The sequence below is a fragment of the Ixodes scapularis genome, unplaced genomic scaffold, assembly GCF_016920785.2.
Source record: "Ixodes scapularis isolate PalLabHiFi unplaced genomic scaffold, ASM1692078v2 PGA_scaffold3__209_contigs__length_174095766, whole genome shotgun sequence".
Lineage (NCBI taxonomy): Eukaryota > Metazoa > Arthropoda > Arachnida > Ixodida > Ixodidae > Ixodes > Ixodes scapularis.
Window position 1 is genome coordinate 97,820,202 of NW_024609868.1, and position 71,942 is coordinate 97,892,143.

A 71,942-nucleotide genomic window follows, 5' to 3' on the forward strand; every position below is an offset into this window, starting at 1 on the left:
AAAGGCCGGCCCGCAAGCAGAGAGGAGGAACCCGACCCTCACTTTCCTTCTCGCTACCTGTGAAAGGAGGAAATCGCCACTCGCTTCCTCCTCGCCATTTTGCGGTTTTTTTTTTTTTTTTTTTGTTAACTGTTTTTTTTTTTTTTTTTTTGACAAGTTTGGGGTGGAGGAAATGAAAGCTTCGAGGATTTGAAACGATTATCCAGAAGCCAGCCGGCACACCTGCGACAAGGAGCTGAACCAACCGAGTAGCTGTTTTGAGCGAGTTTGGCACTTGCTTTTCCCAACGAGTTGCATTGGCTTTTTTAGCACTGGTTTGGAGGATGATTCTTGCTGGTTGTGAGAGCACAAATACCTTGTTCTGCTCAAAGAAGTAGTCATTGAAGTATCGATTCAAATATAAATATCTGATTTGGCATCTTTCGCTGTCGGATTCATGGCGACAACGGGAAGTACGAGCGGCGTTTTCCGTATATCAGGGATGGCGCTCCATAGACCAGTGGTTCTGTATCATTATGGTTCGTAAACCGGCAGAGGTAACGGAGGATACCATTCGTAGTGGGTCTAGCACTTTTCGGCGTAGAGCGTTTTGTTGTAGGGCATTTCGATGCGGACTTTTTAGTGCACAGACATTCCAGTGTACCGACTTTTTGCTGCAAAGACTGTTTGGTGTGGGACTTTTCGGTGCGCGGATGTTTCGGTGCACAGATATTTTGATGCATGGACATTCGACGCTATGGTTTGCTCGCCGGTATCTCTTTTCCAACGTACGCAGACACGCTTCACATCGTGTTTGCGCGTTGAGTTGATAGAGATAGTCTCCTCTATAAGGTTTTGGCTTTATTATTGGTCCTACGTGTAGGAAAGCACCCAAACAGCAAGACGCTTGAGGTTGTTTGTGTATTCTGAACAATTTTGAATATCTTCAAATGCGCCTCCTCCGCGTAATCGCACAGCTCCGATTGTTAATAATAAATTGTGATGACCTCGCACGACAAAAAAACAATGTAATTATCACTTGTAACTTATTGGGAATAAAGGAGGCGTGTGCGGGTAAAAATTAAGTGTAATAAAATCAAATATTGATTTGAATAAAGTAAAACAAGCCGAATTTGGTGAATGCTAAATCTATTTTTTTGGTATCAAATGTTTGCTCATTCTCGTAAGAAAAAAAAACAAAAACAGTGACCACAGATCATACACAGCGTATGATCTGTGGTCAACGTCTCCTTCCATGCCGTAATGATGTCGCCGGACGTAGAGAACTGCCTTACAATCGTGCTTATAAAGGGCGATTTTTTTTTTTAACGACTAGACATTTTTCTAAAAAAGACGTCTGAGTTACGCAATTGCGGTTTGTGCCTTATCTGTAGTCATCAAAAACACCAAATTATTCATTTTTAAAGAGATGTAGTGCACATGAAGTGGTTCACGGCGTCCTAAAAAGCCTAATTTGGACGCGAATCGTGTTACCGCAATCTTTTCGGCCGCCGCACTCCTCGCCCCTTCTACAGTGGCGTTGTCACAGCGATGCGCATGATTTGTCACTTTGGCTTCATGGCGTTAGGCTGTGCCACGTGGAGACGGAGCCCACATAAAATCAGAACTATATTTTCGCGCCCAAATTAGGAGGACGCCGTATCAGGACGCCGTATAATAGTGTTCGCGCGTTACATCTTTTTAAGAATGGACGGTTTGGTGGCTTGCGATTATGGCCAACAACTTTCTAAATACACGATGTCGCTTTTCTTATCTAACTAAAAAGTTAATTGGCGAATTTTAGGCAATCGGTCGGTTTTAGTTGCGTTCTTTCTTGAACCTAATTCTCGCCTGGCCGTATAGCTCACCTACACAAACCGCAATGGTGCTAATTTTCACTGGACAATTTGGTGGCTTTCAGTTTCAAATATGCCCAACAACTTTATGAATCAACTATCCCGTTTTCTTTTATAATCAAAAAGTTCATTAACAAATGTTCGGTAATCAGTTGGTTTTTGTTGCGTTCTTTCTTGAACCCAATCTTCACCTGGCCGTATATCTCACGTCCACAAAACGTTAATTTGCACGTTTTTTTTTCTAATATCCTCGCAGGTAAAAAACAAAAAAAAAAAAAACGCTGTATATAAAACAGAAAGCAGTTCTTTTCTGATATAAATAAAGGTCGAGGCACCGTGTATTGCATGCATCTCTTTTTTTTTTTTCCGGCCTATAAAAACAAATCCCGGGACATTCGAAATTGAGTTTATGATGGCGCGGGCGCTCTATCACGGTGTATTTTGTCATGTTTCATAAGCTGTGTTACAGGTCAGAAGGAAGCCACGCGAGCCGTATCACATTGCAGACAGCTGATTCTGGTGTTTCTCAAGGAGCTCTAGAGTTTTCCAATTGACATTTCGGTTCTTAATACATTTGAAAAAGTTTGGTACTTAGTCCTAAACATTTAATTTATGAGGCATAATTAAAAATACTGCAACTTTCGCAAGACGTCTGCCCAAAACATAAAGTTGGTTTCATTGGCGTAAAGTGGCCGCACTCTAATTTCACGTTACAGAGATTTGTAAGCGTCTTTCATTTTTATGCTTGCTCTTTAAAGATTCGTGAAAAGCATTCGCGACCTTATCTGTCAAGCCGCGTACGCGGACAGCGCGGCCTCCTCGGCAAGTTGTTCCCTCATCATGACGACAATGAATAAAAGGTACGATCAAAATCTTAAATCCTGAAGAAAGCGCAAGTTTAAAATAATTCTAAGAGTGTCAGTTGATTTCATTTCTACTATATTCAAATTTCAACACTCGTCGCAGGCAGCATGAAAGGAAGCACTGCACTCTTGGCGCAAACCAGTGCCCAGTCATAGATCCTACACTCAAACACGCATCACCACCCGAACTGTTTTTTAAAAATAAATAATTTCCAGTACTTTTGGTATAAAAGGCGAATTTTCTACTGAGCGTGATATTTTGTGGATTCAAAAGTCCTGTAGCCGAGATCGGTAGTTCATAGCTTCAGGGAGACGAAGAATGACGGATGCATTATTTCCCACGGAAGTACTGTTTTGACGTTGAATTCCACATAAAATTGTATTTGCACAAATTGTGGCACGATACCGAACTTGCTTGATTACTTTTCTTTTAGAGACAACATAACAAGGCATAATCTACAGATATTGCAGAATTTATTTTAATTCGCGTACAGCGCGAAAGACAAGTATGGACATAAAGACCACAATAGAGCTCTGCAATTCTACTGCATTTATTTCCGTACGGGTGGACAGTTAGTCCGCATGACTATATTCAAAAATTTCAAAATAGTTTAAGCCTACTCCTTTTTATAGTTTTTTTTTTCATAGATGAATTGTGGCGAATCCCGGCTGGGTTCGGGTAAAGATCTCGCACGTGTTCAAGGACACATTTCGGCATGATTTCCCGCTTGGTGACGACGTTGAGCTGGCCGCTGTTCTGCTTCTTTTCTAACTAGACCGGGCAACGCCAGACGCCTAAATTAGACAAGCAGCCCCAAAACTTGTGGTAAAAAAAAACAACAAAAAAAACCAGGAGTTCGGAAGGTGTACACCTTCCGAACTCCTGTTTTTTTTTTGTTTTTTTTTTGGAGATGGTCGCTGGCCTTCGCCCACCCTGACAGAGCCCCGAACAATTATGATGCAAGGGCTGCAGAGGCTATCTGGGCATTCCATTTCTTAATCAGCGAACAAATGGGAACAGAAGAGAATGCAAACTTCGTAATACCTCCTGTCTTTTAATAAATGGCATAATATGCTACTATTGCTAGTTGCACTATTTTACGCGAAGAAAATTGTGATATTGCGGTTCAATCTCCGTGTTTCCCGTTCTCATTGCTGATACGCAAGATATTTGTCGGCTGTCAAGTTTTCAGTTACATTTGTTGACAGAAACAAAATGCACGTTTGGCCACGAAGAAATTTTTTTCAAAGGCTGAAGATAGATGAAATTTACCATAGACCGTTTCACTTTTTATGGAAGTTTTTTTGGGTATAGTTCGGAATCCGGCCCGGAATCCGCCTTCAAAACGGGGACCCTCCCTAATGAGGGGGAGAGGGAGTGAGTCTCACGCTGATTGCAGCGATAACGTGGGGAGCTTTTTGTGGGTGGGGTGGTCCGCTCCGTATGCTAAGAAGGGTGCTGTCATTATGGTAGAGAGGAAGGGGGAACGGACGGGTCATTATGGTAGAGAGGAAGGGGGAACGGACGGGTCTCGGGAATGTGTGGAAGGGTTGGGGGGGACAGGTGGGGTGGGAGTGATACGACCTCGGGCGACCTCGTCAAGCGCTGTTAGCGGCCGAAAAGTAAACTTCAAGGCGTCTTGGCTTGACTACGCCAAATGGTTTAGCTCGGCTAGGAGAAAAATACATCGGCTAGAGTGACGGCGGAGAGCCGCGAGGGCGGCGGATGGCGCTTTCGACTTCTTCATGTCGGGTCGGATCTTGTTGGCTATTCGAAAGTGACGGCGCTGTTCCCACGACCGACAAACCGCGCTGTCAACGCGAACACGACATCGGCGATTGTGTGCATTTTATGCGAAAATTGTATTGTGTTAATTCCGTTCCAGTTTCACAAGTAATGTTTCTTTCTGCGTGTGTGTGTGTGGACGTGCTAGGGCTTGTGCATTAAACAACCCAGACTCCGGTTGAATGCGTATCGTCCCGTCGACCGTTTCACCCCGCGATCGCGTCGGCCGCTTTTATCACCATCCTCCGTGATCATCCGCGCGAAGCTCGCCTTGCACCGGTAGACGTGCTCAGTCGCCCACTTTGCCGATGGTGGTGACGTACAAAACCACCGATGAACGCACGTATGGTTGTCACGCAGCGCTCAGTTCCGCGCAGCCCATACATTTTACCAATGATCCAAACTCGAATACGAATACCCCAGAACCGCGCGAGACGGCAAAGCCCGCCGAGGAGCCTCTTTGCTCTCCTACTTCTGCGTGTTTTCTCGTACTATGTCGGCTTTGCGGAGTAAGAAAAACAAGGGGAAAATAAAAAAATAAAAGTGAAGGGCAACCACACGCGCGTCTCTTCGTTTTATTATTTGTGTCCCCGTCTCGGATTAATAATGAGTCGTTCTCTGTCTATACTCAGTTTCACCTTATGTTGTACCGCAGAGAAGGCCAGAAGCGCGAGCTCATAGCGTTGGCAGCTGCCCTTGTTGCACGAGAACTTGTACCGTCGAGCTGTGCTCTAGAGCAAGGAGCTCGCGCTTGTAGCCTTTCCTGCGGTACAACACTAGGTGAAACAGAGTATAGCCTGCGTTTTTGACGAGTTTGTGACGTGTAAGCAACGCAACTCTTCACACTGCTTTTATTTTTTTTTTTCCGCTGCGGATTTTTTCAATTTTTATTTGTGCCTGGTTCTGCTACTCTTCTGCTCTCGCCTCCCCTCCCCTCCATAAAAGAAAGGCCCACACAATAACGTGTTCCAGTAGCCTGAAGCAAGTCACTCTCCTATTCTTCACCGTTGAAATATTTTAGGCTGTACAACAGTAATGTGTGCACACTGAAAAGTAACTTCTTGCTGCAATGTTTGTCGTTGAATATTGGATCACCAGCACAAATATTACTTACCGATGAGTGCCCAGGACAGCTTAAGAGACACCAGTGCACCCTTCAATGGTTCAAACCACTGCTTCATGCACCACTCAGGTGACTGTGGCATAGTGACAAGCACAACCAGGGTGCTTGCTGTTTAATGTCAGAAACACTTTGGAAAATGCAGTTACCACATGACCCTGAAGTCCTAGAGAACCTTAAACCTTGGTGCCATGCAAAATAACTAAGCTAAAGAAACCGCCAAGGAAGAGTCACAACAGGTGCAACCCACAGGTTATCGTGACTCCACATACCGGGCCGGGCAGTTGTAAATCAGCGAGCAGGTGTCGTAGAGTAGCTGCCACTGCAAGCGGTGCAGTGTCTCATAAAAAGAAACGGTTGCTGGAGAAAGCTCCCATGAATGCAAAGTCTGTGGTGAGCTTGGAGTAGTGATAGTGATCCTGAAGCAAAAAGGATTCAAGCCAAGCCTGTTCCTGTGTTCCATGACGTATGGCATCCTCCCCTTACAAGAATTCCTGGCTGTTATTTTCCTTCCTTACGTGTGCGTGCCCCCATCAGCAGCAGTAGTAATAATTGCACGTTGCTTCGACAGGACGTGCTGATGTGGAGGGGCCTGGTGGCAGAGTGTGTTAGCCCACTGCAGCTCGCAGTGTGAGGAGCGAAAACTTGCACTGATCGCCCCTGCCCGTTTTGACCTGGATGAGCACTGCACCTACACATGGGCGTGCATTACTGCTATATGAATCATTTTAAAGACTTTGGGCTATCGGTTGTACCCGCACTAGTCAAATTTCTCACATAGAGCGTGACAAAGTGTCACCATGCGCTGCCAGACCGACCTTCCTTCTTCTCGACAAATAATGTCCAATTTTCTTTGTTCCTGCTAATTTGGCAGTCGAGTAAAAGAGAAAAAAAAAGAACTACTTTTGTGTGTGATGGGAAACGTATAAACCTCTCCATATACCAGGTTTACCTACAGCCACCTGAAAACATTGCACCTCTTCAAGTGTGAAAGAGGGTAGGCCTGCACGCAATCCACTACACTCTGTTTCACATTAATTTGGGAAACTGTAGAAACTGCGGCGTCTGTGCAAGCCGGAGGAGTCTGCTGTGAAATTAGCACACTTGGGAAGAACATACCCCATGTACCTAAAGACATTAGATGGTTTTAAAAAGGCATTCATACTTTCAGTCGGCTTGCAAACTCTAGCAAAAATGTTGGTTTGTACCATAGAAGTTTCAATTTCCCCTGCTTGAACTACTAGGAAAATAACTTCAAATTCACAATAGTGCTGAACGCAACTAAAACACATGGCGGAACGGTGGCCCGAGTCGGCTAGCACGTCTCAGCTCCGGGCATGTGGAGCGAAAGCTTGCGCTGCAGAACCTGGGATCGTGGGCTAAATCCCAGCACTTGCTCATTTCAATCTGGACAAGGATCATACCAGTAGGCGTTTGTGTAATCACTACTACATGATGCATGTTAAAGATCCCAGGCTTTCGGTCATACTGCCCTGGCTAAATTCCTCATCTACAGCGGCAAGCTTGGCACCATTCGAGGCAGGCCGACCTTTCGCTGTCTAAACATCCTCAACACAATGCTACTTTTTTTTTTTTAACTGAAACACGTACAAAAGAAAACATGCCTATGACCTTGTACAGTAATGCATCGAACTGTTTGTGAATGCTTGTGATACACAAACAGGCAAAAGGCAAGAACAAGAGCATGCACATTCACACTGTGGCAGCAAATACACCACAGCAGCCTCCTTTGCCGTTGTTGCCATGGCGGATGGAAGAGCAGGGCAGCGAATGCCGATATGACTGAAAACATTGTAAAAGTTATTGCTTTGCTTTTAATAACAGTTCAAAAAAATTTAGATTAATAGCTTTTCAAAACAAAGCCACGGTAGCAGTACTTTTTGGCGCAGATGGAACAGTCTGCCGCGATGGTGAGGAAATGCTGTAGCCGTTGCCTTTTGCCAAGTTATGGAGAAACACAGCACAGATCATTCCACTCGGAGAGAAGACGCACCCATGAACCAGAGCACTCAGACGGGACTTTTCCTCGGTGCGTCGTCTGCGTCAAGAAACGAGCTGTACAAATGATTCGTTAGCATGCAACATGGTTCCAAATCTCACATTTAAGCTATTTCAGGTGCAAATTTAGAAGTGGGGGTTAGCATGCAATGCCATACTTGATGAAGAGATTAACAGGGCACAATTGTGCAACCATCTCCTGTGCAAAGGAAACAGAAAACTGAAAACAAGCACATAAACAATGTGCACAGTCAGTCTGCTCTGGCAACAAAACAAAAAAAGCTTTACACCAATTTGGATCGGAACTCATTGAACCCCCTAGATTATGCATATTCAAGGCATTTCGTCGACGAAAAACAAATCCGCCGCCTCAAACCCAGTGCTTGCTAAGCCTTCCAGAAAAAAAAAACAAGGGTGCTTATATTATTGTTGATATTTGTGGCAGCGTTATACACCAACTCATGTTTACAAACAAACCGGAGCGCCCCTAGCGGACGCCACCGGCGCCGCGCATGCACGATGGAGTGTGGGCAAGAAGCTTGCCGTCGCCCATAAACAAACCATTGAAATGCGATGTTGTTGGCGTCGGTGTGAGTCCCCCTGCCCTTTTTCGCGTTCGAATCGTTGATTCTACGTCTTCCTGGCAATGTCTGACTACTTGAGCGGCCTCAACGAAATTACCGGGGCTCGTTACACCGCAAAACTTTGCGTGAATAATGCGACATGCAGCGATTCATTCCGCGCGGACGCCGCAGAATGCATGCTTAAGCCTGATTCGCATGATAAGATTTTGCTCGCAATTTTCAGTTGCAACGTCGCTGGGGCTGCAAAAGCATGAACCATAACTGAAATGGTCGACGTCAATACTGAAAATCGCAAGCACAATCAGACCAAGTGAACCAGGCATAACAAGTCAGTGACGCCCACTGGTAACAATGGTCAACATCTCCTTGTACCTACTGTCTATATCGAGCCTGCTTAACAACCTTCAGACTTCAGTCTCTTGAGGCCTGCCCTTCTTATCACAAGTACCAGGCCAACATTCGGTCTACGGGCCGGTGTCGTCTAAAAGAGGAGATGACAAGCAGAAACGTTTGAAAGAGCACACAACAGTGCGAACGATCAGGCGGCCGCTTAACCTGAAGACGCACTCAGCGTAGTCCGCAGGTGATTCGTACAACTTGACGGTTTTCTGGCGTTCATGTTCATCAAATAAATCTGATGACCACAAGTATCCGTGAACTCAACCCAGAGTGCTTCCCGCCCAAGCAATCGTGGTCCGGCGGCGTCTGGTTTTCCCTCTCAACGGCACATATCCACGTTCTCGGACGAACCGAGCACAAGAATACTGACCTTCAAAGCTTTCTCGACTCTTTTGGTACAGGCCCAGTCGCAGAGTTCTGACGAGAGAGCAGGTTTTTGTCCGGTTCCTTTCAAAACAATGCAGGAATACACGTCTCACATGGGGTACTTTCGCCCACAGCCCCAGACCGAAAGTGCGCCCCACACGCCACCACCGCGGTGTGACGTAACAGAGCCGAGTTTGTGTATACAGAAGAGAGGGCGGGGGGACATATAAGTCACATACCTGCCTTTTAGATGTGGCACATGGGACAGAACGCTTGGTACGTTCAGAAGTAAGTTGGATGTGATCAATTATATCCGTAAATAACAATCGCACATTTGTAATTCGAGTGGATGGCCATATTTTTTGCTCCAAACAACCCACCCTGGCAGGCGCTCGACAAGTTGCAGTCGGAGAAGAGTTCATTTGTTACGTCGCTTGCTTCGTATCCCACAGACCACAGGCCACGCTACTTCCAGGCTGGCGCGATTATTGGCTTTGCCACTTGGCGATGCCAGCACGTCACTACTTGGCCCTCTGAGACGCCCCAGGACCGGCCATGACAGCCACGGCTTCGCAGTTGCGTTCAGGTGGACGCGCCAAACTTCCATGGAGCGGCACTGCTCTAGATTGGCGTTTATCTGGTGGTCTCATTGCCTATGCTCCATCCCACAAGTTGTCTGCAGCAGGTGCAAAGGCACGAGCACGTTGCTTTCAAACGTGCCATTCTTGCGCAAGTGCTCATGCAAACAAAGCTCACTGCAGTCCTATGCCCCCGTGCCCTCGCCTTCGTCTTTGCTGCGCACACCCTGCGAGACCGAGTATAGTCGACATCTATGGCTGGTATCAGCACAATTGAAAGCGCGATAAATCTTAAGCTGTCTCTAGGTTCGTATGTAAGAACAATCGTGCATTTGCGTCAAGGATCGAGGGAACCAACTATGAGTTTTGCAAAGTATGAAATCGGAACCATATTAGTCTCTCGTGCAATAGACGTAGTAGCCGGAGGCAGTGCCGCCAGTAGGTGAAATTTCTCTGGACGTAATAATGGAATACCTATGCTAGGTGATTAACGCATGAAAGGAGCAGCAGACAACATACCGAGCCCAAAACAGCCATTCATGCGCTGCACAAACGAACAGCATCACACAAGCAGTAAGGAGGGGGCCGCTAGATGTTTAGTACAGCCCACCACAAGGTACAGCTGAAAATGGCGAAATGCCCGCACTTGGCTCGTGCCCTCTCCTTCGTTCGCCCTGCCGAATTCCGTGAAATTGCCCAGATGCACATAGACAGCACGGCAATCGGACAACATGACGCCACCCTGAAAGCCCCAAGTTGAATGATGTATAGCCATTGACAGGTGCCACCACAAAAATAAGAGTTGCAGCTGCTTGCTTTGGCTTCAATGGTACAAGCTGTGCCAACAGCTCCATCGACCTACTTTGCACAGCTAATACAACCAATGCTAGACAATGATACAATTAGATAGCCAAAGCGGTGCAAGTGACAGCACTCCTAAGCCCCATATTTATTGCTGTAGCAGACACATGGGCCATAGTCGCTTGCTGTGTTCGCTATAGTTAGTAATAGCACCCGAACGGCAGCATGGCCTTGCAGTTGTCCCATCTACGGCACAAGCTTATTGCCTTCAAGAATGCTTTGGAATCTCGTAAGCTTGGAGCATGATGGGGCCTAGAGCCTGTGCAGCCAAAGCACAACGGGAGGTGACGAGCGGGTGCTGGAGGCCTGCCTGCTTACCTACAGTGACACGGGACAGGTTTATGAACCTCCGAAAGGATGAGTTCACATGAAATTCACAACCGTTGCATTGTGGATATCGCATTATTTTTGTGTCTGCACGCAAGGGCAACATTTGAGACGCCACGCAGAGTGCTCGCTCATTGCCCGGCAACATCAACATGACTTTTGAGGCGGTTCGCTAGCTTCCGAGCGGCAGGTCACAGCTGCTGTATTATATTGAGTGGTGCCATCTACCCGAAGTCAATGAAAGTGTTCCCTCCTCGCTTCCCACTTTGCTGTTGGCCGGCGACTGACGAGCTTGACCTTCGACGCCCAAGTCGGTTTTCTCAGGTTTCCCCAATGTGCCCTCATGGCACATCATAAATCGAGCGATCCGAAGGCGGTGTACAGCTGAGGAGCAGAACAACTGCCGGAGTTATTTGGCCGAAGTCCGAAAATCGTTTCGTGGCCCCTTTAAAGACCAGCTTTGCTACGCACAAGCAATCGAAAGGATACAAACGTTTAGATATGCCCAACTACCTCGCATAAGGGTGGGTCCAGGAGCCGCCACTGAGAGCAGAATGGTCGACATCCCGCAGGCCAGCTAGGCTTGATGTTTACAAGATCACGGCCAGTCAATCTGGTTTTGGTGGCGTGTCGTCATGTACACAATTTTGTGCTGCACACACGACTGGTTGGATTGTTTTCATCACTACAGAGCATCGCTCGTTAGAGAAATCGAATGGCTCTTCTTAGTGCTTGTACAGTCGGGGACAAGAGTCCCCAGGACGGGTGAGCTGTGACTGAAACGCATTGCTGTGCCATCTGCCGGCTGGTTGGCTGGTTTCGAGATTACACAAAAGCGCATGCGCGTCCTACTGTGCCTGCAAACATGTGTGTTTTCCCGCTGGTCTGCGGCGCGGCGCCTAACTCGGAATCAGGCGCGTGGTAGGGGCTCGGAGATAGCGCTTACTGACACGGCACCTATAAAGCAAGAAGTCACGGCAGCTCAACTGAGCGATAAACTCGACTGGTTATAAAGCAAGGTGAGCTGACATGGCGAAATGCGGCGCAATGTCGCAGGCGGTATCTCCAGTTTCGGAATGTGCAGCAGATGCTCGTCAGCCGCAAGCGCCATCTCCGAGGCAGTACCACGCGCCCAATTCCGAGTTAGGCGCCCTGCCACAAAATAGCGGGAAAACACACGTTTGCGGGCACAGTAGAACGCGCATGCGCCTTTGTGTGATCTCAAAACCAGGCGACCCGCCGGCAGATGGCAGAGCAATGCGTTTCAGTCGCAGCTCGCGCATCCTGGGGACTTTTGTACCCGGCTGTACAACTCACTGCAGGCAGGTTAACTTTACCCTGACGAAACATCCATGAAACCTATATGGCAGTTTTTTTGCATTAGCAAACCAACACACCAATCTGACTGGATTTCGCAAGCAACAAAAGTCTGGCTCCTCTACGAGATGATGATCATCCTTTTGGTGCTCACGGCTTTCAGTGGTGGATAATTGTACGCACTCAAAGATCTGTACACCTTTGATGACTCGCATGTAACGAAACTGGTCTTAAAGACTGGAGATCAGGTGGTCGTGGATATCCGTCGACTCGCAGCCACAGCTCACTGTCTTGGACATGTCACCACTCCCAAACAGACCTCCAACAACATTCTAACTCCCCTTGCAACAGTAGTGGAAACCCCAGCACAAGCACACCGGAGGAGCACTTTCAAGTACAGCACCTTCCACAGGAATACAAGGAAGGCACGCAACCAAACAAAACAACAAAGCACCTCGGTGATGGCTCGCTACCCTTCCTGGAAGAAACAGATTAGTTGCAGGCAGTATGACAGGCACGCCCGTAAGAGACCATGTTGGAATCTAGGCTTCATCACTTTGCTTATGGTGAATTCCCCTCACAGTTCTCAAGCGCTCCCAAAGCGCTCCATTTTGAGCGCACATATTCCGCTTGCAGATCTGGCTCGACTTGGTCATCTTCCGCTCATAGATCTCTGGCAGCTCCCGCTCATTGGAGCGCCTCCAACTCCACCGAACTAGATCTACAGGATTTCAGAGATCTACATGAAAGTTGACAGAGCACGCTACGTCATTTCCCCTCCCTCGGCGGTGGCTCCACCGACGGCAATCGCTGTGCACGCCTTGCCGCTTCGAGGCGGCCGAAAGGTATGCGACGGTGCCGAATGCGGAAGTCTTCCTCGTTATTTGTGACATGGGCTCCGTGGTATGTATAATTTCGTCCGGCCTGTGTTGTGTGTTATTTCTGCAGCTAAGCAGTGACAGTTGTCACTGGTCATCGGAAAGATCAGTCAGCTGAGGCGTCGGTGGGCTTGTTAATTTCAAGCAGCGGCCATTTTGAACGGCCGAGGGGAGAGCAGGGGGGGGGGAAGGAGTCCCTCTAAAAAGGCGAGTTCATCTTCCCCTCGTCGTTCCGATGCGGGGCCCAGAGCGGAATTTCGCCTCCCTCGCGGATTTTGGAAAGCACTCCAGATCTACGAGTGGAATTCACCATTAGTTTGAGAATCCAAAAAATAAACGAATGTGGACAAATGCAGTTTTGTTTTGCTCTTTGTATTTCCTTAAAATCCTCGTGACTAGGAATCGCAGTGAACAAACAGAAAAGAAGATAAGATTAGACGCAGGGTAATATGCAGCCTCTTATCTTCGACGATATCCGTCGTTCCGCTCTCGCTCCTCAATAGATTGCCGGCAGCTTCCCCGGAGGCGACGCTGACGCTTTCCGGACATGCGGGAAGTAAAACATTTGATCAAAGCGGGGCTCTTTGACAAGGCTGAGTCACATGTTCCTTGCAAAACGAACTTCACTTACTGACGATGTTCTCGAATGCCGACGTCAGAGCGCGCTTTCAAAGCAACAAGCGCACACCTTTTGTGGTGTTACGCGGACAGCACGAACGCGCGCTGCCCCAACAAGCAGTCTCGACAACGCAACCGTTTGTTTCGTTGTGGGATACGACAACAGATTACATAAAAGCATACCTCCGCAGGCACGATTTCAGCTACAGCTACAAATCGTGCCAGGTGCGCAGAGAAAGAAACGAACGAGAAGACGTTTCGAGCAAGAGTTATTTGAAGAAAGCGATTGTTATTTCTGCATCCTTAAATACTTCTTACTGTACTAATATAGAGATTGCCTGGAAATGCTCGAAAGTTGACCATGGAAGTGAAAGTGAACGTACCGACTCATCTCGCAGCACAAAAGTCGCCATCTTGACATTCCGATTTGGATTTGGATTGGATCGATGAATGGATGATAACGGCTGGTGACCAGTGTTGCCGAGATGCTCGCTTCTTTTCTTTTTTTTTTTTTTCTGATTGCAATCCAATTTAACATTTTTTTTCAAGATTTTCTAGATTCCGCCGGGGAGATTTCTTAACTTACTGGTAGCCTTTTTAAAACGTGTTAAAATTATTTGTGAAAATTTAAGTGAAAAGTAAACCAGATCATGGCTAATCAACACCTCGCTTGCGTTTACGATTTTTGTCCTTGTGATCCGGAGTTTGATCTTTCCTTCTGTTCGTTTTGAACGAAATCATTAGGCTGGATATGCCCGAAAAACAATTTACGCAGGTTAACAAACCTTCTAATCTCTGTTATTCCCCGACACGTCGTCAAAATCCCGGGCCCTGGGATTTGGAAGATTCGTTAGGCCTAAGGATTGTTGGCCCGTCGGTCACTGGGATAATGGCTTAATGTGCCATATCAGCGGAGTCAGCATGTTTTCTGATGGGCTTAAGCGGCTAAAGCCAAGGTGCCATGCTGGTTGCCGCACCGCGGCATTCAGGCAGTTGTGGAATACGGGAGAATGAATTTCGAGCGAACGCGTTTGTTTCATCGATACGTCTTCCCACGTTTTGGGGACATTTCTTTTGTTGCGACGTTGCCATGAATATGCATGGCACCCTTGGTTTGAGATAAATAGGTCTGGTTGCGACAACGTGTACGCCGCTACGTTTAGGTAGTTTAGTGACACCGGGTTCTGCGTACTGCGAAGACTTGTCCCGATGACTCTCGTTGCTGTCTATCCAATCACTCTAATCCAACGCAAGTGTGGTGACTGTGCTAGCCCGCGTATTTGATGTTGTTAACCGTGCGCATCTAATTCAAGCCCCGACCAGGGCGCCCCTAGCGGCAAACGGGTCCATCGCATCGGGGAGCTTCTGCCAGTCGCTGCGTTGGTTGTGCGTTGTAGTGGGTTAGCGTTGTAATTTCTGAGATGGCTATTCCGCACCAAGAAAGCCGCAACAATTGCTGCGCGGTCGGCTGCAACAGTAAGTCGAAGATCGCACACGGCACGAAGTACTACATCGTCCCTTCGAAGCCGTACGGCCGTACGAGGCGGAGTACTGCGCGACCTGCTGGTGCGACTTGCGCGTCCATACAGGTTAGTGGCGTTTCTTACCTTTCTGTTCGCGCTTTGTTTCAGCTGCTGACGAATAATACAATTAACTTTTTTCTATTCTAGCGACGATGGAACAGCATCGACACCGACGGCCAACTCTAAAGTATGCGGCAAATACTTCACCGGAATCGAGAAGCGGAGTGCGGTCGCCCCCCTAAGCCTACACTTGGATGTTTCCATCAGCCTACAGGAAGATAGTAGTGGGAATCGCGGAACGGCGAGAAAAAAATCGCCCAGTTATTGTCAAGCTGATTCAGAAATAAACGTACATAATTACCACGGTCCACTCAACGCCAACTACATTTTTTTGCGGGCACGCTTAATTTTGTTAGCGGAGTACGGCGCTCCGTGACATCCACTTGTCCGTCGAAACGGACCTCCTTCACGTCGTACACGCGGCCAGATTCACGAAGGAGTTTTCCTTTCTTCATATTGGTACCACGGAAGAAGCTTTCTAGATTCGTAACCGCCTTAAACCCCGTCGTAATCACCCCGGGAACACTATCCGCTGTGCTCGCTGTGCTGCTCATCGCCATTGCTTCCCCCGATGATTCTGCACCGGCTACCGAAGAAGTTTTCCGGATTCGTAATCGCCCTCTGTCCTCTGTGGTGTTCGTTGCTATTACTTCCCGATGATTCTGCGCCGACGGCACCGGCTACCGAAGGAACTTTCCGAATTCGTAACTGCCTTAAATTCCTTCGTAATCACGACGGGGACACTGTCTGCCGTGCTGTTCGTCGCCATTGCTCCCCGATGCTCCTGCGGCGGCTACCGGTAGGTCGCGGCGAACAATAGGCGACCGCCGCGACACGGCCGGCATGCTCGCTTCACCAGCAAGCTCACTGGAGCAAAGGCTACGGACCATACAGACCTCACTGGAGCTAAGGCTTTCGGCAAATCGTTTCCAAATCAAGGATTTGTTAGAAATAACATAAATAGCACAGACGTTCGGTAAAACCGAGACTTTGTCTTCGTCTCGGGTGTACCAAAGTGTTGAAAAATTTTGTTTTCTCATTTGTAAGGGCTGTTACTTTTCTCCTGTGCTTTGGATATCTAGATGGTAGTAGTGTGTCCGTGATAGTATGTAGCACCACACTTGCGTTGGATCAGAGTGATTGGATAGGCAGCAACGAGAGTCATCGGGACAAGTCTTCGCAGTACGCAGAACCCGGTGTCACTAAACTACCTAAACGTAGCGGCGTACACGTTGTCGCAACCAGACCTATTTATCTCAAACCAAGGGTGCCATGCATATTCATTGCAACGTCGCAACAAAAGAAATGTTCCCAAAACGTGGGAAGACGTATCGATGAAACAAACGCGTTCGCTCGAAATTCATTCTCCCGTATTCCACAACTGCCTGAATGCCGCGGTGCGGCAACCAGCATGGCACCTTGGCTTTAGCCGCTTAAGCCCATCAGAAAACATGCTGACTCCGCTGATATGGCACATTAAGCCATTATCCCAGTGACCGACGGGCCAACAATCCTTAGGCCTAACGAATCTTCCAAATCCCAGGGCCCGGGATTTTGACGACGTGTCGGGGAATAACAGAGATTAGAAGGTTTGTTAACCTGCGTAAATTGTTTTTCGGGCATATCCAGCCTAATGATTTCGTTCAAAACGAACAGAAGGAAAGATCAAACTCCGGATCACAAGGACAAAAATCGTAAACGCAAGCGAGGTGTTGATTAGCCATGATCTGGTTTACTTTTCACTTAAATTTTCACAAATAATTTTAACACGTTTTAAAAAGGCTACCAGTAAGTTAAGAAATCTCCCCGGCGGAATCTAGAAAATCTTGAAAAAAAATGTTAAATTGGATTGCAATCAGAAAAAAAAAAAAAAAGAAAAGAAGCGAGCATCTCGGCAACACTGGTCACCAGCCGTTATCATCCATTCATCGATCCAATCCAAATCCAAATCGGAATGTCAAGATGGCGACTTTTGTGCTGCGAGATGAGTCGGTACGTTCACTTTCACTTCCATGGTCAACTTTCGAGCATTTCCAGGCAATCTCTATATTAGTACAGTAAGAAGTATTTAAGGATGCAGAAATAACAATCGCTTTCTTCAAATAACTCTTGCTCGAAACGTCTTCTCGTTCGTTTCTTTCTCTGCGCACCTGGCACGATTTGTAGCTGTAGCTGAAATCGTGCCTGCGGAGGTATGCTTTTATGTAATCTGTTGTCGTATCCCACAACGAAACAAACGGTTGCGTTGTCGAGACTGCTTGTTGGGGCAGCGCGCGTTCGTGCTGTCCGCGTAACACCACAAAAGGTGTGCGCTTGTTGCTTTGAAAGCGCGCTCTGACGTCGGCATTCGAGAACATCGTCAGTAAGTGAAGTTCGTTTTGCAAGGAACATGTGACTCAGCCTTGTCAAAGAGCCCCGCTTTGATCAAATGTTTTACTTCCCGCATGTCCGGAAAGCGTCAGCGTCGCCTCCGGGGAAGCTGCCGGCAATCTATTGAGGAGCGAGAGCGGAACGACGGATATCGTCGAAGATAAGAGGTTGCATATTACCCTGCGTCTAATCTTATCTTCTTTTCTGTTTGTTCACTGCGATTCCTAGTCACGAGGATTTTAAGGAAATACAAAGAGCAAAACAAAACTGCATTTGTCCACATTCGTTTATTTTTTGGATTCTCAAACTAATGGTGAATTCCACTCGTAGATCTGGAGTGCTTTCCAAAATCCGCGAGGGAGGCGAAATTCCGCTCTGTGGGCCCCGCATCGGAACGACGAGGGGAAGATGAACTCGCCTTTTTAGAGGGACTCCTTCCCCCCCCCCCCCCTGCTCTCCCCTCGGCCGTTCAAAATGGCCGCTGCTTGAAATTAACAAGCCCACCGACGCCTCAGCTGACTGATCTTTCCGATGACCAGTGACAACTGTCACTGCTTAGCTGCAGAAATAACACACAACACAGGCCGGACGAAATTATACATACCACGGAGCCCATGTCACAAATAACGAGGAAGACTTCCGCATTCGGCACCGTCGCATACCTTTCGGCCGCCTCGAAGCGGCAAGGCATGCACAGCGATTGCCGTCGGTGGAGCCACCGCCGAGGGAGGGGAAATGACGTAGCGTGCTCTGTCAACTTTCATGTAGATCTCTGAAATCCTGTAGATCTAGTTCGGTGGAGTTGGAGGCGCTCCAATGAGCGGGAGCTGCCAGAGATCTATGAGCGGAAGATGACCAAGTCGAGCCAGATCTGCAAGCGGAATATGTGCGCTCAAAATGGAGCGCTTTGGGAGCGCTTGAGAACTGTGAGGGGAATTCACCAAAAGCAAAGTGATGAAGCCTAGATTCCAACATGGTCTCTTACGGGCGTGCCTGTCATACTGCCTGCAACTAATCTGTTTCTTCCAGGAAGGGTAGCGAGCCATCACCGAGGTGCTTTGTTGTTTTGTTTGGTTGCGTGCCTTCCTTGTATTCCTGTGGAAGGTGCTGTACTTGAAAGTGCTCCTCCGGTGTGCTTGTGCTGGGGTTTCCACTACTGTTGCAAGGGGAGTTAGAATGTTGTTGGAGGTCTGTTTGGGAGTGGTGACATGTCCAAGACAGTGAGCTGTGGCTGCGAGTCGACGGATATCCACGACCACCTGATCTCCAGTCTTTAAGACCAGTTTCGTTACATGCGAGTCATCAAAGGTGTACAGATCTTTGAGTGCGTACAATTATCCACCACTGAAAGCCGTGAGCACCAAAAGGATGATCATCATCTCGTAGAGGAGCCAGACTTTTGTTGCTTGCGAAATCCAGTCAGATTGGTGTGTTGGTTTGCTAATGCAAAAAAACTGCCATATAGGTTTCATGGATGTTTCGTCAGGGTAAAGTTAACCTGCCTGCGGTGAGTTGTACAGCCGGGTACAAAAGTCCCCAGGATGCGCGAGCTGCGACTGAAACGCATTGCTCTGCCATCTGCCGGCGGGTCGCCTGGTTTTGAGATCACACAAAGGCGCATGCGCGTTCTACTGTGCCCGCAAACGTGTGTTTTCCCGCTATTTTGTGGCAGGGCGCCTAACTCGGAATTGGGCGCGTGGTACTGCCTCGGAGATGGCGCTTGCGGCTGACGAGCATCTGCTGCACATTCCGAAACTGGAGATACCGCCTGCGACATTGCGCCGCATTTCGCCATGTCAGCTCACCTTGCTTTATAACCAGTCGAGTTTATCGCTCAGTTGAGCTGCCGTGACTTCTTGCTTTATAGGTGCCGTGTCAGTAAGCGCTATCTCCGAGCCCCTACCACGCGCCTGATTCCGAGTTAGGCGCCGCGCCGCAGACCAGCGGGAAAACACACATGTTTGCAGGCACAGTAGGACGCGCATGCGCTTTTGTGTAATCTCGAAATCAGCCAACCAGCCGGCAGATGGCACAGCAATGCGTTTCAGTCACAGCTCACCCGTCCTGGGGACTCTTGTCCCCGACTGTACAAGCACTAAGAAGAGCCATTCGATTTCTCTAACGAGCGATGCTCTGTAGTGATGAAAACAATCCAACCAGTCGTGTGTGCAGCACAAAATTGTGTACATGACGACACGCCACCAAAACCAGATTGACTGGCCGTGATCTTGTAAACATCAAGCCTAGCTGGCCTGCGGGATGTCGACCATTCTGCTCTCAGTGGCGGCTCCTGGACCCACCCTTATGCGAGGTAGTTGGGCATATCTAAACGTTTGTATCCTTTCGATTGCTTGTGCGTAGCAAAGCTGGTCTTTAAAGGGGCCACGAAACGATTTTCGGACTTCGGCCAAATAACTCCGGCAGTTGTTCTGCTCCTCAGCTGTACACCGCCTTCGGATCGCTCGATTTATGATGTGCCATGAGGGCACATTGGGGAAACCGGAGAAAACCGACTTGGGCGTCGAAGGTCAAGCTCGTCAGTCGCCGGCCAACAGCAAAGTGGGAAGCGGGGAGGGAACACTTTCATTGACTTCGGGTAGATGGCACCACTCAATATAATACAGCAGCTGTGACCTGCCGCTCGGAAGCTAGCGAACCGCCTCAAAAGTCATGTTGATGTTGCCGGGCAATGAGCGAGCACTCTGCGTGGCGTCTCAAATGTTGCCCTTGCGTGCAGACACAAAAATAATGCGATATCCACAATGCAACGGTTGTGAATTTCATGTGAACTCATCCTTTCGGAGGTTCATAAACCTGTCCCGTGTCACTGTAGGTAAGCAGGCAGGCCTCCAGCACCCGCTCGTCACCTCCCGTTGTGCTTTGGCTGCACAGGCTCTAGGCCCCATCATGCTCCAAGCTTACGAGATTCCAAAGCATTCTTGAAGGCAATAAGCTTGTGCCGTAGATGGGACAACTGCAAGGCCATGCTGCCGTTCGGGTGCTATTACTAACTATAGCGAACACAGCAAGCGACTATGGCCCATGTGTCTGCTACAGCAATAAATATGGGGCTTAGGAGTGCTGTCACTTGCACCGCTTTGGCTATCTAATTGTATCATTGTCTAGCATTGGTTGTATTAGCTGTGCAAAGTAGGCCGATGGAGCTGTTGGCACAGCTTGTACCATTGAAGCCAAAGCAAGCAGCTGCAACTCTTATTTTTGTGGTGGCACCTGTCAATGGCTATACATCATTCAACTTGGGGCTTTCAGGGTGGCGTCATGTTGTCCGATTGCCGTGCTGTCTATGTGCATCTGGGCAATTTCACGGAATTCGGCAGGGCGAACGAAGGAGAGGGCACGAGCCAAGTGCGGGCATTTCGCCATTTTCAGCTGTACCTTGTGGTGGGCTGTACTAAACATCTAGCGGCCCCCTCCTTACTGCTTGTGTGATGCTGTTCGTTTGTGCAGCGCATGAATGGCTGTTTTGGGCTCGGTATGTTGTCTGCTGCTCCTTTCATGCGTTAATCACCTAGCATAGGTATTCCATTATTACGTCCAGAGAAATTTCACCTACTGGCGGCACTGCCTCCGGCTACTACGTCTATTGCACGAGAGACTAATATGGTTCCGATTTCATACTTTGCAAAACTCATAGTTGGTTCCCTCGATCCTTGACGCAAATGCACGATTGTTCTTACATACGAACCTAGAGACAGCTTAAGATTTATCGCGCTTTCAATTGTGCTGATACCAGCCATAGATGTCGACTATACTCGGTCTCGCAGGGTGTGCGCAGCAAAGACGAAGGCGAGGGCACGGGGGCATAGGACTGCAGTGAGCTTTGTTTGCATGAGCACTTGCGCAAGAATGGCACGTTTGAAAGCAACGTGCTCGTGCCTTTGCACCTGCTGCAGACAACTTGTGGGATGGAGCATAGGCAATGAGACCACCAGATAAACGCCAATCTAGAGCAGTGCCGCTCCATGGAAGTTTGGCGCGTCCACCTGAACGCAACTGCGAAGCCGTGGCTGTCATGGCCGGTCCTGGGGCGTCTCAGAGGGCCAAGTAGTGACGTGCTGGCATCGCCAAGTGGCAAAGCCAATAATCGCGCCAGCCTGGAAGTAGCGTGGCCTGTGGTCTGTGGGATACGAAGCAAGCGACGTAACAAATGAACTCTTCTCCGACTGCAACTTGTCGAGCGCCTGCCAGGGTGGGTTGTTTGGAGCAAAAAATATGGCCATCCACTCGAATTACAAATGTGCGATTGTTATTTACGGATATAATCGATCACATCCAACTTACTTCTGAACGTACCAAGCGTTCTGTCCCATGTGCCACATCTAAAAGGCAGGTATGTGACTTATATGTCCCCCCGCCCTCTCTTCTGTATACACAAACTCGGCTCTGTTACGTCACACCGCGGTGGTGGCGTGTGGGGCGCACTTTCGGTCTGGGGCTGTGGGCGAAAGTACCCCATGTGAGACGTGTATTCCTGCATTGTTTTGAAAGGAACCGGACAAAAACCTGCTCTCTCGTCAGAACTCTGCGACTGGGCCTGTACCAAAAGAGTCGAGAAAGCTTTGAAGGTCAGTATTCTTGTGCTCGGTTCGTCCGAGAACGTGGATATGTGCCGTTGAGAGGGAAAACCAGACGCCGCCGGACCACGATTGCTTGGGCGGGAAGCACTCTGGGTTGAGTTCACGGATACTTGTGGTCATCAGATTTATTTGATGAACATGAACGCCAGAAAACCGTCAAGTTGTACGAATCACCTGCGGACTACGCTGAGTGCGTCTTCAGGTTAAGCGGCCGCCTGATCGTTCGCACTGTTGTGTGCTCTTTCAAACGTTTCTGCTTGTCATCTCCTCTTTTAGACGACACCGGCCCGTAGACCGAATGTTGGCCTGGTACTTGTGATAAGAAGGGCAGGCCTCAAGAGACTGAAGTCTGAAGGTTGTTAAGCAGGCTCGATATAGACAGTAGGTACAAGGAGATGTTGACCATTGTTACCAGTGGGCGTCACTGACTTGTTATGCCTGGTTCACTTGGTCTGATTGTGCTTGCGATTTTCAGTATTGACGTCGACCATTTCAGTTATGGTTCATGCTTTTGCAGCCCCAGCGACGTTGCAACTGAAAATTGCGAGCAAAATCTTATCATGCGAATCAGGCTTAAGCATGCATTCTGCGGCGTCCGCGCGGAATGAATCGCTGCATGTCGCATTATTCACGCAAAGTTTTGCGGTGTAACGAGCCCCGGTAATTTCGTTGAGGCCGCTCAAGTAGTCAGACATTGCCAGGAAGACGTAGAATCAACGATTCGAACGCGAAAAAGGGCAGGGGGACTCACACCGACGCCAACAACATTGCATTTCAATGGTTTGTTTATGGGCGACGGCAAGCTTCTTGCCCACACTCCATCGTGCATGCGCGGCGCCGGTGGCGTCCGCTAGGGGCGCTCCGGTTTGTTTGTAAACATGAGTTGGTGTATAACGCTGCCACAAATATCAACAATAATGTAAGCACCCTTGTTTTTTTTTTCTGGAAGGCTTAGCAAGCACTGGGTTTGAGGCGGCGGATTTGTTTTTCGTCGACGAAATGCCTTGAATATGCATAATCTAGGGGGTTCAATGAGTTCCGATCCAAATTGGTGTAAAGCTTTTTTTGTTTTGTTGCCAGAGCAGACTGACTGTGCACATTGTTTATGTGCTTGTTTTCAGTTTTCTGTTTCCTTTGCACAGGAGATGGTTGCACAATTGTGCCCTGTTAATCTCTTCATCAAGTATGGCATTGCATGCTAACCCCCACTTCTAAATTTGCACCTGAAATAGCTTAAATGTGAGATTTGGAACCATGTTGCATGCTAACGAATCATTTGTACAGCTCGTTTCTTGACGCAGACGACGCACCGAGGAAAAGTCCCGTCTGAGTGCTCTGGTTCATGGGTGCGTCTTCTCTCCGAGTGGAATGATCTGTGCTGTGTTTCTCCATAACTTGGCAAAAGGCAACGGCTACAGCATTTCCTCACCATCACGGCAGACTGTTCCATCTGCGCCAAAAAGTACTGCTACCGTGGCTTTGTTTTGAAAAGCTATTAATCTAAATTTTTTTGAACGGGCTGAACGTGTTCTTCACGACCGCCAAATGTGAGCAGTGCGGAATGGCCGCGCCCATTCACAAGCCGGTGCTTTGAAAACGTCCCCACGTCCCCTAAAAAAGCCCTTCTGAGGGCTAACCAATTGTTGCATATGGGTCTGCTTTCCCTACCCGTGTCTCTCCCTTAGTATGAAGTTCAAACCAAAGGCATTCCACCCATCTAAAGCTCCAGTGTTGTTAGTTATGCATACCCAAATTTCAAAGTCGATTTTCTCAGCTTCGTTTTTTTCAGCCTCTTCTCCGGCCAGGAAGGCTTTTTGATTCACTTGCGCTCAACCGATTTTCATAAACTTGGTACCATATTCTTTGGAATGAACTAGACTGCAAGCTAAAGCTATTTTTATTATGATATTTTGTGGTATATAAAACTGGCATTTCATTATTGGACATTGTTATAGCCCCTATTGTATGTCTTCTATTCACTTTAATTTTTTTACATGTTTATATGGTGCTAAAGAAATAAAAATAGCTTTAGCTTGTATGGCATTTCTTTAGGAAGCAATTAATACCTTTTTTTCATTAAAATTTTAATAAGAAGGTTTTTTAAAACTTTTCCTGAAATTAGCTAATTAATATTTTATTTTGTTGATAACTTTTGACAAAGAAGAGATATCTGAAATCTGATTGCAGTTATGAAATCAGCACAATAAACTACATGCCTGCACAAAAAATCATTGAGATAGACCAATAAACAAAAAATAGTTTTTAAGAACCCACTTCCTCCCTTAAAAGCAAAGCAATAACTTTTACAATGTTTTCAGTCATATCGGCATTCGCTGCCCTGCTCTTCCATCCGCCATGGCAACAACGGCAAAGGAGGCTGCTGTGGTGTATTTGCTGCCACAGTGTGAATGTGCATGCTCTTGTTCTTGCCTTTTGCCTGTTTGTGTATCACAAGCATTCACAAACAGTTCGATGCATTACTGTACAAGGTCATAGGCATGTTTTCTTTTGTACGTGTTTCAGTTAAAAAAAAAAAAGTAGCATTGTGTTGAGGATGTTTAGACAGCGAAAGGTCGGCCTGCCTCGAATGGTGCCAAGCTTGCCGCTGTAGATGAGGAATTTAGCCAGGGCAGTATGACCGAAAGCCTGGGATCTTTAACATGCATCATGTAGTAGTGATTACACAAACGCCTACTGGTATGATCCTTGTCCAGATTGAAATGAGCAAGTGCTGGGATTTAGCCCACGATCCCAGGTTCTGCAGCGCAAGCTTTCGCTCCACATGCCCGGAGCTGAGACGTGCTAGCCGACTCGGGCCACCGTTCCGCCATGTGTTTTAGTTGCGTTCAGCACTATTGTGAATTTGAAGTTATTTTCCTAGTAGTTCAAGCAGGGGAAATTGAAACTTCTATGGTACAAACCAACATTTTTGCTAGAGTTTGCAAGCCGACTGAAAGTATGAATGCCTTTTTAAAACCATCTAATGTCTTTAGGTACATGGGGTATGTTCTTCCCAAGTGTGCTAATTTCACAGCAGACTCCTCCGGCTTGCACAGACGCCGCAGTTTCTACAGTTTCCCAAATTAATGTGAAACAGAGTGTAGTGGATTGCGTGCAGGCCTACCCTCTTTCACACTTGAAGAGGTGCAATGTTTTCAGGTGGCTGTAGGTAAACCTGGTATATGGAGAGGTTTATACGTTTCCCATCACACACAAAAGTAGTTCTTTTTTTTTCTCTTTTACTCGACTGCCAAATTAGCAGGAACAAAGAAAATTGGACATTATTTGTCGAGAAGAAGGAAGGTCGGTCTGGCAGCGCATGGTGACACTTTGTCACGCTCTATGTGAGAAATTTGACTAGTGCGGGTACAACCGATAGCCCAAAGTCTTTAAAATGATTCATATAGCAGTAATGCACGCCCATGTGTAGGTGCAGTGCTCATCCAGGTCAAAACGGGCAGGGGCGATCAGTGCAAGTTTTCGCTCCACACACTGCGAGCTGCAGTGGGCTAACACACTCTGCCACCAGGCCCCTCCACATCAGCACGTCCTGTCGAAGCAACGTGCAATTATTACTACTGCTGCTGATGGGGGCACGCACACGTAAGGAAGGAAAATAACAGCCAGGAATTCTGGTAAGGGGAGGATGCCGTACGTCATGGAACACAGGAACAGGCTTGGCTTGAATCCTTTTTGCTTCAGGATCACTATCACTACTCCAAGCTCACCACAGACTTTGCATTCATGGGAGCTTTCTCCAGCAACCGTTTCTTTTTATGAGACACTGCACCGCTTGCAGTGGCAGCTACTCTACGACACCTGCTCGCTGATTTACAGCTGTCCGGCCCGGTATGTGGAGTCACGATAACCTGTGGGTTGCACCTGTTGTGACTCTTCCTTGGCGGTTTCTTTAGCTTAGTTATTTTGCATGGCACCAAGGTTTAAGGTTCTCTAGGACTTCAGGGTCATGTGGTAACTGCATTTTCCAAAGTGTTTCTGACATTAAACAGCAAGCACCCTGGTTGTGCTTGTCACTATGCCACAGTCACCTGTGTGGTGCATGAAGCAGTGGTTTGAACCATTGAAGGGTGCACTGGTGTCTCTTAAGCTGTCCTGGGCACTCATCGGTAAGTAATATTTGTGCTGGTGATCCAATATTCAACGACAAACATTGCAGCAAGAAGTTACTTTTCAGTGTGCACACATTACTGTTGTACAGCCTAAAATATTTCAACGGTGAAGAATAGGAGAGTGACTTGCTTCAGGCTACTGGAACACGTTATTGTGTGGGCCTTTCTTTTATGGAGGGGAGGGGAGGCGAGAGCAGAAGAGTAGCAGAACCAGGCACAAATAAAAATTGAAAAAATCCGCAGCGGAAAAAAAAAAAAAATAAAAGCAGTGTGAAGAGTTGCGTTGCTTACACGTCACAAACTCGTCAGAAACGCAGGCTATACTCTGTTTCACCTAGTGTTGTACCGCAGGAAAGGCTACAAGCGCGAGCTCCTTGCTCTAGAGCACAGCTCGACGGTACAAGTTCTCGTGCAACAAGGGCAGCTGCCAACGCTATGAGCTCGCGCTTCTGGCCTTCTCTGCGGTACAACATAAGGTGAAACTGAGTATAGACGGAGAACGACTCATTATTAATCCGAGACGGGGACACAAATAATAAAACGAAGAGACGCGCGTGTGGTTGCCCTTCACTTTTATTTTTTTATTTTCCCCTTGTTTTTCTTACTCCGCAAAGCCGACATAGTACGAGAAAACACGCAGAAGTAGGAGAGCAAAGAGGCTCCTCGGCGGGCTTTGCCGTCTCGCGCGGTTCTGGGGTATTCGTATTCGAGTTTGGATCATTGGTAAAATGTATGGGCTGCGCGGAACTGAGCGCTGCGTGACAACCATACGTGCGTTCATCGGTGGTTTTGTACGTCACCACCATCGGCAAAGTGGGCGACTGAGCACGTCTACCGGTGCAAGGCGAGCTTCGCGCGGATGATCACGGAGGATGGTGATAAAAGCGGCCGACGCGATCGCGGGGTGAAACGGTCGACGGGACGATACGCATTCAACCGGAGTCTGGGTTGTTTAATGCACAAGCCCTAGCACGTCCACACACACACACGCAGAAAGAAACATTACTTGTGAAACTGGAACGGAATTAACACAATACAATTTTCGCATAAAATGCACACAATCGCCGATGTCGTGTTCGCGTTGACAGCGCGGTTTGTCGGTCGTGGGAACAGCGCCGTCACTTTCGAATAGCCAACAAGATCCGACCCGACATGAAGAAGTCGAAAGCGCCATCCGCCGCCCTCGCGGCTCTCCGCCGTCACTCTAGCCGATGTATTTTTCTCCTAGCCGAGCTAAACCATTTGGCGTAGTCAAGCCAAGACGCCTTGAAGTTTACTTTTCGGCCGCTAACAGCGCTTGACGAGGTCGCCCGAGGTCGTATCACTCCCACCCCACCTGTCCCCCCCAACCCTTCCACACATTCCCGAGACCCGTCCGTTCCCCCTTCCTCTCTACCATAATGACCCGTCCGTTCCCCCTTCCTCTCTACCATAATGACAGCACCCTTCTTAGCATACGGAGCGGACCACCCCACCCACAAAAAGCTCCCCACGTTATCGCTGCAATCAGCGTGAGACTCACTCCCTCTCCCCCTCATTAGGGAGGGTCCCCGTTTTGAAGGCGGATTCCGGGCCGGATTCCGAACTATACCCGTTTTTTTTTTACTGTTCTTGGTAGCTTCAACGAGGCGGCCGTCACTCTAGAAAACACCTGTAGTACGAACCTATATATTATGCCCCAGAAATGGTCAGACTATGTCCCTCTGACTGCAATATCTTTGACTTGTAATTACTCATGATTATTACTTTGTACAAAAAAACAGAAAAACAACAACACAATAGTGATACAATCACTCTTCAGTGTGCCGTTGTTAGAACGACAAATTTTCAACTCTCTGGGTAGAGCTCAAAGTTCAGATAAAAATACCCATCGTTTTCTTCTTCTGCTGTGATATTCCAGTTCCGTTCACTCGAGATAAATATACCGTATTCGGTGTTGTAGCGTATGTGGCCGCACGCGGAAGTATCTGAATGTAAAAAAAAACTTGTTGTTGGGCTAGTTCGTGTTGACTATCTGAGTGTGTCTTAGAGCTGCATAAAAAAATAAAAAAAAATAAAAAAAAAGAAGAAAAGCGAGTTAGCCCGAACCCTTCCGAGCTCATGTCCAGGCTGCCTAACTAATCCCTGATGTTTGGGATTGAAGTAGAGAACCTTGAAGGGCTACAGAGATTTTGTCGGGGGGCCGGTAAGCCCATTAGCACTCGTGCGAGAAGGCCGTAAAAAGCGAGGAGGAAAATGGAGAAGGAAAGGGGAGGAGGAAAAAAAGAAAAGAGGGGGAATTTCTGCCACGCTGAAGAAAATTTTGAGCGCCCGCCTTTAAGGCGGACGCACGCCGCGCCACGCCCACCTGCGAAACTTTGCAACCGTTCCGGTAGATGGCGCTGAATTTGTAAAAGTATGGTCCGAAGTGCATGCGAGACTAGAAATAAAACAGCGCGAAGTAGGTAGACTGGCTTTGGGGGCACATTGCAAAACGCCAAACCAGGGAGTACAAGGAGACATGGGATGGGCATCATTTGAGAGCAGGGAAGCGGTGAGCAAGGTAGAATTTGAAGATAGGTTGAGGCAAATGGACGGGGAGCAATGGGCACGAAAGGTTTTCAGCTATTTATACATGAGGAGTGTAGACACAAAGTGGAGACAGCGCACTAGGAAATTAAGAGGAAAGTTTTTGGGCTATAGCGAAGATACGGAAGAGCAAGTCTCAGTTAAGAAGAAAGTTAAGGCCACAGAAAGAGATTGGTGGCTAGAGGGAATGCAGACAAAGACGGCTCTGGAAAGCTATAGATTAAACAAAAGAGTTATTGCCAAAGAAAGCATTTATGACAATTCTAGGGGAAGCTCATTGCTGTTTGAGGCAAGAACGGGTGTTCTGCGAACCAGAACATACAGAGTGGAGTACCAGGAAATTGATACAGTGTGCACTGCTTGTGGAGAGGAGGACGAGACGGCTGAGCACTTGATACTCGACTGTAAAGGGCTTCACCCTATGCCTACCGAAGACAACATAGATTTAATAAAGTCATTGGGTTTTAGAGACAGCGAAGGGAGAGTGGATTTCAAGACTGTAGAGATTACCAAGCAAAGATTAAGTGAATGGTGGCAGAAATCGAGAGAAAACTAGGTATTTTCTTATCCACTGATGGCAAGGGGGTTTCATAGCCTCACTTTCTTTGCACTGCGGAGTGAATAGATTTCACATTTAAATATTCTAAGCTTAAATGGTAAAACAAAATGGCTAGGTGGCGTAAGCTACCGCCCGATCCAAAGGGCTCAGCCGTATTCATCCATCCATCCATCCATCCTATGGTGCCTGGATCGCGTCTTTGACTGGTGTGTTTACCCAATACCACCTAGAAGACAAGGCCTGCGCATGACGTATCGTTAGTAGATCCCCGACCCGCCCCAAGCGGCGAACACCCCGAAGCTTGACGAGAGTATATATGGGCCGCTTCAGAACTACGGCTGCGTTCCAAATCTTACCCAAATGGATCCGAGTTACTCCGACGGGTTGTGTCACGTGACAAGACAGATATTGAAAAACGCTGGACGCGGGTAAGTTTTAGAACGCCAAGGTATGAACACCTTATCCTGGAGTAAGATCGAGTTAACTTTGGAACACGGCCTACTACGTCGTTTCTTAGAACGGTCTACTACGTCGCATTCACTTGCGGCCACAGCTGCGTGCGCGTCTGCTGAGCGCGAGCTGATTGCGAGCTTCCAGGTCATTTGTAACGTGCATGCGAACACTCCCTCGGCCAGAAGCGCCGGCTAGCACGCGCTCCTGGCTTTGGGACGAGCATTTCTCGAGCGTGCGCTCGTTCTGCCTAAGAACGCTTCAAAGCAGCCACCTCGAGCTCTCGTGCTTCTGGCATTGGCTGCGTTCTCTGCTTAGGAATGAACGGAGTATGAACAGCGCCCTCAAAAATGGCGTCCAGTGCTAGCGTCCAGCGCCCAGCGGAGGGCTTTGCGGCCCTTCGCACAGCAGTAAGGCACTTTCACTCATGCATTTGACGCTCCACGTGAACGTCTAACTCTCCTACGTCACGCCGCGGTGGTGGCGCGCCGGACGCACTTCCGGTCTGTGGCGGTGGGCAGAAGTCGCCGTGCCAGACATGCATTCCTGTGTTCCCTTGGAAGAAACGAGACAAAAAACCTGCTTTCTCGTCAAAATGCTGCGACGGGGGTTGTACCAAGAGAGTCTGGAAAGGTTTGAAGATCAGTTTTCATGTGTTTTTGCCACCTCCGTTCGTCCGAGAACGTGGATAGTAGCCGTGAAAAGGGCAAACCAGACGCTGTCGAACTACAATTGCGTGCGCGGGCAACACTTTGTGGTCGCCAGATGTATTTGCTTTGTTCCAACATAAACGAGAAAAAACCGCCAAGTTGTCCGAACCACCCACGGGTTCAGTGCGTCTTCAAATTCACACGGCCGCCTGAACGTTCAAACTTTAGTCTGCTCTTTCAAACGTCTGCTTTTTGTCTTCTGCTCGTTCAAACAAAAGCGGCCCGTAGACCAAACTTTGACCCGGTGATTGCAATAAGAAGTAATTGCAGACCTCAAAAGACTTAAGTAGGCTCGGTGTAAAAAGTAGATACAAGATGTTGATCATTGGTACCGGTGGTCATCACCGACTTGTTACGCTTGGTCTGTTCCCGCTTCCGATTTTCAGTATCGACGTCGATCATCGCCGCTACCTTCTACACTTTTGCAACACGAGCGACGTCGCTACCGAAAATAGCTGGAAGAATCTCATCATGGTTTTGGCGTCCATTCTGCGGCGTTCATGCGAATGAATCGCCGCACGTCAAATTATTTACGGAAAGTTTAGCGGCGTAACGAGCCTTGATAATTTCGCTTAAGCGATTAAAGTGGTAAGACATTGCGATGAGGACGTAGAATCGACAATTCCAACGCGAAAAAGAGTAGGCAGACTCACACAGACATTCGAGTGGTTTGTTGACGCGGGACGCGGTGCTTCTTGCCCGTACCCCATTACGCATGCGTCCGAACTGTCGTCTGCTCTTTCAAACTTGGCTGCTTTTTGTCGTCAGCTCGTCCAAACGACAGCGGCCCGGAAACCAAACATTGACCCGGTAATTGCGATAAGAACTAAGTGCAGGCCTCAAAACACTTTTGAAGGTTGGTTGGGGTAAGTAGGCTAAGTGTAAACAGATACAAGAAGATGTTTATCATTATTGTTACCAGTGGCCATCACCGACTTGTAATGCCCGATTCTACTTGCGGTTTTCAGTATCGAAGTCCACCATCTCAGCTACGGTCCGCGCTTTTGCAGTCCGAGCAACGTCGCGTCTGAAAACAGCGAGCAGAATCTCATCGTGGGAGTCAGGCTTTAGCGCCCATTCTGCGGCGTCCACGTGAAATGAATCATCATCATCATTTATTATTCCTTGAAGGCCCAGGGGGCATTACACAAGGGAGTGAACACTTAAAAAAAAAAACAAGTAACAAAACAATTTATCTACAAAAACACGCTGTAATCTAGTTATGGGTTAGAAAAAATAAGCTAATGGCTGCAGAAAATTTCTTAGTATCAGATAAGGTAACAATTACGTCAGGCAGTGAGTTCCAGTCGTCAATGGCCAATGGTAGAGTAGACATTTGGTGAGTGACGGTTGACGATGAAATCGGACGGAGTTTACAAGAATGGTCGAGACGAGGGAAAATGCGGTAAGGAGGTGATACCAAACTTTGTCTGAGATGACTGTTGTAATAAAAGATCCGATGAAGAAGAGAAAGACGAGACACCCTGCGGCGGTGAGAAAGAGTGTCAAGGTTAGCTGATTGGCGAAGTCGTGATATGCTTGCGTATGGGGAATAGTCGGAATAAATAAAACGGAGGGCCCTGCTTTGAACGGATTCCAGGTTGTTAGTTAGGTATGCCTGCCACGGTGACCATATGGAAGAAGCGAATTCTATATTTAGTTCTGACCAAGGTAGTATAAGCTAGTTGTTTTACGGGGGATGTAGCTTGTCTGAGGTTACGGCGAAGAAATCCGAGAGTGCGGTTAGCATCGGCGCACGTCACATTATTCACGCAAAGTTTTGCCTCGTTAGTTTTGCTGAAGCCGCTCAAATAGTCAGACATTGTTAGGAGGACGTAGCATTAACAATTCCAACGCGAAAAAGAGCACGGGGACTCCCACCGACGCCGACAACAACGCAATTCAATGGTTTGTTTATGAGCGACGGCGGGCTTCTTGCCCACCATCCACCGCGCATGCGCGGCGCCGGTGGCGTCCGCTAGGGGCGCTCCGGTTTGTTTGTAAACATAAGTTGGTGTATGCACCTTTTCACCCTCCGCCGCATGGGCGCTGCCATCTTGGAATCACGTGATGCGGCCGCCATTAGGTTGCTTCAACTTGTTGCTCCGCTCTCCCGTCCGCGCCTTGGCGGATGCGTTGAATTCGTGTTTTCGTCGCGTTTCACCGCGTCTCTTGCCTTACTCCGTAAAGTGTCGTCCGATACTTATACTTACCATGTAATTGCATTACATCATTATGCGCGCAACTGCTGTAGTTGATTTTGTAACACGTTTTGAATATTATTTACCGTCGGCGTGCGGGATACGTGTGAAAAGTTTTTATAGGAACAGGAATCAGCGTTAGCACTTGCGCCCATTGAATACATATATGACTCGAAGAGAACCTCGAGGGTTCAAATACCAATAACTTATCAGAACTGAGGTTTGGTTACTAATAAGGGCGGACCATTTGCAATAGGGAAGCCCAATGTTATTATATATACGTCAATGTGTTCCTTCTCTGTCCTTGTCCTTGTGTGCGCAACTGTCACTATGTTATTATATATGTATGAGTGCGCATTGGTGTCAAGGAAGAAAACAAAAACACTCAGCGTAATTACCCACGTGTTTTTCCTGAAAACATGTTGTTTTGTAGTTCCAACAGATCGAAAACAGTTCCTTTTGATTACACTAGGAAACTAGTGGACAAGGCGCGGGAACAAACATTTTGTTTGCATTATTTTTAATGCTAGAAATAATGGTACCTTAACATTAGGCAAATTGTTTGTTCGCAATATCACACGTATATCTGTTTTACGTTCTTAATCGCGTGTGTGATATAAGCATTCGCTTTATCGGTTTATTCATGAATTCCACGGAATTGTATATCGTGCTTGGTCCCATGTCCATAGTCTTTAAATTGCTTAAGTCATTTTTTGATATAACCATGCAGATTCAATTAATTTATTTCAACACTAATATTTGGACTCCCCGCGCAAGAAACTGCCACAGACAACTTGATAGTGCCTATGATTCATAAAATGTGACGCCGAAAAGAATTCTGCATGAAAATCACCCAAGTGCAGCCGGTTGTCGGCTTCGAATAGGGAGTTACTTTCAGTAGATGGCGACGTCAAAATGTGCAAAGCGCATCGTTTCAAATCAGTGAACAGCTTTCTACAAAGGTCCATTGGGTGGCGCGTGGCGTTCGACTTCAGCCAAACTTATCGGAGATAATTTCTTTTGCGCTCTTCAATTTCATTCGGCAAATTTTACAGAAGATGGATATCAGACTTTATTTGAATTCTGGCATTCACAATTATCTTACCATTCTCATACCTTGAGAACGTCGTAAGCAAATGTCCATATAACAAAAAGTTTATTTCATAAGGCCAATATTTTGAAATGCTGTAAATGAGTACTTTAGTTAAGGAAAGTTTCTAGTCAGCCTAGGCTGGTCTGTCAAAATATTTGTCGAGCGCTTAATTTCTTTAAATAAAACAGGCCGAGACAATATCACTTTTTTACATGATCTACGTGATTATATGAAACTTTTATAGTCATTTTAAAAGACGTTTCCAGTCTCGAAGTTAGAAAAGGTTGGTGTACGAATACCAAACATCGAACAGTAAACTTGTCAGTTCATCTGTTCTTGGTGATTCAGCAGATTGTTAATCATGTTGTCGACCTGATTTTTTCACTAAGCACTCATGCAATATATTCTGTTGCAATATAAGATGATCAGTTCAATATCTGACTTGAGCGCGAGCTATCTACTTCCGTACCGCTCGGTGCATGCACAGCCAAAGCACGGCGGCAGGCAGAGAGCGCACGCTGCAGGAGGAGCTTGTCCTGCTCTTTATTTTAGTTTTTTTCTTTTTGAAATTAGTGTCCGCAGGTACGGTCGTGGACAATTGTACTTTTCCCTGTGCATCAGCGCAGTTGTTTCACCGCTGAACCTGGCCGAAATTAATGATGGACGGAATCAGACGCATAAAGTGTTAGTAAAAAAAGGTCGCAATTTAGGCTCGAAACCACTTCGTGGTTTGCCAAGTGGCTCAATACTATTGTTTCATTCGCTGTGTGCTACTAGGAAGAAATTCATATCGCAAAATTAATCGAAAGTGGCTTAAAACAGCATCACAATCGCGTGTACGTTGAAACCGAAACCGACCAAATTGAAGCAACCTAATGGCGCCGAGTGCGCCAGCGCCCTCTACCCGACGGTCAGGCAACTACTGAAATGAAAAGGTCTATAGCAAAAGACACTCGACATGAGCATCTGTTTCATTATCTGCTGCACAAACCACTGAAGCAGTCAATGGAGCAGACGATGTTGCAGGCGATGTAGCAGACGATGTTGCTCATCCGGGCTAGCTAGAGGGCGCTGAGGGGATCTACTAGTGATGACGTTTAGAGGAGGAAACGCGCAGGCCTTGTGTTCTAGGTGGTATTGATTTACCGCGGCCAAAAAAGTGGTCCCTCGATTTCCGCCTGATGACGTCATAAAAGTGTCATGCTGTCGCCGGTCGCGACCCTGGCGGCGTTCCAACAGTTATGGTGTATGTAGCAGATGCCTGTTCTGCTGCAGGTCTCTTTCCACTGTGACAGTTCACGGAAGCTAGTGCAGCCGGAAGTTGGGACGCCTAATGGGACGCCGTGACGACAGCGACACTCGCGTTCGCTCGTGCTTTTTGCCAGCATTTCTACGGCCAACCGCCAGGATCGCGACAGGCAACAGCATGACACTCGCGTCATTTGTTGCCATATCGGGACCACTTTTGATGTATGGGCGGGTTAGGACGCTGAACACACCAGTCGAAGACGCGCTCCAGGCACCATAGTAAAAGGGTCTATGGTTTGAGTTGCTTTCTCCACTTAAATCTAGGCTCTCTACGGAAATATAGCAGAAAGCGGCGGAAACGACTGCAGCACCATCTATGTAAAATAACACAAACTGCTTGCTCTAACTAGTGCGGCGCCATCTATGTAAAAGAAGACAAACTGCGTCTTCAGTACACCAGTGAATAAACAAAACAAACAAAAAACAAGCCAATGCAATCCATCCGCGCGAAACGAAGCACGCGGAACGACGTTCGTGCGTGTCTTGGTGTTCTTGTTCTCCCATTGACACGGCTGACACCATCACACCATGGCCTATTCAAGTATTCTTTCGGACCCGTACTGTCTAGCCTTGCTCAGATCTGATGAGATAGAAACTTTGTTGCTGCTTCAACTGCTTGAACGAAAACCGCGCCGTAGGTTGTACGCGTCAAGAAACGGCCTCCTCGACATAGATGCCATGCCGGGCCAAACGTTTCGCCGCCAGTTCCGCTTCGAGAAGAGGGATTTTTCTGTGCTCGTCAAAGCGTTGCAGCTGCCCGAGTACGTGACTAGCGCCCAGGGAGTGCGCGTCTCTGCTCGCGAAGCCCTATGCATGTGCCTACGCCGACTGGCGTACCCCAACCGCCTGTGTGACCTGCAGGAGTATTTTGGGCGCCACTACTCGGTCATTTCGAGCGTGTCCAACAAAGTGATGCTGCACATCGAGACGAAGTTTGGATTCCTCCTGAACGACCTGACCTGTCACCAGTGGCTGACCCCAGCACATCTGCGGGGCATGAGCGACGTAAGCTTTCCGGCTCTGATGGTGTTGGGCGATGCACCAATGCGCCGTTTCCAAACGAACCCGCGCAGAAAACGGATCCGCCTGAGGTGATTAGTCTGCGCATGCGCAGTGCCGACAGCAGCGCCACCGCAGTGACGCGACGTCAGAGGGCTGAGTTGGTGCCAACATTACTAGATTACTTCACTTGTGGAACTCTTGCGGAAGGCGGTACCCCCCCTCATTCACTTCAGTCTGCCTGGCGTCGTTCGAAGTGCCATCTAGATTTTCGTTTTATAACTGCGTTCTATAGAGCTGCATAGAGCAGAGCTACAACACCATCTAGACGCCGTGCTTCGAAACATACATATCCCACAGAATACACTGCAGTTACCAAAGCAGCCGTCCAGCGCGTCGAGCGACGCCAGGCGAATCGTGTTGAGTGAGGGGGGGTACTGCTCGTGCATGCAGCGTCTATGAGCAGTTTCGTAACTGAGCTAATCTAATAACGTTGGTTGGTGCCAACCACTGATCTCTGTCTACTTGCTGGATCGCGTTTCACCAGCTCCGCCTATGGACGGGAATGCGGCCACGGTCGGAAATCTTTTTGGTAGAGTTATATTATCTCAAGCCATCATACTAATATGGCGGACAGCGCTATGGCGGCAGGCTGCCATAGAAATAGCCGTGGGTCTAGTATGCTACCGTAGGTGATATTTCGTGCTTGATTGAAGTTGTTCGACGAAGCAGATTCTTGAAAGCCGGCATGAACGGTCGCCCCATCTTTGAGGACCCGGCGAAAGTTCTACGGAAGCGTAGCACCAGATGAAAACAGCACAGCTCGCATCGAAAGCAGGCTCCGTACCGGCGTCTGCTTTCGATGCTTCTTTTGATGCGTGCTGTTATATAGTGCTGTGCTGCTTTTCCCCGGTGCTGCGATTTCGTGAAGCTTTTACCGGGTCTTCGAAGATTGGGCTACCGTTCACGCCTGGTTTCAAAAATATGTTTCGTCAAACAATTTCAATCGAGCACGAAATATCGCTCACGCTATTTTGCTGGCAGCCTGCCCCCACAACTGCCACAACGCTGTCTGCCATGGATGGATGATAGTGGCTGCACCAGCTGTACATTGGCTAGAGGGAATATAACTATACCAAAAAGATGGCCACCAGTGGCTGCATTCGCGGAGCGGGCAAATGCAATCCAGCAATTGTAATAAGCCATGTTTACGTGAATGCGACTTAGTGGCATCGAATCCAGTTGTCGCATTCAATGTGGTCATGTAAACGGCATAATGCGCAAAGAAAGTGCATCGCATTCAAGTCGCCAGACAGAGGGGATCGAGATGGCGAGTGTGCATTCATTCAGCCCATGTAAACGGAGGTCGCATCGCATTTTGAAACGGGTAGGATTTTGGGAAGGCGGTCGCCGCGGGAGCGAGTGAACAGCTGAGAACATGGCAGCGGCCTACCTCGTCGGTGGCGCGGAGAGTGGTCCAGTATGGTCGCCCGCAATTTTTTCCTGAGAACAAACACAAGCTTTTATTGCCATCACAAGTAAGCGGAATATAGCGGAGCTGCTCGGTGAGTTCGGCCCCTGTCCAAGCCTTGCGAAGTACGACTTGTGCGTCTGAAGGGGTGCCAAAGGCTTCGGCGCAAGCACGAATGACACTGAGAGCTCCGAGCACTGTAGAGCACTGCATGGTGGCGCAGAACGAGCAGTTCCTACCTCGGTGCCGTTCCTGACTGCGGAGGAGCCTTTCGGACTCGGGGTCTGGTTGGTCCGGTTGCGATCGGCGAGGTCTGGCGCGGCGAAGCGCGGAGGCTTCCTGAAAGCGTGCGCACACACATTGCCTCTGGTCCAGAGTGACCTGGCGGCCCGGCCTGGAGCCCTAAACGCTTGGGTTTTGATGTTTCTTCTGTCTCGTAGCTTCTTCCACAGCACCGAAGACAGCGGGCACAATCTTTACGTTCACTGAATGCGTCTAAGGGCCTCCACGTGCGATGCACCAGAAAACGTGGTGCGGCTGGTGCCGGAACTGCATAACTTCGAGCTTTGACACAGCATGGCGCTACCTTCATGTATGGCTTGGTGCGCGTTCATGTAAATGTTGCTGCGTCGGCTTCGTTAGAAGAACGAGTGGAGTCGATGCGCTGAAGTCGCTTTCATGTAAACGAGGCTATAGAGATCAGTGGTGCCAACGTTATTAGATTAGCTCGGTTATGGAACTGCTCATAGACGCTGCATGCACAAGCTGTACCCCCCCCTCCCTCACCATGACTCGCCTCCCGTCATTTGACGGACCGGACGGCTGCTATGGTAACTGCAGTGTATTTATGGAATACATACGTTTCAAAGCGCAGCGTCCAGGTAGCGTTCCATTGTACTCTATGGAAAGCACAGTTCGTAAACGAAAATTTAGATGGCGCTTGGAACGACGGGAGGCGGACAGAAGTAAGTGGGGGGAGGGGGTGTGCCCCCGTCCGCGGGAGTTCCACAACTGAGGTAATGTAGCAACGTTGGTTGGTGCATGCCAAGGCCACCCAGAACAATCAAAGCCCGTGCATTGGAATTCTAACGTCATCACGGCGAGATTGAGTGCCAACAGAGGTTGAACACGAATGTTGTGTCAGCATTCGGGTGGACTTTGTGCCTAATCAATACGTCGGACTCGGGCCCAATCCACCCTTTTAGTAAATCGCCGGTTCGAGCTGTTTGGGCCGAGAACGCACGTGCACTCCAGGAGCCCTGGCACGAGCCTGTCACGATTGCTCGTGAATTCATAGATCATGATGCTTTGTTTTTAAACCAAAACCTCTAGAACCATCATTTAGGAAAACGTGGATTGCCGAGTTGGTGCCACCCTGGGGAGATGATTCTCTGTGGTGGTAAAGGTGGCCCTTCCTTACGACAAAGGTTAATTTAATTTCTATCGAATAACATTAAATTGTTGGTGAATCAGGTTGCAATCCTGACTATGAGCATCGCGCCGCGCCAGGAGTGGCACGCAATGATTGTCCGATCAGCTAATGTAATTTGATGGAAATTACATCAAATTTTGCTGTGTGGCAGAGGCATTTTGTATGAGATTCGTGATATTAAGCAGATTGGTCCTAACGGACACATAAACCTGAGCAATATTCAATGAAACATTTATTAGTTCCTTACAACAATAGCGTGCGTGAGATAACCCATCTCACTGACCATTCTCTATATCACTTCAAGTGCGAGTGTAACACAAACTACGAGAGCAAGCTCTGGGCTTTCAGTGTTCCTGTCTAGCTTGCGTTGCGTGTTCATGTAGTGCAAACATTATCCAGGCCACATGCTCGTGTTTGTAGCTTCAGCTACGCTCTTATATAAAAAGAAATAAACTGCAGTTAGAATTGTTGGCAATGTGAGAACTAAAACAGTTCTTGTACTGCGACACACTTAACCTCATTTTAGTTTCTATTCCTTTGCACATTTAGCTACAATTTCTGTTTTATATGCATTCCTTAAGTTTAATTTGCACAATTTTTGTATTGAGTGCTCCATTTGACATATTCCTTGCTGCATATGCATGAGGATGGCCCAGCCGTACAGTGTGTGCCCAAAAACGCTTGCGGGATATTTTTCACTGCAAAAAATAAACTACACATCGGCGAACACTCGGCCTCCTTCCAAGTGTAGTGCTGGCGACCCGAACCAGATACCAAAGTTTCAGGTCTAACCGTTGTCTTATCCCAAAGTTATAAGTGATTTTTGGAAACTTTCAATGGGGAAAAGGGGGCTTGTAGATGTAGTTCATGCCATTCATCGTCAGGTATTCGTGGGCTTTGTCGGCCACCAGTTTCCCGTAAAAAATTTCTTAAAGGTCACTTGTGACTTTTAAATGAGATAACGGCTAGTTCTGAAACTTTGGCGTTTGGTTTGGGATCGCTAAAGCTATATCTAGACGAAGACCGAGCGGTCGGTGGTGCATAGCTTATTTTTTCGCTGAAAAACACGCTGTGAATAATTTTGCTGGAGCCATGTATATGTAAAACCCTTTACAGGCAGGGAAAGTGCTTAAACGTAAACTCGCCCACATATTCTCCGTGATTGCTTTTAGGCCGTCCATCGCAAGGGGGCTCCACTACAAAACTGCTGGGCCTTCATTGAGAGCACTGCGCAACCCATATGCCGGCCTTCGGAGGACCAACAGATCTACTTCTATGCCCGTAAGGGAGTCCACGCCTTGAAGTACCAGGCCCTCATGTGCCCAAATGGGCTGATCTGTCAGCTGGACGGTCCCTACCCAGGAGGTAGGCACAATGCTGGTGAGTCACAGGCTGCACCCGTAAAATTGGGGACGACAATGCCACTTGCACTTTGGAAGCGGATTGAGCCATATCCATGTAACCTTTATTCACGACCCCAGAAAGGGGGGCAAGCGCTAGCCTCTCTTACGATACACTAAGTTATTATGTAAGGATTGCTAAAGGCCCTGTCACACTGAGGCAACACGACGGCAACAGCAACACAACACGTTGTCCAACAGTCGGGCAACTTGTTGCTCGCTCCCCGTGTTGTCCGACAAGCCTGTCACATCGCAGCAACAGCACGACAACATGGACGACCCCTAAAATGTTGCCTCGGTATGTCAGCTTTTGGCAACAAAAAGAGCAGCAACTTGTGTTAGACAACGTGTGTCGCCCTGATTGCTGGCTGAGCAAATTTCGGGCCGGCAACACAACAACATAGATAGCTTCGATGGTAGAGTTAGTCCCCTATCAATAAAGTCTTGCTCAAACAAAGGCTTGGAATACATTATTTAACAATAATCAAAACTGGCGTGCAGCTAAAATATTTTCGATTAATATTTTTGCTGCATAGTTACGGAAAGCGATTTTCGAAATGGTCACAGCTACGGTCGGGAACGTTCAGACGGGTTTTGAAATCAGAACTGTCAAGAGACCAGCTCACATTACTGATAGTGAAATAAAATGGCTTGCCTACTCACCCACTAATAAAGTATAATAAAAATAATCCAGAAAACCAAAGATTAAAAAATCAAAGCATAAAACGACCGCTCTGATCATGATTGTTGATGCTTGGAACTTGGAAACAGCTGCTACCAGACACCTGATTTGTTTTAAAATTACCCAGGACCTTTTGGGGGAATGAAGCGATCACATAGCAGGCGGTAGTCCAGTAGACTGTGTTGAAAAATATTTATTCCACCGATTGTTATGAAGGCCGATGGTGTCGGTGTCGCAGTTTTGAAGCAGTGTCAGTTCAGCTCAACACCACGTAACAAAAGACGCTTTGGGGTACTGCCGGTGCTAATGCAATTTTACAGTAGAAATAGGAATTGCATGAAAGAACCGGACAGAAACACTTCATACGGTGGCGTGAATCCCGAACATATATCAGCGATGTCACTTTTCTCGGTTAGGGCTATCTGCTTTGTCAGTGAATAAACAACATTTGATAAAATAAAGAGCGGAAAATACTCCCCATGTCAAGTTTTCTAATCACAGTCACTGGTTGATGTCGTACCGTAGTAATTCCCGGCCCCTTGAATGCACTAGCCTTTTGTAGAGTCACATTTCCAGCGATTCTGCGCCGCACACGAACGAAGGTAAACAATCAAGTTGGCGAAGTGTTCCCCGTGTTGTCCTCGCCGTCAGCGCGGTGTGATAGGGTTGTCGGACAATAAATCGGGCAACACGGTTGCCAGGGGCAGCAACATGTTGCCCGACTGTTGTTGTTGCCTCGATGTGACAGGGTCGCCGGCAACACGACTTCCCCGTGTTGCCGGATAGAGTTGTCCAACTGTTGCCTCAGTGTGACAGGGCCTTAAAAGCTTATATCTACTGAAATTTCAGTGCGGAGTGCTAGTTATAGCAAGCACGATCTATGTTATACATGGTATTCCAAGGTAAACGTAAATGAGCAACGGCGGAACTTCCTGTGACCTAGAATACTTCCTGTTCACGAGCTTATTGTGTATGTTTCAATGAGCAAGAATGAGCAAGCGCGTCTTTTAAGTTGCTTTGGTGGAAAATCAGAAAAGGTGTGTATGTCGAAAACTAGACAGAAGGTAGATCAATCTGCATTTCTGGATGATACGGTGCCAAGAAAAAGCACGGCATCTCGTTTTATTTGGCCTCCGAGGCAAGTTACGTGGCCCTACCTGATGGCCCAGTGGAAACTCTTATACATGCGAGACATTCAACAAAGTTAGACGGCCAAGAATCAATCAAGGCGTGTAATTGCTTCGTGTTTTTCGGGTATGGGAGCGCGTGTGTGAGAACATCATCACTTCATCAACTGCGTGGCGTCGCCGTGAGTGTTTGAGCGAAACTATTTTATGCCTGTCGAACATAGTTGAAGGAGGGTGCAAAGGAGTGTGCCGCTCGTGTTTGTTCGTGCCCGGGAAAAAGCGAGAGGTGTAATTTCGACGACGAGCGGAGATATTGTGATTGGGGCAAAGCCGTCGCAGTGTGTACGATTGCGCCACTCATTCCCCGCAAGAACCAAGCGGCATGTTTTCGACGACGAGTGGAGATCATGATTGTGACAACATCAACCTACTGCGGCGATCCCGTGAATGACCTTCACGGGGATTCAGATGCAGATGTAGTTGTTGAAGGCTGCTTTAGACTCTAGAACACAGGCAATAAGGTAAGAAAACTATTTTTGCGTCCGACTTGTAACGATCAACCGAGACTCCTTGGGACATATCACATTTGTTTGAATTGTTCTGTTTAGCCAGAGACACAAGCTGTGTTGTGTTTAAAAATGTGGGCGAGTAATAGCGTCGAAAGGATGGTACCAGTGGATTCTGATTCACGTCTTGCTTTCATCTTGCTATGAACAAACGCTTGATTGCATGCCAAAAAGAAAAAAATCTGGCTCTCGAACTTCGAAATTGACAGGTCTATAATTGATGTAGAACCGAGCCCTAGGTTAGGTTTCGTGCAAAAAGATCTCTCCCATTTTGAAGTCCTCTACTAACACAAACTCTAAAAAGCTTTTTTTTAAAATTTTCTTTTTATAGTTTGTTGGTGGATTTTTTGCTAGAGTTCGTTCAGGAGTCCCACATAAACTGTCTGTTCACAAACTCACATGCACACGAAAATTAATGTCAGCAAGCGATTCTACTATAAGGTAAAAAAAAACAATAAAAACTAGGGATGCCGCAAATTCGGTTCAAATTCGAAAGGTTTCAATATTTTTGAACCGAACTGATGTTCGAATTTGAAAGGTTTCGATATTTTCCAACCGAACTGATGTTCGAATTCGAAAGGTTTCTATATTTTCGGCCGAGGAAGGTCCGAATACGAAAAATTCATAACTTCCCAAAATCATGGAATTTAGAATTCGAGAAGTTCGAAGCTTTCACGGTTTCTAAAAGTTCGGGTTTGATTATTTCGAATATTTGTTTTCTTGAGGTTCGATAAATTCGAAGCTTTCAAACTTCTTTAATTTGAAATTCGAGAGATTCGAATGTTTCAAATTTCTTTGGATCTAAGATTCGAAAAATTTGAACGTTTCGAATTCTTAAAGAAATAAAGTTTGATAAATACAAAGATTTCATATTTCTTTCTACATAAAGTTTAAAAAGTTCGAAAATTTCAATTCCCTTTTAAGGCCAAATTCAAAAAAATAAAAACAAAAAAAACTTCGAAGTTTTCTGATTTCTTTGAAGTCCAAGTGCGCAAAGTTTGAAGTCCGGTTTTCATGTTCCGACACAGTTTCAGTTTCAAATAACGTTTTCACGCCTCACTGGTTTTCACGAAATCAGGTTTAGAAAAGTTCGGGTGTGTTATTTAGACTGCGCGAAGTTGGTCAGGCAATTAAATGAGACGACGAGCGTCCCGGATGTGCTGGAATATTTGCCAGGGCAGAGTGACGTGTGACAATAGATCAGTAATTGTGACCGCCAGCCCGGGGTGGTCATTAACGTGCATCACGAAATAGTGATCCTACGAACACACTGTTTAACGATACTCATCCAGTTCGAAACGGCCAGGGGCAGGCAGGTGGTTGAGGCTCAGAAAAACCTTGAAGTTATCTGGCAAACTGCCCCCAACCCCCTTGCACGCTGGTAGTAATCCGATCGAACGCCGCTTGAGTGACGCTGGCATATAGTAAGTTTAGTTTGTGCATGATGCAAAATCCTGAGACTGGGAATGAAATTTGAAAGAAAAAGCGTAAGAAGGCAGAAAGAAGGGGACAGGACAACGTCTCAAACTCAGCTCAGGACAACGTCTCAAACTAAACTCAGCTGAGTTTGAGACGTTGTCTTGTCCCCTTTTTTCTTTCTTCTTACACTATTTTTTGCGAATTTCATTCCTAGTTTTGGGATTTTGCATCATGATCAACATACACCAGCTCGCCTGCACCTTGACAATTTTTTTGTTTGTAATTGCTTTGGAGTTTTATTTTCTGGGGTGAGAGAAACGCCGAGCGAAAAGCACAGAAGCTGACGCAACTTGAGGTCGAGGAGCATTCTACCATACCAGTGGCGTCGAAAGAGGAAAAACGGGGGGAGGGGGGGGGGGGGGGGAAGCTTCAGTCTTCCCCCCCCCCCCCCCCCCCCCCCCACCTCTCCCAGATATTTCGGACTGTTAAAGAAGACAATAAGGGGAAAGAGGGCATTGTCGAGCTTATCTTAAATCGCTCTTCACTGCATAAAAGATTGTGTAGATGGTCATTGTTAGAAACTCGTTCTCAGAAGGCACTACTCATCACATGCTCGGTGGCTAGGAAGTTCAAAGCTGTGTCTTTTCGACCTAAATAACTGTGCCATTGGTAAAAAATAATGAATAAATAAGCATAACAATAAGTGCGAAAATAAAAAGCTGGAGAGAAAAAAAAAAACTATCAAGAACCCACTGGAAGTGTTGTATTCTTGCATATTCAGGCCCAGAACTATGAAACAAGTTTCTCCTACCAAAATGTGTACAGGTCAAAAGGAACACGCCGTAAAAACATAAAATGAGAAAAATTTTTTTTTTTTTATGTTGTGCTGAATTTGAACAATTCTAGAAATCTTCCCCCATCAGTCAATTTATTCATCAACGTAAAAAAAACAATAAATACATTATTTTGTATTCTGCAGATGGTAATGATATGTACTGTCTCTGGTGTTAATTTAAATGCGATACCCGAAACAATATAGGCGAAAAAAATTACCAAGTTTAAGGCATAATAACCCGTAGGTACATGTTTGGATATTTCTTCGAAACTCGACCTGAAGAACAATAATCATATCTTAAGACGACACTTACCTAGGCTATACATAGATCGTTCTTAAAAAGTTTAACATCTCTACCATAAATTGCTTCGGCTATAGGAAGCGAGCAAGCCGGCCGTGTCGCGGCGGTCGCCTATTGTTCGCCGCGACCTGGCGGTAGCCGCCGCAGGAGCATCGGGCAGCAATGGTGACGAACAGCACGGCGACCAGTGTCCCCGTCGTGATTACGACGGAATTTAAGGCAGTTACGAGTTCGGAAAGTTCCTTCGGAAGACGGTGCCGCCGGCTCAGAATCATCGCGAAGTAATAGCAACGAACAGCACAGAGGACAGTGGGCGGCTAAGAATCCGGAAAGCTTCTTCGGTAGCCGGCGCCGAATCATCGGGGGGAAGCAGTGGCGATTGGCATGCAGCACAGCGGACAGTGTTCCCGGGGTGATTACGACGGGGTTTAAGGCGGTTACGAATCCAGAAAGCTTCTTCGGTGGTGCCAACATGACGAAGAGAAAACTGTTTCATGAATCTGGCCGCGTGTGCGACGTGAAGGAGGTCCGTTTCGGCGGACAAGTGGATGTCACGGAGCGCCATACTCTGCAAACAAAATTAAGCGCGCCCGTAAAAAAATTTTGTTGGCGTTGAGTGGACTGCGGTAATTATGTATGTTTATTTCTGAATCAGCTTGACAATAACTGGGCGATTTTTTTTTCGCGCCGTTCCACGATTCTCTTTACTATCTTCCTATAGGCTGATGGAAACATCCAACGGTAGGCTTAGGAGGGCGACCGCATTCCGCTTCTCGATTCCGGTGAAGTATTTGCTACATACTTTAGAGTTTGCCGTCGGTGTCGATGCTGTTCCATCGTCGCTAGAAGAGAAAAAAAGTTAATTGTATTATTCGTCAGCAGCTTAAACAAAGCGCGAACTGGAAGGTAAGAAACGCCACTAACCTGTATGGATGCACAAGTCGTACCCAGGTCGCGCAGTACTCCGCCTCGTACGGCTTCGAAGGGACGATTAGTACTTCGTGCAGTGCGCGATCTTGCCAACCACGCAGCAATTGTTGCGGCTTTCTTGGTGCGGAATAGCCATCTCAGAAATTACAGCGCTAACCCACTACAACGCACAACCAACGCAGCGACTGGCAGAAGATGCCCGATGCAACGGACCCGTTTGCCGCTAGGGGCGCCCTGGTCGGGGCTTGAATTAGATCCGCACGGTTCCTATAGACCTTTGCAAAAAGAGCTCTCTGGCCGCCGCCATTTTGCGAATTGAGCGACCCGTATCGGCCCGAAATTTCTCCCACCTGCCTGAGCTGGGGAAACCCGGTCAGCGTGACTCCCACCTGCATTGTGCATCTGGAGTTCGCAGGCTTTTCTTGGAAGTTTTTACTTTACTTGCCTGTTAAGGATGCTTACTTTTTGTGTGTTTTCTTCAACTGTGAGAACCAGGGAATATCAGGGCTCGTAGCCTGCTCGGCCTTCGCAGGAAACGGACGAAGAGAGCGAACGTCAAGCAGCCTACGACGCGGGCAGTTCGACGTTCTTGGAGGATTATTTCCGTTGAGATAATCTCCAAAAAGCCTTCCCGGCTTGTGTTCCGGGTCTTCGCGAAAAATAGCTGATATGGTCGGGTCCGGGGTGTGGGGACAGAATAGACGCGTTCGTTCATTTGCTTTGAAGCTGTGCAAAAAAGCTGCTCTCTTCTACATGTTCCCCAAAACACACCGGATTCCGTCCGATTGTCATAAAGTGACTATCGTGGACACTGTATATTGGATATGCTGTGTTATTTGAGACCTTTCTCAAATCCTGTTCGGATAACGCGACACCGTGAGGTACGTACAATATATGTTGTTCAATTGATGAGGCTCGTTTAATTTCATGTTGTGGGCGGGGAATATCCATGCAGTTCGGATTTCCTGTGTGGTCAAATATTTTCGACGGCTAAGACCTTTGTTGACACGGATGAGTGTATGGTGCCGTAAAAAGATCAACATAAAATGAAACAAACATTCCAGTAGCACTTGCTCTGTCCCGTGCGGAGTCACCGAAACAGCTTCAATTTCTTTGTTTTTGTTCCCAAAATAGTACAATGCATTCTTAAAAACCCCCCAAAAATTCTATTCACCATAAAACACACAAGAAAAAATAGAACGCGGCAATTTAGCCTCCACCAGCGTCCGGAAGTGCGTCTACGCAGGCTGCCACAGCGCACTGACAAGAAACTCCACAGCCCAGCGCAGTCGGGCAACACTGATGTACCCTCTCAAAACCGGGGGCGCGCTGTAAATTGCTTCGTTCGAGACTGCTGCTGGAAAGGTCTATAGCGCGCTTCAAATATGGCACAAACGACCATTGTCAAAAACCCGTCGTCCTTCCTCGCTCCTTTGGGAATCTATTTCTTTAATACCAAGCATGCCAGATGATTGAAATAAACGGCATTGTCTTTTGCAAGACCGCATGTAAAATTGCGAAAAAAATTACGATTGTACCTCATTGCTTGAATTCAAATGAAACCGCCCGCCGGTCTTTCGAAGTTAGACTAACTTCGAACTTTTACCCTAAAAGTTTGAAGTTCGTCAAACTTTTGAGTTTTCAGGAATCGGAAGTTCGACAATTTTCAAATTCTTTAGATTAATAAGTTTGAAAGTTCGAAAATTGTCGAATTTCTTAGCGTAGAAAATTCGAAAAGCTTCGAACTTTTTAGTGCAAGAAGTTCGAAAGTTTTAAAGTCATCAAATTTTTTAGTCTATCAAGTTCGAAAGTTCGACAAGCATCGTGCAGCGTAATAAGTTCGAAATTTCGAAAAGCGTTGAACTTCTTAGTTTTATAAGTTCAAAAATTCGACTTCTGTCGAATTTCTTGATATGGAAAGGTCGAAAATTCGAAATCTTTCTAACCTTTTGAACCGCTTGATTCAATCATCGAAACTTCAGTTCGAAAAAAGTTTGCGGCATCCCTAATGAAAGCTATTATTTTATATATTAAATATTTAATGCAGTACCAAGTTCATCCGTATTATGAAAACCTATATTCAGGCTAAAATAAAAAGTGATATCTCAGCAAATATTCATCATTCTTTCAATCAATCTTTATTTGCATAAGAACTCAAGTGGGGGGGGGGGTCCGTTCGATCAAGTATCTTTGCTGTCCGAAAAAGTCGGATGTTTGCTGCTATGTTTGTTAACAGGAATCTATTTGTCTTTTAGGACAAATAAAGGCATGAAAAGAACAGTTACAGAAAGCATGATGTGACAGTTACAGTAGGGTGGCCAGCTTTGTTGGTGTGTTTTGCCTATGGTTGTTGCTTCAATCTTCAGCTAGGCTAAACAACAATTTCTCCCCAGCAAATTTAGAGGTCCAATCTGCGAGGTCGTTGCCTCAGTCATTGGGGACGACTAGCATTTGTCATATTTTCTTGAGGTTTCTCCCTTACAGCGCGACTGCCATGGCCTACTGCTGGTGTGCCACTTATGCTGCTAACTTGTTTTGGAGTTTGCAGATGCGTCGTCTCTGGCATGTCATCTGTCGCTTCCACACTTGGGCTTGGGCAAGCATCTTTTTCGTCCCCCGGCTCTGGTTGGCTTTGGTGGATGGAGTGACCAGTATGTAGCTGGTCAATGTGTCGATTCCAAGTGGCTTCTCTGACTTTTACTTGGTATAGCCGGTTCTTCTCACAACTGTTCCAGGTACCCGCTTGCTCAGGCTGCAGTAATCTCACACTGATACGGGGTCTCCTTCCAAAAAAAGAGTGCATTTGTCTGTTCTGAACAAGATTTTGTTTTGGCTCCATGTACATTTGTCCGTTCAGATATTGTCGCAGAAGTGTCGGTTCAGTTCGCAGTTCACGATCGAAAAACGGTTTGGCAGGTGCCTCACCAGTTGAACAATGCGGTGTGGCGCGATATGCCTACAGGAAGTTTGCCAGCTTTTTTTTTGTTGAGCCTTCCCCCTTCATGCTGTGCTTGAAGTATTGCAGAAATATTTCTGCAAGTTCATTTGTCGCAGGCTGGTATGGTGCACTGAATGTGTGCCGCACGCCATTCTCCTTGAGAAAGGTCTGAAATTCTGCCACAAATTGGGGACCATTGTCAATGACAATGCGTTCAGGAAGTCCATTCACTCTTCATATGAATGCAAACAGCAGAAACATAGTGCATCACCTGTGGCCCTGCTCACAGTAGCACTGGCTTCTGCGACATGCTGGAATTATTCTAAAGGCAGATCCGGCCCTTAAACGTGCCCTCTCCTGCAATATTCGCCGCTGCAACCGTTTCTGGGTACCTCTTCCCGCATTCCAAAACAGCAAGTAGGTCGCTAATGCTGGCTGTCATTGACGACGTAGCAGACGCCATCCTCTTTGTGACCTCAGTTGGCGGAAGTGAGCCACTCGAGGTCAGTGAGCTCAGTTTTAGTTCAGCTATCGTTGGCAGCTCAAAGAGGGTTAGTACTGCCGTGTAGAACTGCGACCAGTCACGATTGAGTCAACTGTCATTGGCTCGAGGACACCTGAGAGTGCCAGTGTAACAGGGGTGTTATTACCATATTTTTAGAACTGTAGTCCGCTAAGACAAATTTTGGTCGAAAAATAAGAGCTTTTGCTTATATAGTCTGCACCTATACTCTGTTTCGTACATAGCGTGCAACGCTGAGAAAGGTACTGAAGTAGTGCGCATGAAAAAACAAAAAAATGTGTTACTCCGCGCGTTTCGTGGACGAGCGGTATGAGGCGCTGCTCTGGCGATACTGACGTCTCGGTAGCGGTGGCTCAAATCCACTTAAAGCGCAACTTTTTTTTTTTTTTTTTTTTACCTATTTTTTATACATGACTTTGCACATTGGGGACATGCATATTTCAGTTCCTCTTTTCTTCTTGTTTTTTTTATTTATAAGGGGGTAGACTAGGGGCTGGTGTTCCGCTTAAACCCCGCGCCGGCCTCGTCAAAACGGAAGAATGTTCGTGACTTAAGGCTTTTTTACTTCAAGCCGTTTATTTACATGGTACCGTGAAAATCATAGAGTACCTTGGGAGTGCAGTGGACGGTCCTTTATATAACGAATACTGGGATTAGGGGACCGTACTGCCATTGGTCAGACGGCTTGACATTCCTTCCCGTGATGTGACTTAATGGAAGTCTCCTTCAGAGTCAGAATACTCGCCGGTGTATGAGAGTCATCCAGACTACAGTATCTCGCTGCTCTGGTGCCGGCGCCCCCATGAACCGAGAGTGATTCGCAATAGACGCATACACAACACACGGCACTCGAGGTCAGGATTGAGTGTTGTTTCCTTTTCGAGGAAAGCAGGGGCCTCGGAATACAGCCACGGGCATGTGCGTCGTCCACTTAGGCTATCAAGGTTAAGGTGCCTCAGGTAGACGGAGCCGACCAAGGTTACGGTCCCGCAGGCAGAAGAAATCAGACGCGTCGGGATGCAGCCACGGGCATCGTTCGCCTAGCCGACCAAGGTTAAGGTCCCGCAAGCAGACGGAGCCATAGACACGATTCATCACTGGCACGGTTCATTCTTGAGGCTTGTTTCATTTTGAAGCCATAAGGCCGATTTTAACACCAGACATAACAGAAGGCAGTTCACAACACGGTCCGTGTGCTCGAAACTTTCACGTTGCGAGGTCTTCGCTTCGGGGACGCCACCTTGCTAGATAGACACTGCGCCTTGTACTTCGTGACAGTACGGGCCCACACTCCTGTGTCGTTACTGACCGTCTCCAGGACTTCGAAACGCGTTTTTGAACTCGCGTACACATTGGCGATCACCTGTTTGCACTCTTTTGAGATCTTTGCACTACGAATCTTTGAAAATATCCAAGCAGGGTGGGAAGCCTCCTGCGTAAGACGCCATCTTCTCAAAACCGGCGAAGCAGGAGCAGTTGCACAACCCAAAAACCCGAAGCGGTTGCCGCACGAACGAAAACGGAAAACAATTTACAGTAGTTTACATTATATTTTCCTTTTTACTGAAAAAAATTGTTGTTCCGTCGAAATCATAACGCCACTATCAGTTACTAGCTCCGAAGATGCACATTTTCGTCTTTTTTGTTTTTTTTACAGGGGCAGCACTATTTTATGGGGGGAAACGTAGGCGGTCGGCGGCAGTGCAAACCGGTGTGCTAATTTTGGCTGCATTGCACGCTATGTATGAAACGGAGTGTGTGCATGCTCGACACATACACAGGACACCTTGAAAAATGTCTGCTGTATTAATGCACAAAAAGTGCTCATCGTGCAGAAATTATCGCTAACATACAGGGGGATCCAAAAGAAACCTTAATTTGTTTGTACAAAATCGTGTTTATTTTTTCACGTTCAAATTTCATTCACCTTCAAAGTACTCTCCAGCCGATGCAATACGCTTGTCGAGATGTTTATTCCCACACCATAAAAAGCCTCTAGACTCGTCGATCATGATGCCTTTCATGCTCCTGCTGTTTTTTCTTTCACCTCGCCCACGTCGGCGAACCGTTTTCTCTAAAAACTGTTTTCAGCCGGGGGGGCAGGCACATAGCCAGGATTTTGTTTTTTGGGCGGGGGGGGGGGGGGGGGGGCACTTATGACAAAATGCTGTATGAGGGGGAGGGGGGGAGAGGAGGTCCCAGCAAAATGGAAAATTTCGGGGGGCTTGGGTCCCATGGCCCCCCCCCCCCCCCCGGCTACGTGCCTGCCGGGGCGAAAAAATAAAAGCCACACGAGGCAAGGTGGAGTCAATAGGGAGGGTGGTCAATGGGGGGGTCATGCCATTTTCAATGAAAACTGAACACTTAGTGCGGTATGGGCAGGTGCGTTGTCATGGTGGACGAACCCGTCTCCTGTTTGCCATAGCTCGGTCTGCTCAATCTACGTGCACAGCGCTGAGTGTTCAGCAGGTTTTGACCAGAAATGGCATCACCCCTTCCTATTTACCCAACCCTGCCCCGTGTGACTTCTTTTTTGTTTCCTTGGATTAAAAGAAGTTATCAGATGGAAATGGTGTGCCGATGTGTTAAGAGGTGAAACAAAAAATGGCGGAAGTACTCAAAGGCGTCAAAATCGACGCGCTTAAAGGCTGTTTTGACAAGTTATTTCATCAGGCGGAAAGTACTTTGAAGGTGACTGTAATTTAAATGTGCAAAAATAAATACACAATTTTGTAAAAATAAATCCTGGTTTCTTTTGGGTCCCCCCTTGTAGTCTGTTGTTTCTGAAATCACTCTCGTCTCGTCGTAATGAACAACCTTGATAACATAAATTCTTGTATAGTCTGCAACTGCAGCTTGTCTGCATAAAATTTCAACTTTTAAAACTGCATAGTCCAGAAAATGTTGTAGTCTGTTGCTTATCTTTGTTCTATTTGTGACAAGTTCTTGGAAACACTGTTTTATGCCTTGCCTTCTAGTCACATTATTTGTGAAGTTTGTGTATATGCTGTGCTTTCAGGAATCCTTCGTGAGAGCCAGCTGTATGACAAGCTGGAGCAGCTGGTCCAAGGAAGCGAGTTTGCAGTATATGGGGATCCTTCCTATCCTCTCCGCCTGCTCCTGATGACACCCTACGAAGGATCAGAGCTGACGAAGCCACAGGAGGGGTTCAACGCAGGGATGAATGCCGTGAGACAGGTGGTTGAATTGGGATTGGGGAAAGTCGTGGCCCAATTCGCCTTCTTGGACTTTGGACAAAATCAAAGGATGCTACTGCAGACGGTGCCGCGGATGTACAAGGTCGCTGTGATCCTTGCTAACTGCCATTCCTGCATGTATGGCAACCAGGTCTCGACATACTTCGGCCTGGAGACACCTTGTCTTTTCGATTACTTGCAACCGGCTGGGCAGTGAAACCAGGTTTTATTGTTTATTCATTGGCATTTTTCAGGAACCATATTTTTTTTTTTACTGCCTTGAGCTGTGTTTTGCAGGCTGCTTTGCTCCTCTTCTTGCCGCAGCTCACCGGCCTGTAACTGCATTTCTTGCTCACATAGCTGAGACTTTTCCATTTTCTGTTCTTTTAGTTCACACTTTTTTGCCATCTTTGTAGTTTTGCCTGAAGGTGTACCTTCTCCAGTGCCATACATTCAAGCTCCCATTCTAGACTCCCTCTCCTTGAGGTAACTCTCATTCCGCCAAAAAGTTATCTCGTGGTTCACACTTGGCTCCGTCGCTTGTGACCTCGTTTTCCTGCAAAATTACATTTGATGTGCTGTTTGGCAGACTAAAACCACAAACCAGCGGCATTGTGTTCTTTTTTTGCCTACAAGTTAATAAACTGATTATGTAGTCACATGAATAGTCTTAAGTTATTCTGCACCGTCGTTAGCTTGCTTCTGCAATGGTTGTGCCCTGCATCCTGAATCCTGTGCACTGCCGGCTCATTCATTTCTTGTTCCCTGTGGGTATAGGCTGAAGCTGCTTGAAGCTCCAGCAGTGTGGCTGGTGCGGCCCGCTGTCTCGGGTAGCCAGCTTTCTTGAGCCTGCTCAGCTGCAGTTACTGGGTGCTGTAGCAATTGTGGTGCTGTTCTACACTATGCGTTTTCCTTGGCTTCCGGATAAGATTATCTGGAGTCGTGCGGGACTGTATTTCTTTTCTTTGCCCGGCTTTGATTGGTACAGGGTTGAGTGCAGACATTTCATTGAACGGCGTCATTGAACATTGTTTCATTGGAGCCGTTTCATCGAACACAGTTTTATCAAACGCCATTTCATCAAACGCCATTTCACCAAAGCCGTTTCATTGAACGCCGGCAACTTGAGCAGTAGTAATTCTACATCTAGGAAATATTTTTCTTTTTAGTGCCGGGAGGGTAGCAATGTTTTAATATTTATTATAATTCATAAACTTATATGTGTGCAAAAAAAAAAAGAAACCTTTTTTTGTCACCTTTTTTTTAGTAAATGATGACCTCTGTTAATGTGGCCAATAAGAAATGGGAACACTGCTGACACTTTTTAAAGCTGTGATCATCAGGTGCAGTGATGAATGCACGTCTGTTCAAGGGCATATTTATCTTCGTCCTTGAGGAGACCTATTCTGCTTCAAGACGAAGCCGTCCTTGAAGCAGTGATCTGTCTCCGTGTCCCATGATACGGGGGAAAAAAAGACGTGTCTCCCCTCTTCGTTAATTCATTGTAACCGACAGGACCATGAACCTGCCGGATATTCGACACACAGAATATATACTGCATGTTGAAGATCCCACAGGCCGACGGTTCTGTCTGTTACAATAAATTACCGAAGAGGGGAGATGCGTTTTTTTTTTAGGAACATATATGTTCTTGAAAAGAAAGTTATTCTCCTAGGATAGAATGAAACATAGGTAAATCGACAAATACAAAATAAAAAAGGCGCTGAGGAGAATAGCTGTTTATCTCCTAAGAAAGTGCCTTTCACGGGTGAATAAATAGAGGGATGAAGTGGAAAAAAGTGTGTGGCTGAGAACAGCCACCTACCTCGCCAGAAAAGAATAAATAGCGTATTCACTCAAATTTTGATATGATACCTTCTATGATTCAGTAGCCAACTTTTAGGTGGACAAAAAATTTACCGGGTAGTAATTCTATTTCTGGTGAATTTAGAGTTGCGTTAAAACTATTTCAAAAGCAATAGTAAATTATGTAAAAGGTATTGTATTACTCTAAAATTCAGTAAAAGGAAATTCTATGAAACGGCATCAAGTGACTCATTGAAATGGCGTTCCATGAGATGTCCACTTATTCGATAAGATAACATTCGAGGAAATGTCCGGTACCTGTAAGGGTCATTATAAGCCAGACTGCTTTTCCAATAAACGGACATCGTCTTCCAGTGGCAGAGAGTATATTTTTCGGCAGCCGTTCCTTCGTCGAACCGCCGGAAACGTAACGGTGCCCTCGCAACCACGTCGTCGATATACATTTGTTAAAAAAAAAAAAAAAAAAAAAAAAAAAAAGCTGGAATGCTGTTTTTATATCATCTGTGCCCGCTCCAGATGCTATCGACCCTGAAAAATGTGTGACATGTCACAAAGGGCTGGTTCATCATGTGTATCTCGTAAAACGTTTGCATTAGTGATTGATGTCTTGGTTGAACAATGCAACCCTGGCTGTGGCTAAAAACTTGCTGCCTTATATATTTCTAGTCCTTGGGGAGGAGCACTCCATGTGTACGATGTTCATACCACAATCTTGCGCAAGGCTGGGGCTAGGGGGGTAAGCAGCATCACTAACACCGAAGAAATCCTACCAGTGAGATGAGTACACAAAGAAGCGTGGCATGAGGGCAAGGAAAAAAATCTGCTGGTGACATGAGCTTGTAACAATACTGCTGGTGTACTCCTACAGGTGGTGTGAATCTTGTGTTACTATCGTAAAGGGCCTTTGGCTTTGCCTCCACGTGGCCGGACAAAAGCTCACCGGACAGAAGCTCACCGGACAGAAGCTCACCAGACAGAAGCTCACCGGACAAAAGCTCACCCATTTTTTTCACAAACCCGGGCAGAAGCTCACTTGGAGAAAATTTCATGCTGGTCTTAACACGAGTGCAGACAACTTAGGTGCGTACGTGCGACACAAATGCAACGATAAATTAAATATGACAAGTGCATGGTTTGTTGATTACAGTAGAAACAAGTTCATTTATCGATTGGTTAGAAGCGAATGCTGTCTTTTACTAGCTCCAGCAGTCTTGGTGAATATGGGTGTACCTGGAACCCCTCGAAAATATTTTTCAGACGATTCTGCAGGTGCAGAGTGGGTTTTTGCACCCGCTTCTCTGAGGGTTCACCTTTCCGGACTTGTGTCAATGCCGTGGCAACGAGCGCCTGATTTTGCTGTAGGCATTCAATCAGCCTCCAGACGCTTGGATGGGCGTGGCCGACAGGCTTCTGAAACCCGGTATTCCATCCTTTGCAGGTGTTGTTCGTTCGGTCTTTATCGTGAAGAGTGGAGTCGTACATATTCCACCGCTCCTGGGGAAACTCTGGTCGTCGTCGGCGCACAGTCAGGCAAAGGAAAGAATGGACCTTTTCCGAGAAGCGTCCTGCGCACGCGCGAGCGCCCGATGCCAAGCGGCGGAAGTCGGAACGAAAAATTGAGGAAATTCGGAAGGAGGTTTTATATTAGCGAGCAGAACACGTAACTGGAGTATATATATGTAATTGTGTTACACAAAAAAAGAACGTCGACGGAAAGGAAAACACGACGTTTGGGTGGACGCCACGGATTCCCCTCTTTAAAGTCGCGCTGGGCCGGCTGGGCACGCGCAGCTGCTCTGAAAGCTAAGAAACTGGTAGTGTAGCCTCCATAATCGATTGGTAGCGCAGGTAGGTCACTTCCTCGATTTTTAGTTTGTGCAGCCACCGCCTGGTGCCGTCGGTATGTGGAAAAGGTCCATTCGCTCTGGGTGCCGCCCAACGATACTAAAACACTCAGTTGGGAAACTCGCCGTGGAAACTTGGGCCGCTGGCGTCCACCGAGACCGAGCTAAATACGACAACAGCGCCACTCTTTATCATTTGTCTGTACTGTGGTCACCTTGAGCTGTTAGAAAGCCTGGTTTTGCGTAAAAACAAACGGAAAAGACTCTTTTTGTATGAAATTCATTGGAGTTTGGTACAAAATGATTGGCGCGTGATGTCTTTAAAATCTTTAGTTTGCAGGGTTTTGCGGCACAATTAATATTGTTTTTATACAACCATGTTCAGCGGTACTTTCAGGTAGCGCGTCCCGACCTAGGTGCATTTTAACTTCGGTAGTAAGGCGCGGCGCGTCCGCTGGGGAGACGGGGGTGGCACCCCTGTAGCCTCTTCCGCTGTGTCTGTTTCGGCGCCTGAATGGCCGATTAAAGCCAAAATGGAAGTCACGTGCAGTTCCTCGAACGGCCGCTGCGGGAGAAATGGCAGCGTTGTGTTCACCATTAGCTCAGTTCTTGTGGACAGATCGGGGCCACTTTTTCAGAGCAGTCTCTATTAGCGGCGAGATGTTTCGGTGGCGCCATCGTTTGGTTACCTTTCGTGACGTCATTACCTTGCGAACAACAAGTTCGATGGTGTTTGTAATGAGCATGGTGAAAGCCTGAAATCATTAACAGGCTTGAGCTGAGCTAGTTGGTTCATAGTTCACTTAAGGCCAGCTGAACTAGAAAAAAACATACACATAAAGAAAAGACCATTCACACCGATGGACTAACAACTGATTTTCTTTTTCCTCCTCTTCTACTACAAGCCACACTTGAGGGAACAATTCTCTTTTCCTCTTTTTTGCTTTCTAATTCACCTTAATTTTTTTTTCCTAGTTCCCTTTAAGATGCTAACCCCGAAGAAATCTTTTTTCTTTCTCGTGAAGCACGAGAGAAGGTGCACTAACGCAGTCATCGCCTTTTTCCTCAATGGCAAGTGCCTCTAGGATTTCACGTCCCAGTTTTGTTTTGTTCCTTGCCACGATGTTTACGTCGTAGAACAGTGCCGAACATTGACACGAACGACAATGGGTTGGCAAGTGTCCTCCTGCTGACAGGGTTCTCACTGATGCAGCGTGCTCCCTCGTCCGATCGTTAATGCATCGGCCGGTTTGTCCGATGTAACTTCGGCCGCATGTCAGCGGAATGTGGTACACCACCTCCTTTTCACACAGGGCGTATGGAGACTTGTGAACTGTGCCACACCTCTTCTCGTTGTTACTTCGCTCCTTGTTAACCCGGTGACACATGGAATAGGCTTTGTTTGGGGCCGAACATATTACCTGAACGCCTTGCCGTCCAGCTACCTTCTTCAACTTGTGGGTCATCCCGTGAACATAGGGTGCTACCACCACCGCATGTCGAGTATTTTTCTTTTCCTTTGTGCTTTTATTCGTGCACCCTAATCCACGCTTGATGGTCCTGCACACCTGCTCGCAGATCGCTACCAGGAGCGGTTTTGGGTACCCAGCTTCCTGTAGTCTCGAGACCTGAGTTTTAAAACTTCGCCCAACTTCATGGTGACAGGTCTTCTTTAGGGCGGATATCAGGGCTGTGGTGGCCACCCCTCGTTTGACATTCTTGGAGTGCCCCGAGTCAAAAGGTAGAAAGCCTTTGCACGACCTGGCTTGGTATCTCCAGCACACGTGGTTACTTTTGAATTCCAATGCCAGGTCCAGGAACCTGATGGAATTATCCACAGGGAGTTCATGGGTGAATTTGAGTCCCAAGCGGCTCTGTTCAAAGCATCGCATCACTGTGTCTCGGCACCCGTCTCTTTCTTCATCTACCTTTGTGTTGCATAGAATTAAAAAAATCCTCGACGTACCTGAAGATGCCTTCAGTCCTTGGATCTTTCAATCTTTCTTGAATGGCACCTCCGCAAGCCGCGAGGAAAACATCGCTGAGGTACGGAGCCACGCGTGAGCCAATGCATACTCCACTTCTTTGTACATATGACGAATTCTCGTGCGACACTACTGTTGCCGTGAGGTACACACGTAGGAGCTCTAAGAAACTGTCCAGGTTCATGCCGGCTGCGTTCTGGTGTATCAAAAAGAAGATCCTCGTGGATGAGGTACAACAATGCTTTGGGATATTTGAACCCTCTCAGGGACATGCCCAGCGAGTCTCGAAAATCCTCAGGTCGGACTCGTGGCGCCAAGTACGCTTACTCGCAGATTTCCTGCGAGTGAAATGTCTCAGCTACAACATATTCCTCAACCAAATGACGAAGACAAGATGCCTGACAGAGCGTTTATGGAAAGAATGCTTTCTTCCTACATGGAAGGTTCACATGGCAAGAAAGAGCAAGGCTTGTCCAAAAATGTCCCCTATCCAAGTAATTGGAGATGTTCGTCTTTCGGCGCAGGCGGAACGTGTGCTTGAAAAAGGACCAAAGTTCGGAATTCCCCCAAGGATGGAAGCCGTGGACAAGGTGGCTCTAGTACGGTCCATTGCGTCAAAAGCTCCAGAAGAGAAAGTTTCGCAGATCATTAATGAAGGGATTGACTGCCTAGAAAACCTAAGGGGCCAAGCGCATCAGAAGTTTAGCTTTGAATCAACAGTACATGAATTGCGGACCAAAGGCCTCAGGCTTTGTGTATCGGATAAAGAGGGAGGGTTTGTGGTGCTGGATTCTGAAAAGTATGAACAAGAGGCCACTCAAGCCGTGGCTAAGAATTTCATTCCAGTGGAAGAAAAAAGAACTAAATCAGCAAAAAAGGCCATCCTGGAAATATTCGAGGACAACCGTCAAGGAAGCCTCGTAACGAAAATCAAAGGAACAAAGGAGACCCACCTGTCAATGTTTTTTTCAGCAAAAACACACAAGGATGGCGTTCCTTTTCGGGCTATAGTCTCCGAAAGAAACACATGGCAAGGACAGGTGTCGATGTATCTGGCAAAGCAATTGTCCCAGTGTACGACGCAAGATCCTTTCAAGATTCCCAACTCCGAAAGTGTGATCGCCTTTATTCGGGAGAAGGGGTCTGACATTGTTTCCGGGTTTTCTATCGACATTCAGGACTTATATTACTCCATACCACAAGCAAGCCTGCTATCAATTCTTCGAAAGACCATCGAACAGCAGGGTGTCATAGCTTTCCAGAACGCAGCCGGCATGAACCTGGACAGTTTCTTAGAGCTCCTACGTGTGTACCTCACGGCAACAGTAGTGTCGCACGAGAATTCGTCATATGTACAAAGACGTGGAGTATGCATTGGCTCACGCGTGGCTCCGTACCTCAGCGATGTCTTCCTCGCGGCTTGCGGAAGTGCCATTCAAGAAAGATTGAAAGATCCAAGGATTGAAGGCATCTTCAGGTACGTCGATGATTTTTTAATTCTATGCAACACAAAGGTAGATGAAGAAAGAGACGGGTGCCGAGACACAGTGATGCGATGCTTTGAACAGAGCTGCTTGGGACTCAAATTCACCCATGAACTCCCCGCGGATAATTCCATCAGGTTCCTGGACCTGGCATTGGAATTCAAAAGTAACCACGTGTGCTGGAGATACCAAGCCAGGTCGTGCAAAGGCTTTCTACCTTTTGACTCGGGGCACTCCAAGAATGTTAAACGAGGGGTGGCCACCACAGCCCTGATATCCGCCCTAAAGAAGACCTGTCACCATCAAGTTGAGCGAAGTTTTAAAACTCAGGTCTCGAGACTACAGGAAGCTGGGCACCCAAAACCGCTCCTGGTAGCGATCTGCGAGCAGGTGTGCAGGACCATCAAGCGCGGATTAGGGTGCACGAATAAAAGCACAAAGGAAAAGAAAAAGACTCGACATGCGGTGGTGGTAGCACCCTATGTTCACGGGATGGCCCACAAGTTGAAGAAGGTAGCTGGACGGCAAGGCGTTCAGGTAATATGTTCGGCCCCAAACAAAGCCTATTCCATGTGTCGCCGGGTTAACCAGGAGCGAAGTAACAACGAGAAGAGGTGTGGCACAGTTCACAAGTCTCCATACGCCCTGTGTGAAAAGGAGGTGGTGTACCACATTCCGCTGACATGCGGCCGAAGTTACATCGGACAAACCGGCCGATGCATTAACGATCGGACGAGGGAGCACGCTGCATCAGTGAGAACCCTGTCAGCAGGAGGACACTTGCCAACCCATTGTCGTGCGTGTCAATGTTCGGCACTGTTCTACGACGTAAACATCGTGGCAAGGAACAAAACAAAACTGGGACGTGAAATCCTAGAGGCACTTGCCATTGAGGAAAAAGGCGATGACTGCGTTAGTGCACCTTCTCTCGTGCTTCACGAGAAAGAAAAAAAGATTTCTTCGGGGTTAGCATCTTAAAGGGAATTAGGAAAAAAAAATTTAAGGTGAATTAGAAAGCAAAAAAGAGGAAAAGAGAATTGTTCCCTCAAGTGTGGCTTGTAGTAGAAGAGGAGGAAAAAGAAAATCAGTTGTTAGTCCAGCGGTGTGAATGGTCTTTTCTTTATGTGTATGTTTTTTCTAGTTCAGCTGGCCTTAAAGGGGTACGGAAACCAAATTCTGGAGCTCATTTCTTTGTTTCAACACGACGCAGGTAGCAGCACAACCACAGAAACATAAATATTGCGCTAGAAAACGCAAGAAAACATATTTTAAAGTGAATTAAACGATAATCAAAAACCACCTGGTAGTTGGTTATGAAGCTTGCGTGACGACAACATACCTCTGAAAGCAGCGCCGCAGCGGTATGTCCGCTCACTGGTATAGATTGCCTAGGCCTGAACGCAATACCGAGGCGTCTTGGTGGAAAGAGCCAAAACGAAGTGAGCCACCTTGGTTTCAGCTCTCGCGCGACGTGCAAACGCGTGCTTCGGTTGTTCTCAGGTTTGGTGCGCGTGCTGGCCCCGCGATCTCTACAGCCCTTGGGTACTTCGACAAAGCGAGATTGTAACGCGTTGACGCCTCCAAGTGGCAAAACTCGTCACTACGGTACGCTTGGTCGTCCGAGGCATGATGACGTCAAGACGTCTGCCGGATCTCCCGAGATGCATCGCGCTCCTCCATGGCTGATTTTGAGGCGCTCGCCAAAATCGCGGCATTTAGAGCATAAAATATAGCCATCTGCTCAAAATACGACCGTGTGATTATTCATTACAGGCTTAGCTGATCATATTGAACTCATTTCTTGATGTTTTCTCTATATTTCAAGTTTCGATTCCGTATCCCTTTAAGTGAACCTGAAATCATAGCGCTCTCAAAGCAACACTGCCAACACCGTCAAAATTGAAGTTCTTTGATTCCTCTTATTTGCGTCGATGAGAACTCCTTTGCTGACGTCATAGTCAGCATTCGGCCAATTTTGGTGGGCCGACCACAACGACGCTTGCGATCACCCACTTCGCCAATGGCAGTTTCCCAACTAAGGGCTTCCAGTAACGTTGGTGCCGCCGCAGAAAAAGAAGCCGAAGCATAACGGAAGGGGCCGTTGACATACGTGCAATGAAAGTAGCTCCAGCAGGTCGCCGACGTCACCGGTAGACTTTACTCTGATGTAGGCTAGTCCTTCGGTCACAAGCTTTGGTGGAAGGAACGCCAGCCTATCCAAAGTCCCGTACAGCGTTCTAAATTGATAATCTGTCTTGTACTGACTTACTCAAAAGACCTAACTCCCGTTCCTTCCAAATATTTTTGAATATTTGCAACTCAATGGTTTGTATATTACAGTTTTGCTTCAGTTTCTTTTTCACATAACCCTGAGATAATCATTGATTTCAAATATATTTACGACGCTCAATGACGAAGCAAATTTAATTTTCCTAGCCATGCACTTCAAATATTACCCTGAACCCCAAGAAAACCCATGCATTAGTAATGAAGAGACATTGTGAAGAGACACTTTTTTGTGGGCGTTTAGCGTGACACAAGCACAATAAAAAAGCGAGGTCACAGAAGGGGGACTTCGCTTCTTCGGCCACTCTTCGGGTTCAAAAACTTCGGTGCACGAAGTTTCTTGGGCGTGGCACAAGGGTGCTCCGGCATACCTTGAGTCAAGCAAGCTTGATCTTATCAGCTCGACTCAGTTTCCGTGTCCTATACTTTGGTCCCAAATTGTTGCTTCTGTGCCTGTTATGGCTTATCTGTCGACACGTTTGCATGCAATGGAATAACGGTTCAAATATAAAGCAATGTCCATCGCGTCCGCACTTTATCCCAACCCGTGTTTCGCCCGGGTAGCAAATAATAATAAAAAAAAAAGGTGAGCTTTTGTCTGGTTACCGGTGCCGAGGCCTACAACCCCGCCGATATGAACACTTGTTTATTCCACCGACGTCTCCCGCAGCCGTGCAACAAAGCCCGCGAGCGCGCGGTTTTCTGAAGCCGGCCGCGGCGAGAGCCTCCGAAAGCATCCAAAGCGCGCGGCGTTTACCGCCGAGTCCGAGCCCATCGCACGAATGGGCGTAGCGAGTGAACAATTAAGCGAGCGGTACGCGAAAGAAAAGAAAGAACAAAACAAGCAAACACCGCGCTATTGTTTCATTCATGAAATGAACCCTTTTCGAGATTCAGTCTGGCCACCTCAATGGAAAGTTTTAGTAGATCACAGTGATGGAATTGCTGCGCCAAATTGCGCCATGAATGAGTCTGCTACATCTTGCGCCAAAATGCCATTTTTGCTAAGAATTGCGCCATACCAGCGCCAAGATAGGCTTAAAAAAAAAAGAAAAAGATTGGTTGAATAATTTATAGAGAAGTAGAAGGAAACGAGTATCGTACAAATATGAATTTCACAGCGTCTCTACTTACCGTATAGTTTGTTTCGTGTTACGTCCGGGCACAGTCGGAGGCTCGAACAGATAGAACCACAACCACAGGTACTAAAGGCGTATGTCACGGGACAATCCCTGCACTTGATTGGTTTAGCTGATGAAAGAGCACTTACAAGGATCGCCGATCGCGACTACTGGGATAGAACAAAACTAGGGTCTTGTGCTCCCGATAATATCGCTTGACTATCATGTCTGCCACATGCCTTCGTTCCGTGGCTGCTCAGTCCTGTCGCACTTGCGCCGCTCGAGTCAACCTTTATCGCCTCACAACCTCTACCAGCGTGCGCGCGTCGAGTTTCACCGCTTTGCTCCGGAGTGCTAGGAGCAGCGGCTGACCTGGGGGAGCACCTGGCTTAGCGCGATGGGCACACAAATTATGCTCAGGATTATTACAGGTCGACCTTCTTTCAACTGTATTTTCATCTCTCTATAGAAAAGAAAAAAAAAATCTTTTTAAAACGCGGGTTTTTATATATTAAAATAAACACGGTAGTCATGGTAGTTCCCTTGCAGCTGTCTATCGAAAGAGCAGCGAACTTTGACGTAACTCTGGTTCCTACGCCGCTAAAGAGCAGTGTCACCTTAGAAGAACAAATGTAGGCTTTTATATTATTTTTGTATGGTTGTTTTTGCAGCTTATGATATTAAAGTCTTGAATTTGGTTGATTCATTAATCTTACGGGACCCATTTTTATTGGTAGTCATGTTAGCGGAAATGCTGGTTCTTGCTGGCATTTTACAGAAATTATATATTACAGGCTAAACAAACTACCGAGCGTAAAATGGAGAGGTAGAGAGGATTTATCCCAACGAAGTGTTGCTCCATGATTCACGTTTCAGCATTTTTTTAAAATACCCATCGTAAATGAAACCTACCCTGACTAGAGCCATATTTAAGAAGGCTAAGTTCCTTTCAGCCTTACCTATTCTTATCACAAACGGTAATAAGTAATATGCTGGAGTATAAAATAGGAAACCTTGATCACTATCATAAATTGCGGGAGACGAGGGTGGCAGACGACGGGGCGGAGGGCGCGTTACAGGCGGTCGGCCGAAGAGAGACGAGCTTCTCGAGGCTGGGGCCGGGCAGAAACGATCGATGTAGCCGGTCTGACCCATGACGACCTCCGGGGCGGTCCACCATCGAGGTTCGGATCAAGACCGGAGGGAACATACTGGCCTAGGCCATGACGATCCCGGAGTTGCTTCGCAAAGAGACTCGGGCGGTGGTAGCCCGGAACAGCTAGCCTACGCAGCGCTGATGTGGGAAGGACGATTCACAGGCCTGGTCACGGACTCCGACTGTGAGCTCTGAACGACGGGCGACAACCAGGGTCGGCGGGCCCGCACTGCCAGCTCTGGAGTACGGGCAACCGGGAAGTACAGTAAAGCCATTCGCTGTCTTCTCGTTGTGTTCTGGCACCCTCTGGGGGACGAGCGAAGCACAGACCGATCGGGCAGCAATTATTATAGAACGACCCCGCATGAAAATGGCGCATCCAACGTGGGGCCCGGTCGGTATGGCTCTGCTTCTGTTCGTCCCCAGGGAGCACCACAGATTCGTTGACGAGACACCTGTTGAGCAGAGCTGATCAGGTGTCTCCTCGAGGCGAGTACCGAAAGTACTCGAAAAAGACCAGGTTGCGGGCGCGCCCGCAAGCTGGTCTTTCGAGCACCCCAGGATAGCGTTTGGGAGAAGGTGACGCAACCGGGGGGTGTTACGAGGAGTGCGGTTAAGATGTAAGAAAGTCGTCTTTGGAGGCGGAGGAGATGCACCGCATGTTCTCTGGAAGGCAAGATAACGGCTGATAGGAAATGAAACAGCCAGGACGCGTTGCGGATTTAGGACGCTGCACGAGGGGGCCGAAGATCGTGGCTTGGGGTGATGCGGTGAGCAAGCAAGCGCCTGTCGAGCCCCAGGGTGCGGATGGGTTTTTGTCAGTGGGTGTCGGGAAGGTTGCGGTAGGAAAGGTGCTGCACGAGTTTATCAGCGGCTGGCAGAAACAATTGAGGGAATAGCTCTTGACACCGTAAACGGTGGCGGACGAGATTGTGATTTTTATTTTTATTTTTATTTGTAAATACTGTGCGCCCTTCTGGGCGCTTTACAGGAGTGGAACGTCAGTTTTATATCATTCAATGTTATATACATATCTTAACACATTTTATATTTCATATGAATTTGCAAAACCGCACTGGTACACATCACGCTACACAAGCTATCAATGAATCTAACCAAGAAAAGAACACTTCTTTTACACATTCATAAACAGAAATGGAGAGTTTAATATAATTCAAGTAAACATTTCTCGAATAAGGCTAATGAGTCACACTTCACAACACTTTCGGGAAGCTTGTTCCACCTTTCAACTGTTTTAACAAAAAATGAATACTCGTATGTGTCATTATTAATTCGCGGAACTTGCATAGCCCTATTGTGTACCCCCCTTACTGGTCTAGTAATACGTGGTTGTAAAAAATCAGATGTGTCCATATTTAGTAAGTCCTTTGAAAACATATAAATAACCTTTAGCCTTGCTATCTCTCGGCGGGTGTGAAGAGGTTGGAGACTGAGCTGTTCGAGCATGTTAGTAACGGAGTCCATTCGGCGGTATCTCGAGAGGATGAAGCGAGCAGCCTGTCTTTGTATTTTTTTCAAATTTTTCGATTTGATTGTGTCGGTACGGATCCCACACCGCGCAGGCATATTCTAAGGTGGGCCGTATAAATGTTGTGTATGCAGTCAATTTCACCTGACTTGTGGTTTTGCCTAGGTTTCGCTTCAAAACTCCCAACTTTTTGCGAGCCGTACTGCACACATTGTCGATGTGGCGATTTCATGTGAGGTCGGTTGATATAGTAACTCCTAAGTACTTAAAGTGATCAACTAGAGCTATGGGATCGTTTCCAACCCGATATGTGTAGGGTAGGATGTTCGCTTTTTTGCTAGTGATTCTGGCGGATACAGTTTTATCTGGATTAATTTTCATACCCCATTTTTCACACCATTTCTTAACAGAGTTGATAGTCGAGTTTAAGTTTTCTTGATCCACGGGGTTGCGTATTCTAGCATAAAGCAAGAGGTCGTCCGCAAACATCCTAGCTGTAACGTTGGGGCTGAGATCATTCACGATGTCGTTTATGTAACATAAAAACAAGACTGGACCCAGCGCCGATCCCTGCTGGACCCCCGATGTAACCCCGCGGGTGGTCGACACTGCTCCGCTGACAGCCACAAACTGTGTTCTGTTAGATAAGTAAGCCTGGATCCACGCCATTACCGGCTTATTAACGCCGTATTTTAATAGTTTTTGTATCAGTCCATTATGTGAAACTCGGTCGAAAGCCTTCGATAAATCCAAACAAACCGCGTCGATTTGGCCTCTCTCGTTCGAAGAGCAAGAAAAGTCACCAAATGCACCTAGTAATTGTGTTACTGTTGACAGACCGCGCCGGAATCCATGTTGGCTCTTGTGAAAAATGTTGTTTCGAAAAAAGCATAAAGACTTTTAGAAATTATGTGTTCAAAAAGTTTGCAGCTCGTGCATGTCAATGAAATGGGACGATAATTGGCTACATTTTGTTTGTTACCGGATTTGTGGACTGGAACAACCTTTGCACAAAGCCAATCCGAAGGAACGCTGTGTTGACTGAGTGACGCTTTGAATATAATTGTTAAGTATTTGGCGACCCATTCCGCATATCGCTTCAGAAATTCCTTAGGAATCTTGTCTGGTCCAGCGGTTTTCTTTGTGTTAATATTTAACAAAAGTGAAAGGACACCGGCCTCTGAGATATCAATGTCTGGCATAGACGCAAGTACGCCTTCGTCGTCCTCCAGATCCACAGGACAATTGCATGAATCGATAAAAACAGAACTGAAGTATTCATTGTACCTCTGGGCCATTCCGATATGATCCGAGATGACAACGCCGTTCTCTACAATGCAGTCTATGTTCTGTTTTGATGGCGCAAGATATTTCCAAAATTTCTGTGGCGCTGTCTTCATGAACCCCGGCAAGGTGACGCCGAAATATTTTTCCCGAGATTCCTTAATTTTTTCTTTTAATTCATTTGAGAGGTTTGGCAACGTCACTTTTGCTGACAGGTTTTGTCTTGCGTCGCCGCTTTATTTTGCGTTTTAAATGAATAATGTCACGTGTTATTCATGTATTCTGTCTATTTATGCGCTTTATTTTCTGGGGAATGTACATCTGCAAGCAATGATTTACAGTCTTTTTAAAGTAATTCCACATTGTGTTTACATCACCCGTACCATCGAAACCAGACAGAGACATTTCCAAATAATCCAGTACGCCTACGTCATCTGCATTATAAAAATCATACACGCGTGCATCCTGACGTTTGATGGGATCTAATGAAGAAGTGGTATAACAATTCAGTAAAACAAGATTGTGGTCTGAAATTCCATCATGAATATCCACAGAAAAATCACGTAACTTGTTACTAACAAAAATTAGGTCTAATACCGAACTGCTTGCGTTCCCCCTTCTTGTGTACTTTTTTACAACCTGCGCCATATTGAAATTAAACACCATGTCAAGCAGTAATTGAGCATGTTTAACCTCGGTGGCACCAGCCTCAAGAGTATCCCACTCAATATTAGGCAGGTTAAAATGAATACCAATAATGAAATTTGATTTATTAGCGACATTATTTGCAACATAGTCATAAACTGATTCCATGATTGACAAGGGGGAATCAGGCGGCCTATAAACTGCTCCAATTACGTATTGCGTGCCACAAAAGCCAATTTTGCACCAAATACTTTCTGTGAGTGGTAGGTCATTCATAATATGACAAGTAATTGACTTCATAATAATCGCGACACCTCCCCCTCGCGTTGGTCTGTCCTTGCGTATAATTTTGTACGCAGGGGGAACTACTTCATCATCCTGTATGTTTGAGTTTAACCATGTTTCGGTCACGATAACTAGATGTGGACGGTGAAGCGTCAGAATATACTCTAGTGCTTCGACCTTGTTAACCCAACTTCGCGCGTTCACGTTCATTATTCTTAGCTGCTTTGCCGCTCCTGTGCCCTTACGTCACTTGTTTACAACTGGCGCGTGTCTATCTTTTGTTATTTTAGTTCGGCAGCTGGCCTCGTTATCCCAGAAATACAAATCACTGCCAATCTGGAGTTTATCTTCAAAAAGTTTGACCCGACGCCCAGTAGCTCTCTCCGTCTCCGCACTATCCCAAAGCTGTTTTCGTTTACATAATGTTTCCTGGCAGAAGTCGTTTTAAAGGAAGATGCTGGAGCCTTTTAACTTATGGCAGTTCTTATAATCGGACGTGATCGTTGCTCGCGCTTCTTTCCAAGTCGATTTATTCGTTCAGCCGTCTGTACTGTCACACCGAGACGACCACGAAAGAGTTCCTCGAGTACTTTTGATCTAACGTCGTCATTTGTTTCGTTTGTCAGGCTCGGGAACTCCAAATATGATCATGTTGTTTTTACGGCTCCTGCCCTCAAGGTTGGTTAACGCAGCTTGTTGGTTTGTAACCGTCCTTCGTAATTCGTTTACTGAGCTATGCAGTACCGTGATAGCTTCTTCGTTCTTTTTTATTGTGACTAGCGAGTTTTTAAGACGAGCAATCCTTCCGCTCATTTCATCTACGGAAGTTTGGAACTGATTTTGCTTATCTTTGATCTGTTTTACATCGTTGGTTATGCATTTTTGACCTTCTATAATTCGTTCTACCATTATTTCAAGTTTAGTGGGGCCGGGGTTTACTTCTATGTCTCCACAGAGCATTAGCAGTATCTTTTCATGACAAAATGACATATAAGAACAAAACACTTTGGGGCATAATGACACACAAGAAAAGAACACTTCGGGGCACAGCAGCATGAATAAGCATCTATTATCGCTTTTGTAACATGCAGTCGTTACCGACGCACGTGGTGACGAGGCTCCCTTCCGCTGGCGGGCTTGGCGCGTGCAGCAGCATCTGAATGAAAAACAGGAGTGGCATATTTGATTCGTTCCTTGCGCGGCTGCTGTGCCCACTGAAGGACGAAGTGGCAGTAGCTGGGCTTATATCGTAGGGCTGGTGTTCCGTGGTTCCGAGTTCTCGTGGCTTCCATTGGCTCTGCTTGAGATCCGCTTATGACGAGGTGCCGTTGCCGATGGTGGGGATGATGCAGTCGTTACCGACGCACGTGGTGACGAGGCTCCCTTCCGCTGGCGGGCTTGGCGCGTGCAGCAGCATCGGAATGAAAAACAGGAGTGGCATATTTGATGCGTTCCTTGCGCGGCTGCTGTGCCCACTGAAGGACGAAGTGGCAGTAGCTGGGCTTATATCGTAGGGCTGGTGTCCCATCGTTCCGAGTTCTCGTGGCTTCCATTGGCTCTGCTTGAGATCCGCTTATGACGAAGTGCCGTTGCCGATGGTGGGGATGATGCAGTCGTTACCGACGCACGTGGTGACGAGGCTCCCTTCCGCTGGCGGGCTTGGCGCGTGCAGCAGCATCTGAATGAAAAACAGGAGTGGCATATTTGATGCGTTCCTTGCGCGGCTGCTGTGCCCACTGAAGGACGAAGTGGCAGTAGCTGGGCTTATATCGTAGGGCTGGTGTCCCATGGTTCCGAGTTCTCGTGGCTTCCATTGGCTCGGCTTGAGATCCGCTTATGACGAGGTGCCGTTGCCGATGGTGGGGATGATGCAGTCGTTACCGACGCACGTGGTGACGAGGCTCCCTTCCGCTGGCGGGCTTGGCGCGTGCAGCAGCATCTGAATGAAAAACAGGAGTGGCATATTTGATGCGTTCCTTGCGCGGCTGCTGTGCCCACTGAAGGACGAAGTGGCAGTAGCTGGGCTTGTATCGTAGGGCTGGTGTCCCATGGTTCCGAGTTCTCGTGGCTTCCATTGGCTCTGCTTGAGATCCGCTTATGACGAGGCGCCGTTGCCGATGGTGGGGATGATGCAGTCGTTACCGACGCACGTGGTGACGAGGCTCCCTTCCGATGGCGGGCTTGGCGCGTGCAGCAGCATCTGAATGAAAAACAGGAGTGGCATATTTGATGCGTTCCTTGCGCGGCTGCTGTGCCCACTGAAGGACGAAGTGGCAGTAGCTGGGCTTGTATCGTAGGGCTGGTGTCCCATGGTTCCGAGTTCTCGTGGCTTCCATTGGCTCTGCTTGAGATCCGCTTATGACGAGGCGCCGTTGCCGATGGTGGGGATGATGCAGTCGTTACCGACGCACGTGGTGACGAGGCTCCCTTCCGCTGGCGGGCTTGGCGCGTGCAGCAGCATCTGAATGAAAAACAGGAGTGGCATATTTGATGCGTTCCTTGCGCGGCTGCTGTGCCCACTGAAGGACGAAGTGGCAGTAGCTGGGCTTATATCGTAGGGCTGGTGTCCCATGGTTCCGAGTTCTCGTGGCTTCCATTGGCTCTGCTTGAGATCCGCTTATGACGAGGTGCTGTTGCCGATGGTGGGGATGATGCAGTCGTTACCGACGCACGTGGTGACGAGGCTCCCTTCCGCTGGCGGGCTTGGCGCGTGCAGCAGCATCTGAATGAAAAACAGGAGTGGCATATTTGATGCGTTCCTTGCGCGGCTGCTGTGCCCACTGAAGGACGAAGTGGCAGTAGCTGGGCTTATATCGTAGGGCTGGTGTCCCATGGTTCCGAGTTCTCGTGGCTTCCATTGGCTCTGCTTGAGATCCGCTTATGACGAGGTGCCGTTGCCGATGGTGGGGATGATGCAGTCGTTACCGACGCACGTGGTGACGAGGCTTCCTTCCGCTGGCGGGCTTGGCGCGTGCAGCAGCAACTGAATGAAAAACAGGAGTGGCATATTTGATGCGTTCCTTGCGCGGCTGCTGTGCCCACTGAAGGACGAAGTGGCAGTAGCTGGGCTTATATCGTAGGGCTGGTGTCCCATGGTTCCGAGTTCTCGTGGCTTCCATTGGCTCTGCTTGAGATCCGCTTATGACGAGGTGCCGTTGCCGATGGTGGGGATGATGCAGTCGTTACCGACGCACGTGGTGACGAGGCTCCTTTCCGATGGCGGGCTTGGCGCGTGCAGCAGCATCTGAATGAAAAACAGGAGTGGCATATTTGATGCGTTCCTTGCGCGGCTGCTGTGCCCACTGAAGGACGAAGTGGCAGTAGCTGGGCTTATATCGTAGGGCTGGTGTCCCATGGTTCCGAGTTCTCGTGGCTTCCATTGGCTCTGCTTGAGATCCGCTTATGACGAGGTGCCGTTGCCGATGGTGGGGATGATGCAGTCGTTACCGACGCACGTGGTGACGAGGCTTCCTTCCGCTGGCGGGCTTGGCGCGTGCAGCAGCATCCGAATGAAAAACAGGAGTGGCATATTTGATGCGTTCCTTGCGCGGCTGCTGTGCCCACTGAAGGACGAAGTGGCAGTAGCTGGGCTTAT

General features: G+C 47.3%; 1 protein-coding gene across 3 annotated transcripts; it reads left to right on the forward strand.

The window, feature by feature from the left end:
- Window positions 1-30,323: 30,323 nt before the first annotated feature.
- LOC115324409 (putative nuclease HARBI1) lies at window positions 30,324-53,599 on the forward strand. 3 transcript variants are annotated; one of them, XM_040502787.2, is made up of 4 exons: window positions 30,324-30,442; window positions 35,983-36,126; window positions 40,196-40,403; window positions 52,764-53,599. In XM_040502787.2, exons 2-4 carry the CDS (start codon window positions 36,034-36,036, stop codon window positions 53,156-53,158), a joined length of 696 nt encoding a protein of 231 aa, XP_040358721.1. In that variant the 5' UTR covers window positions 30,324-30,442; window positions 35,983-36,033; the 3' UTR covers window positions 53,159-53,599. The 3 variants fall into 3 exon arrangements, with proteins under 3 accessions (XP_040358721.1, XP_040071360.1, XP_040071359.1); XM_040215426.3 differs by lacking the exon at window positions 30,324-30,442 and having other exon boundaries at window positions 35,432-36,126; window positions 40,196-40,388; XM_040215425.3 differs by lacking the exon at window positions 30,324-30,442 and having other exon boundaries at window positions 35,439-36,126.
- The last annotated feature ends 18,343 nt before the right edge of the window (window positions 53,600-71,942 follow it).

Excerpts from the sequence above, each read along its gene's own strand:
- LOC115324409 (XM_040215425.3), top strand. The coding sequence starts at position 35,650 with ATGGCCTATTCAAGTATTCTTTCGGACCCGTACTGTCTAGCCTTGCTC. Across the intron at positions 36,127-40,195 it reads ATCTGCGGGGCATGAGCGAC|GCCGTCCATCGCAAGGGGGC; the intron begins GTAAGCTTTCCG and ends GATTGCTTTTAG. Across the intron at positions 40,404-52,763 it reads AGGAGGTAGGCACAATGCTG|GAATCCTTCGTGAGAGCCAG; the intron begins GTGAGTCACAGG and ends CTGTGCTTTCAG.